Source organism: Salmo trutta, chromosome 18 (assembly GCF_901001165.1).
Source record: "Salmo trutta chromosome 18, fSalTru1.1, whole genome shotgun sequence".
Lineage (NCBI taxonomy): Eukaryota > Metazoa > Chordata > Actinopteri > Salmoniformes > Salmonidae > Salmo > Salmo trutta.
The window spans coordinates 21,609,841-21,681,929 of NC_042974.1; the positions used below are offsets into that span (position 1 = coordinate 21,609,841).

Here is a 72,089-nt window from a genome sequence, read left to right on the forward strand (position 1 = left end):
CTCCAATATCTGCCACCCGCTCTCAGTCTTTTTCAAGCAGCTTCAGAGAGAGCATCAAGCTCCTACACATCTTCCCTGCCCAACACAACTGGACTCACATATCTTGACATGTGGGATGGTGTTGGTGTATAAAGTAAGTAGAGGGAGGGAAATTGTATATGTGTATATTACTGCTGGTTGTTCAGTTGAATATTAGCTTTTAGTTTTATTCAGTTCTTTACCATTTGTTTCTGCTCTGTAAGGTTCTGTATCTGTGCATTCTTTCCCTGGTGTATTCATTTGGTATGTGAATATTCACTGCCTCTATTTTCTCCTGTTACAGAACCACTACCATTCTACTTTCCATGTATGTCAATAAAGTATCCCTGTGTGTAACTCTGAGGTTGAACCATTCCCCATCTCCTCTGATCAAAGGGTGGTGCTAGCAGGTCAACAGACTGGCAAAATACGGAGAGCCAGGTCGTTCTTTCAAATGGTTTGTAATTACTGAGTACAATGGTGTGCAATTATTGATGTATATAATTACATGATGTATAGGTCCCCTTGTCTGTCCAGTACCCTGACCACTGTTTTCTTCCATAGTACTTATGGAGACAACACTGAGTGAACTGTTCCTGCCAACATAACACCACAACCCTGAAGACCTCCACCTGGCTGCCACATTGAAGCTCACTCAGAACAAGCTGCAGAATGGGTAAAGTCCAGTGTGTGTGTATAGAGTCAAAAAGAGTAAGCGGGTCAATTCAGATAGTTTGGGTAGCTATTTGGTTAACTTTTTAGCAGTCTTATGGGTTGGGGGTAGAAGCTGTTCATAAGCCTTTTGCTCCCAGACTTAGTGCTCTGGTACCATTTGCCGTGCGGTAGCAGAGAGAACAGTCTATGACTTGGGTGGCTGTAGTCTGACCATTTTTAGGGCCTTCCTCTGACACCACCTGGTATAGAGGTCCTGGATGGCAGGGAGTTTGACCCCAGTGATGTACTGGGCCATACGCATTACTCTCTGTAGCGCCTTGCGGTCGGATGCCGAGCAGTTGCCATACCAAGCAGTGATGCAGCCAGTCCAGATGCTCTCAATGGTGCTGCTGTTGAAGTTTTTGAGGATCTGAGGGCCCATGCCAAATCTTTTCAGCCTCCTGAGGGGGAACAGGCATTGTCGTGGCCTCTTCACAACTGTGTTAGTGTGTTTGGACCATGATAGGTCCTTAGCGATGTGGACACTGAGGAACTTGAAGCTCTCAACCCGCTCCACTACACCCCTGTCGATGTGAATGGGGTGTGTTCGTCCCTCCTCCGTTTGGCCCTTCGTTTCCTCTAAATATGTCTAAATCCCGCCGGCGAACTCATGGGACTTTTATGTTTTTTTATGTCTCGGCCACTAGGGGGAGAATCATTGTTCTTATTCTGCATTAGGAAAAATGACAATCAATGAAAAATGTAGAAAAAAAATGCAAACAAGAGATTTAAATGCATTTCTATATGATATCTATATGAAGCTACGCAGGGTTTGTCCTGGTCAGTCCCTGGATGGGAGACCAGATGCTGCTGGAAGTGGTGTTGGAGGGCCAGTAGGAGGCACTCTTTCCTCTGGTCTAAAAAATATCCCAATGCCCCAGGGCAGTGATTGGGGACACTGCCCTGTGTAGGGTGCTGTCTTTCAGATGGGACGTGTCCTGACTCTCTGTGGTCATTAAAGTTCCCATGGCACTTATCGTAAGAGTAAGGGTGTTAACCCCGGTGTCCTGGCTAAATTCCCAATCTGGCCCTCAAACCATCATGGTCACCTAATCATCCCCAGTTTACAATTGGCTCATTCATCCCCCTCCTCTCCCCTGTAACTATTCCCCAGGTCGTTGCTGTAAATGAGAACGTGTTCTCAGTCAACTTACCTGGTAAAATAACGTATAAATAAAATAAATATCATTATTTTATCAAATCAACACTTGACTTGTTATGCAATTCAAAGATTGTAAAAATAGGCCAGACCTTTTAATAGTAATTAGCACTTGTTTTGATGTTTCTACGGCAATCAATGTAAAAGTCATTGTGAACAAGAGATTTAATGGAGAATGTCTGTTGAACGTCTAATAGAAAACATTCTTTACCTCGGTGATATACCGATCCCATACATCCAGTGGAAACGTCATAAAAGACGTGAAGATTTTTCCCCTGCACAAAAACAGCTGTCTGTCCCAAGCTCAATAGGCTACTTGATACAATGTTACAAGTTCGCTAGTGAGAGCTTCATGCTGGACACAGTTTATAAACGTTTATTAATTTGATACAATGTTGCACTTTACTAGCGATACCTCAAGTCAAGACAAATAGAAAGTGAGGCAGACAGGCGGAGTAGAGAAATGAATTCAACTGAAAGAACCTATTTTTTTTTCATCAGGATATTTTCTTCTGTTTTTATTTGTTGGCTTTAGGCCTAAATATTTTACTTAGTTGATGATGGAAGTTATAGGCCTACTGCTGCATTGGCCTATCTCTAAGTTTCATGAGCTCCTTTCTTTAGTGGCAAATGGATCAAGGTTTATCAGTGTGTATGGTGCTCCTGCATTACTTAAATGTACATGTTTTTATTTTTATCATGTTAATTCAGATTTGTATGATTAACCAGGTGACAATGATTTAGAAAAACGAAAACATTATTATTGAAATGAAACTTCCACTAAAAATGCGCATATGAAAATCAGAGCTGGCACCCAGATTGGTAGAACTGGTAGGATACATTGTAAGCTTCCCCAAACTTGAAACTCACTGGTCTTTACTATAACACCCATTAAACAAATTCGCATGAAAAAAACGTGCCTCTTTTAAAGAAATTCGCATGAAAAAAATGTGTCCCCCTATGGAAATCCAATGCCATCTATCTGTTCTGGCGCCGGCCATGATTATCGTTAACAGTTGACAAAGACTACCAAGACAATGACCAATATTTATACAGTCCTATCACCATATGACTGTTCTGCAGGGAAAGACACTCGACAGAGTTCAATGTACACCATATTCCAATTATATCCGCTTGTTGAAGGGTGAGGGCTGATATATCCATGCTACAAAATAACTGTAAAAAAAAAAAAAAAAAAATAGAACATTTGCAGTTGCAATCTGTAAAGTTGAGGCGGGGCAGAAGTCGTCAGCAATATGTGAGACTGGCGTTTTTCTCATTTATGCAACTCTTCCGTTCTCCCTAGCATGCCTCAAGCAAGCTTGAAAATAAACAGGTTCTGCCGGAGTAGGTGATAAAGCCAAGCAGCACGCTCTTTTTGACGAGTCCAGCACGGACTAGGAATACGATACAGTCTCATTGGAGAATAAGTTTCGAGAGAAGGACTAAATAGTAACAAACAGCCTAAACTGAAACCATGGACGTATTCAATTCATGAAGAATCTCAGTTGAGCCATAAAGTGAGTTCTCAAATTGTTTCAGTAAACATATGGGAAGATAATGTGTAACATTTCTCTCTTGGTTGATATTTAGGCTATACTCTTTTTTTAAATCAACATATTGATTTGTTCGTGGGATTTGTTTTGGGGATTTATACCTACTTTATTTAAACACCAAAATAGCAAGGTTATTTTGTTGAGCTGAGAAACATAATTGTCCCCGAAGTTATTGGTATTTCCTAGAAAAACTATTATGTTAAGTGTATGTTTGTTAATAGTCTCATTATCCTCAGCATTTTTGCATTATGTTGGGCTTCTGAGTACTGAGTTTCTAAACCCAGAGGCGCAACATCGCTAAACTTCCGGGAACGCTTGCGAAACAGACCAAACAGAACAGGATGGGGTTTGAGAAGTCAATCAGAGAAGTGAAAAATGATTCCTTAGTTGTTAATTTTCTCGTAATCTAAAAGGCACGACCTAGATTCTTAAGTAGTTGAACATGTTATTACTCAAACCTGAAAGTTACCTATATGGAAGGAGTGCCTGACGGCCTGCACATGCGCAGGTCGGCGCGAAACGACTTTTAGATCCGAAGACGTGTTTCGACGCATGAGCATTGCGAGCCAATGTCGCCATGACATCGCCTACAAGCGTGATCAGGGATTTCTATTGGAGAAGCAGTTTTAGCCTATCTTCTTCACACGTGTACGGTCTTTGGTATTACTGTCTTTTCATGTCAGCCTGCCTAAATATGAACTTGCAAATGGAGTAAGAATTGACTGTTGTGCCAGGGGGAGGAGCCACTCCATAAGCCTTTTTACCCTGTGGCATATATCCCCCTTTCCACTTTGTTTTAGTGTTGGGTTACACAGGGACATGCACAAGAGAATATGAATATGTAAATGGTGACATATTTTGTTTAAGGCTGATTTTGCAAATACGGGTGCTTTTGGATGTTAAATATTTTCGAAAATGAAATCTCTTGGAACTGCTTTTTATCTATCTGAATATTTTCTTTACTCTGTCTGGAAACAAGATCCAATAGTGGCTGAGACCATACTATTTCAGAATTTTATCAATTTCCCCATATACCCGAGGGGAAATATCATTACCACCACGTTATAAAATGTGCTATCTTAGTTGAAAAGGATATCACAGAAATTGTGCTTAAGGTATTTTATAAAACATTTCTCATGATTTTTTTAAATCATGTTTTTTTTTTACTATTTCGAAGTTTTCTTAATTATATGTATTAATCATGGTCATGTCTAATCGTCCATATATATTTTGATGATACTCAGAAACATGTATTTACCACATCAAAATCATATTATCTTAAGAACAAGCATAAGGTTCACCTATTGGAAAAATCATCAATATCAATTGTAATTTAATACACCGTTTCCTCAAAAATATGTACCGTGGTGGTAATGACTTAGCATTGTGGTAATGACAAATTACATTTCATATAAAACAACTGAAAAATACCTTTAAACATTTTAATGCCACAGTTGTACATGTTTAATTGTATTGTATGTTTCCCAAGTTTGTTCTTCAAATTGCATGTGAAGTCTTCCAGTAGAGTTTGAAGGCTACCGTACACCTTCTCCTTTACAGTCAAATGGACATTAAACTTCTCTTTTGTTCCATCTTTTGTTTTTTTCTCTCACTATTCTGCCTGGCATTCTACTCAAACCACCATGTTTGTCGTCCACCATCAAAAGCGGAAGTCTGCAGCTCTTTCTCTTTGCAAAGAGGGCACTCTCGATACATGCACTATTTGGTCACCTTCTCGCAACACAAAGACCCAACCAATTCTTAAATGTTGCTGCTTTTAACCACTCTGTGATATAACAACTTGTCTGCCATGAACTGAAGGTTGGCATGTGTCTTACACTGGCATGTCTCTGTCTTTCACTGATGGATTGACAATCCAAAAGGGACATCTTTTGGTGAACTCTGTATGACAGCTTGACCTCTGATAATTCTAACTTCTGATGGAGTTTTGCCAGTGTGTCGTTCAGTTATCGCTTCTGCATTTTATTCTTGTGTCTTGTCAATCTTTCCCTTTTTCCTGTTGATGCTCGACTGTTATCATCATATTCAAAGAGCATTTTTATTTAACCTTCTATTGCTGGGCTAATTAAATTCAAATGTTTCTTTCTTGAGTACTGCAGACAGGTTGGCCGTTTGTTGTTTCCACTCATTGTCTTCGCAGAGAATCCAAATTCTCTGTGGGCCATTTTCACCATGGAATACTTTTTAGTAATTTCCCAGCCAAAACCTTGGATATCACCTGTTGGTCTTTTGCACTCTGTTGCTTCTGATATTTATCTTGCGGCTCTGATATGATGGTGTTATGTTATTCTTCTCAGATTCTGTGGCTTTAACCGCATTTGGTGTTTTGTTTTTGTTCCGAGAGAATCCAAAATACGGATCTTCTCTGACAATCTATCATATATTTCTTGTAATACTTTCTCATTTTTCTTTCCCGTGGCCTCCAACAGCATATCTGCCATACATAGATCTCTGTAGACTTTGGATCAGGTTTTTTTTCACCTTCCTACGGCCTCTCTGTCTTGGGGTTTCCGAGTTTTAATAGGAGAGGGAATCCGGTGCCATTTGAGGGGCAGGTAGGCCATCATTCTCTAGCTGTAAGACTTCAGGTGAGTGATGTGGTGTGTTCCTTGACAAGTATGACTCCATAACCACTCATTTCTGGATAGTTGATCTTCTGTTTCTTTGGTTTACTTTCCATTGCCCCCCCCCCCCTTTTCTCACTGGGAAAGTTGTGAGATGGGTTTCAGTTCACCACTTTCTTTTCTCTTGAGGTATCTTTTTGTTTCTTAAGATACTCTTGGTATCTTATAGGATCTTGTTTGATTTTGTTAATACATGTCATTGTCCTCTCCTTGGTTGATTTAAGGGGGTATCTTATATAAAAAATTAAAATAATAACAATTAAAGTCAGTAATAACCATAGAAAAATCACATAAATAGACATCAAAATCACTCAATCATCCTAACATAATCCAAAATGTAATAGTCTTATTTAGCAAATAAGTGTTCAATTTCAACTTAACCATGATCATATATGTAATTTATGTTTCTTTTCAGGTCTTAAGGTAAGTAAAAATGTATGAACTAATACATTTTGTCATTACCACCACATTCTGTCCTTTGCATCACAGTTCATTATGTGGTGGTAATAAGATGTGGTGGGAATTACATTTTTACAGTATTTGGTCATAAATAGCAGGGATTCTAGCATGCTAAATCCAGTTGAACAGCTTGCATACAATTTATCCTAAATACACATAATTAAAACAATTTTTAAAAATCTAACATAATTTGATGACATTATAGCCTATTTGGTAATGACGTACAGTATTATCTTCTCCAGTCATATTTACCTTTATTTTTCTATAATTTCCTGGCATCAAAATTTGAATCTCTCTCCATGACATCATCCCTATTCATATCCATGGTAACCAAGTACACAAACTTTAAAAAAACGTTATCATGTAATTTGCTTGTCGTGGTGGTATTAACACACGTAGACGACTGTATTTTCTGTAAAAAAAAGTTACAAATGGCTTATGCGCATCTAATATGTATATTGTGTCCATTTATTTGCCTCTTTTTAAAAACAGGTGCATTAAATATTTTCTAATTATCAACACTTTTGTAAGTGTAATACATAGTAGAATGTCAAAAGTCTGGGTGTGAGACAGGACAAACCTGTGCAAAACAGTGAAATCCAGACATGAAAGGCTTTAGAAAATAAAACAAACAAAAAACATTGAAAGTTGGGAAAAAAAGTTTAAGATTATTTTAGTCTCTACTTAACATTTACATTACATTTACGTCATTTAGCAGACGCTCTTATCCAGAGCGACTTACAATGGATGTGATTTTTTGTTGTTGTTGAAATTAACATTTTATTTTACAAATCTAACCCTGAGACACAAAAAGGCCCGCATTTGCAAAATCACCCATAAATAAGCAGAATTGATCATAGCCTACACATCTGTCACCGTATAACTTTGTTTCCATCCCTCCTCACTACCAAGTTCTCATATTGTGTGTACCCTCTCAGGTTCTCTCTCAGGAATCAGTATGGCGCACCGCTCTCAGTGTTCCTCAGCCGATGATAACCCCCTGGACCCCAAATACCTGCCTTCCCACTTCCGCGAGGAGTACCGGCTGGCCATTGACGCACTTGTGGAGGATGACTTGGAGGGCTATTATGAATTCCTCCAGAGTGCGGATGTAGTGGACTTCCTCTCCAGACAGGAAATTGAGCACATTAGGTGCACAGTGCAAATTCCGTACCAGAGCACTCAGCCAGAGCTCCCGTATGTAGAGACTGAGGGAGATGGCTCTTCAGACACGTACTGGCCTGTGCACTCTGACTTGGATGCACCTGGTCTTGACCTTGGCTGGCCCCAACAGCATCACTTCATAGGCCCCACCGAGGTCACCACGCTGGTTAACCCCTCTGAGCCAGATATGCCCAGTATCAAGGTGCAGGCTCGTCGACTTATCAAGAATGCTCAACAAGTATGTCGATCAGCTCCTTATTATACTAACACTGATTCTGTTGGGCAATATGTTGTGTAGCAGAAAGGATATGCAATAGTACAATAGTAAATGTAGAATCAGGGGCATAGTCGGTTTTTGAACATGGGGGGGCCCAATTTAGGCGGGGTGTGGGGGTCCTCCCCTAGATTGTTTTAGCAAATGTAAAATTATTTTCCTGCATTGTAAAGGCCCAATGCAGCTGTTTTTGATCTCAATATCAAATAATTTTTGGTTAACAATTAAGTACCTTACTGTAATAGTTTTCCATTAAAGTGGTCAAAAAGAAAATAATTTTTTGTTGCAAAAAACTATTTCTAAAGCAAGAATGTCACTAGGACTGTCTGGGAGTGGTCTGAGTGGGGGTGGGGAGGGGGGAGGGGGGAATCAAAGTGGTGCATTAACCACAGTGTAAATCAATCCACCAGAGCAGAAGGGCCAAATGGGAGGGAAATATAACCAATAACCTCCACCCACGCAAAACCTGCTGATTAAAACATCCTGTGTTGATTTTATTTTCAACCAGCAACTATCAGGAAATAACAGTTGAAATGATAAGCTGTTATACAAAATTTGATATGATACAGAGTTTTGACTGCACTGGGCCTTTAACCAGCAACTATCAGGAAATAACAGTTGAAATGATAAGCTGTTATACAATATGATACAACATTTGATATGATACAGAGTTTTGACTGCACTGGGCCTTTAACAAGGTTTGCCATGACTCATGGCACCTCTGGAAGGTTTGTAGAAAACATAGTAAAAGAAAGGAAATAAAACATTTAGTGGAGTTTTAAGTACAATGTAGGAAATATAATTGTTGGCTTGCCGCTTTATATACAGAAAACATTCAAACATAAAAAACCTTTGTTTGTTTTTTGAGGTGCACATGAAGATGTCTATTCAAATATGCTCTGTTGGTGAATATTCTCAACATGTACAAATATTTTTGGGGCAGATACCTTGTACCAATCTGTCTGTACTGGTTTTATCCATAACAAGGCCCAGGCGTAAAACAAGCCTTGTCTGAGACAGAACGTCCAAGAGCCTATCTTCTGCTTCTGTAGCGTGAAGCAGCTTGATATACAAGTACCCCCCCCCTGGACAGGACACTAGTCTGTTGCAGGGCCTTACCCCTAATTCAACTCCGTAATGCTGAGTGTCAAGCAGAGATGCATCAGGTCCAATTCTCAACTGGGCATCGAACCCCCAACCTTTCAATCTCAGGGTGGACTTTTTAACCACAAGGCCAAGGCAGTTATTTCAAAATATTATATTTTTATCTGGTTTTAGACATTCAATAAGAGATGCACCAATGTGGATATTGCGGGCCGATACCGATATACTATTTTATTTAACATTTTATGGCCATTCTAGCACAGATAGATACTGTAACAAAGTTATGTTCATAAGGCTAATAAGAAAATATGTGAAATTATTTGATTACATTTTTTACTTGCATCACAAAGTGACTGAAATGCATTCAAAATGTTTTGCAAAGTTCACGAAAACATCAGGGAAGATCATCAGGTAGGAATTGTGTGTCTAGAAAATAAGATCTGCATTGCTTTCAATTGCGGTTATGTCACTGTCCCTTCTAATGAGACCTGCAAGGCTTATGAGCATCGTAGAAGGAAACAGAATACATGTGTTCCTGTGAGTTGTAACCTTCAGTGATGGGGTCATAATAGCTTATAGCTCTAAAAGTTAGAGCTAAAAAGTATTTTCCCCCTTTCTGATAATTTTATTTTTGCATATTTTTCTGCTGAACGTAATCAGATCTTCAACCAAAACCTAATATTAGATAAAGAGAACCTGATTTTACAAATACCAAAAAGATATACTTATTTCATTTATTTAATTAACAAAGTTATGCAACACCCAATTCCCCTGTGTGAAAAAATGTATTGCCCCCTTACACTCTGGGGGCAATAACTGACTGTGCCACCTTTAGCTGCAATGACTGCAACCAAATGCTTCCTGTAGTTGTTGATCAAATCAAATTGTATTGGTCACATACACATGTTTAGCAGATGTTATTGCGGGTGTAGAGAAATGCTTGTGCTTCTAGTTCCTTCTAGTGCAACAATATCTAACAAGTAATATCTAACAACTTCACAACAAATACCTAATACACACAAATCTAAGTAAAGGAATGGAACTAAGAATATATAAATATATGGATGAGTAATGTGAAAGCGGCATAGACTAAGTTACAGTAGATAGTATAGAATATAGTATATACATATGAGGTGAGTAGTGCAAGATATGTAAACATTATTAAAGTGACTAGTGTTCCATTTAGTAAAGTGGCCAATGATTTCAAGTCTGTGTATGTAGGCAGCAGCCTCTCTGTGCTAGTGATGGCTATTTAACAGTCTGATGACCTTGAGATAGAAGCTGTCTCTCGGTTCCAGATTTGATTCACCTGTACTGACCTCACATTCTGGAGGCAGTGGCTCGAGTGGTTGTTGTCCTTGATGATCTTTTTGGCCTTGCTTTGACATCTGGTGCTGTAGGTGTTCTGGAGGGCAGGTAATTTGCCCTCGGTGATGCGTTGTGCAGACCGCACCACCCTCTGGAGAGCCTTGTGGTTGTGGGCAGTGCAGTTGCCGTCCCAGGCGGTGATGCAGCCCGACAGGATGCTCTCAATTGAGCATCTGTAAAAGTTTGTGAGGGTTTTAGGTGACAAGCCAAATTTCTTCAGCCTCCTGAGGTTGAAGAGGCGCTGTTGCGCTTCCTTCACCAAACTTTCTGTGTGGGTGGATCATTTCAGTTTGTCAGTGATATGTATGCCAAGGAACTTAAAACTTTCGACCTTCTCCACTGCTGTCCCGTCGATGTGGATGGGGGGTGCACCCTCTACTGTTTCTGGAAGTCCAGGATCATATCCTTTGTTTTGTTGATGTTGAATGTGAGGTTATTTTTCTGACACCACACTCCCAGAGCCTTGTTTGTTGTTGTTTCCTACCTTCACCACCTGGGGGCGGCCCGTCAGGAAGTCTAGAACCTAACTGCACAGGGCGGAGTTCAGACCCAGAGTCTCGAGCTTAATGATGAGCATGGAGGGTACTATGGTGTTGAATGCTGAGCTATAGTCAATGAACAGCATTCTTACATGGGTATTCCTCTTGTCCAGATGGGATACGGCAGTGTGCAATGTGATGGCAATTGCATCGTCTGTGGACCTATTGGGGCGGTAAGCAAATTGAAGTGGGTCTAGGGTGACAGGTAAGGTGGAGGTGATATGATCTTTGACTAGTCTCTCAAAGCACTTCATGATGACAGAAGTGAGTGCTACGAGGTGATAGTTATTTAGTTCAGTTACCTTTGCATTCTTGGGTACAGGAACAATGGTGGCCATCTTGAAGCAAGTGGGGACAGCAGACTGCTTCAGTGTTACTTGCCTTGAAGCGAGCATAGAAGTCATTTAGCTCATCTGGTAGGCTCGTGTCATTGGGCAGCTCGCGGCTGTGCTTCCCTTTGTAGTCTGTAATAGTTTGCAAGCCCTGCCGACGAACGTCGGAGCCGGTGTAGTACGATTCAATCTTAGTCCTGCATTGACACATTGCCTGTTTGATGGTTCATCGGGGGGCATAGCGGGATGTCTTATAAGCTTCCGGGTTAGAGTCCTGCTCCTTGAAAGCAACAGCTCTACCCTTTAGCTCAGTGCGGATGTTGCCTGTAATCCATGGCTTCTGGTTGGAGTATGTATGTATGGTCACTGTGGGGATGACGTCATCGATGCACTTATTGATGAAGCCAGTGACTGATGTGGTGTACACCTCAATGCCATCGGAAGAATCCCAGAACATATTCCAGTCTGTGCTAGCAAAACAGTCCTGTAGCTTACCATCTGCTTCATCTGACCACTTTCTTATTGACCAAGTCACTGGTGCTTCCTGCTTTAGTTTTTGCGTGTAAGCAGGAATCAGGAGGATAGAATTATGGTCAGATTTGCCAAATGAGGGCGAGGGAGAGCTTTGTATGCATTTCTGTGTGTGGAGTAAAGGTGGTCTAGAGTTTTTTTCCCCTCTGGTTGCACATTTAACATGCTGGTAGAAATGAGATGAAACGTATTTGAGTGCGGTCTTAGTGCCAGCATCGGTTTGTGGTGGTATGTAGACCGCTACAAAAAATAGATAAAAACTCTCTTTGTAAATAGTGTGGTCTACAGCTTTTCATGAGATGTTTTTGTTTTTGTTTAATTTAACCTTTATTTAACTAGGCAAGACAGTTAAGAACACATTGTTATTTACAATGACGGCCTACCCCGGCCAAACCCGGATGAAGCTGGGCCAATTGTGCGCCACCCTATGGGACTCCCAATCACGGCCGGATGTGATACAGCCTGGATTCAAACCAGGGACTGTAGTGACGCCTCTTGCACTCAGGCGATGTCGTCGTTCAGCCATGACTCTGTGAAACATAAGATATTACAGTTGTTAATAAAAATGTAAAACATTTATTTAACCTTTATTTAACTAGGCAAGTCAGTTAAGAACAAACTTATTTGCAATGATGGCCTACCAAAAGGCAAAAGTCCTCCTGCGGTGACGGGGGCTGGGATTAAAAATAAAACAAATAAATAACATATAAATATAGGACAAAACACACATCACGACAAGAGAGACAACACAACACTACATAAAGAGAGACCTAGACAACAACATAGCAAGGCAGCAACACATGAAAACACAGCATGGTAACAACACAACATGACAACAACATGGTAGCAGCACAAAACATTATTAGGCACAGACAACAGCACAAAGGACAAGGTGGAGACAACAATACATCACGCAAAGCCGCCACAACTCTCAGTAAGAGTGTCCATGATTGAGTCTTTGAATGAAGAGATTGAGATAAAACTGTCCAGTTTGAGTGTTTGTTGCAGCTCGTTCCAGTCGCTAGCTGCAGCGATCTGAAAAGAGGAGCGACCCAGGGATGTGTGCTTTGGGGACATTTAACAGAATGTGACTGGCAGAATGGGTGTTGCATGTGGAGGATGAGGGCTGCAGTACATATCTCAGAAAGGGGGAGTGAGGCCTAAGAGGGTTTTATAAATAAGCAGAAACCTGTGGGTCTTGCGACGGGTATACAGAGATGACCAGTTTACAGAGGAGTATAGAGTGCAGTGATATGCCTTATAAGGAGCAGTGGTGGCAAATCTGATGGCCGAATGGTAAAGAACATCTAGCCATTCGAGAGCACCCTTACCTGCCGATCAATAAATTACGTCTCTGTAATCCATCATTGTTACGTGCCTCCTAGTAGGAGGGAGGTGCAGGAATCAGGAGCAGGAGAGCAAGAAAGTCCCAGTGGCACAATCATTTTATTTAAAGCTTTTTTACGAGAAAAATCGCATAAAAATGTATTTTAAACAGCGTTTGACATGCTTCGAAATACGGTAATGGAATATTTTGAAATTTTTTGTCACGAAACGCGTCGGGCGCGTCACCCTTCTTTACCCATCGGATAGTGTCTTGAACGCACGAACAAAACGCCGCTATTTGGATATAACTATGGATTATTTTGAACCAAACCAACATTTGTTATTGAAGTAGAAGTCCTGGGAGTGCATTCTGACGAAGACAGCAAAGGTAATCAAACTTTTCTAATAGTAAATCGGAGTTTGGTGAGTACCACACTTGGTGGGTGTCAAAATAGCTAGCCTGTGATGGCCGGGCTATCTACTCAGAATATTGCAAAATGTGCTTTCACCGAAAAGCTATTTTAAAATCGGACATAGCGAGTGCATAAAGGAGTTCTGTATCTATAATTCTTAAAATAATTGTTATGTTTTTTGTGAACGTTTATCGTGAGTAATTTAGTAAATTCACCGGAAGTGTTCGGTGGGAATGCTAGTCACATGCTAGTCACATGCTAATGTAAAAAGCTGGTTGTTGATATAAATATGAACTTGATTGAACAAAACATGCATGTATTGTATAACATAATGTCCTAGGATTGTCATCTGATGAAGATCATCAAAGGTTAGTGCTGCATTTAGCTGTGGTTTGGGTTTATGTGACATTATATGCTAGCTTGAAAAATGGGTGTCTGATTATTTCTGGCTGGGTACTCTGCTGACATAATCTAATGTTTTGCTTTCGTTGTAAAGCCTTTTTGAAATCGGACAGTGTGGTTAGATTAACGAGAGTCTTGTCTTTAAAATGGTGTAAAATAGTCATATGTTTGAGAAATTGAAGTAATAGCATTTCTAAGGTATTTGAATATCGCGCCACGGTATTAAACTGGCTGTTGAGAAGGTGGATAGAGGTTAACCCACCTGACCAAGTCCTAAAGCAATGGGACTCCCTAAATCTTCCTCAGATTATTGCCAATCCGACAAGGTATGACTCCAAACACCCAGAAAAGGCTACTCTCCTTGATGTTATCCTCACAAATAATCCTGATAGGTATCAGTCTGGCATTTTCTGTAATGACCTCAGTGATCACTGTTTTACAGCCTGTGTTCGTAATGGCTGCTCAGTGAAACGACCTGTCCTGATTTGTTAGACGCTTGCAAAAAACTTTAATGAGCAAGCCTTCCTTCATGAACTGGCCTCTGTAAAATGGTATAGAATCAGCTTGATCCCCTTTTTTTTATATTTTCAGTGGTATTGTTAACAAACACAAGATCTATGATAAAAACATCCTAAAGATTGATTATATACATTGTTTGACATGTTTCTACGAATTATAATGGAACTTTTTTGACTGTTCGTCTGGACTTTGTTAAGCATGTCCCAGTTTAGGTCACCTAGCAGAACAAATTCATACTTAGTGTAAGGGGCCAGGAGAGAGCTTAAGGCAGGCTGCTGCTGATGGAGGATGGTAGCACCCAGCAACAGTCAAAAAAGAGGTATTTGAAAGTTTAATGCTTAAAACCAGCAAATCAAATTGTTTGGGGACAGACTTGATGGAGACAACCGAGCACTGAAGATGATCCTTGGTAAAGATTGCCATTACCCCACCTTTGGAAGATCTGTCTTGCCGAAAAAGGTTATAACCAGAAAGGTTAACATCAGTATTCATAATACTCTTCCTTAACCATGTCTCACTAATGACCAACACATCTGGATTGGAGCTGTGAACCCACACTTTCAATTTATTATTTTTAGGTAATAAGCTTATGGTGTTAACGTGCAGAAAACCCAGGCTTTTACGAGAGCAGAAATCATTTAATGTCTCGGTGGTAGGATATACGTGATCGTAGTTTGTCTATTTTATTATCAATTGATTGTACGTTGGCTAATAGGATCGATGGCAAAGGTATATTACCCTCTTGGCGACGGATCCTAACAAGGCACCCAGGATCTTCGTCCACGATACCTCTGTCTCTTTCTCCTGTGAATGACGGGGATGAGGGCCTTGTCAGGCGTCTGAAGTAAATCCTTCCCGTCCGACTCATTGAAGAAAAAGTATTCTTCCAGTATGGGGTGAGTAATCGCTGTCCTGATATCTAGAAGCTCTTTCCGGTCATAAGACACAGTGGCAGAAACATTATGTACAAAATAACTTACAAATAATGCGAAAAAACATACACAATAGAAAAATTGGTTATGTGATCGTAAAACGGCGGCCAACTCCTTCGGCGCCATTGTCAAAAGATTTCCAGTTTGCATAAAGCCCAGTGAAGCTCTTGAGGGCTGTCGTGGTATCGGCTTGAGGGGGGGTATGCACGGCCGTGACAATAACCAAAGAGATGGGAGATATCTCATGGGAGATAACAGGGTCGGCATTTGATTACAAGGTATTCTAGATCGGGTGAACAAAAGGACTTGAGTTCCTGTATATTATTACAATTACACCATGAGTCATTAGCCATGACACATACACCCCCGCCCTTCTTCTACCCAGAGAGATGTTTATTCCTGTCAGTGCAATGAACTGAGAATCCAGATGGCTGGCCCGACTCCGACAGTATATCCAGAGAGAGACATGTTTCCGTGAAACAAAGTATGTTACAATCCCGGTTGTCTCTCTGGAAAGAAACCCTTGCCCTGATCTCGTCAACTTTGTTATCCAGGGACTGAACATTAGTGGTGGGTGCTGTGACTAGAAGACCTCTCCGAATTCTTCTTCTCCACCAGCGTTGTTTTGGGTCGGCCTCTGGAATCAGTTAATTTGCCCTGGGTGGTGCGAACAAAGGATCCGCTTCGGGAAAGTTGTATTCCTTGTTGTAATGCTGGTAGTGCTGGTGAGTTACCGTTGCTCTGATATCCAATAGTTCTTCCCGGCTGTATGTAATAACACACAACATTTTCTGGGCTAACAATGTAAGAAATAATACATAAAAAAAATACTGCTTAGTTTCCTAAGAACTAGAAGCGAGGCAGCCCTCTCAGTCTCTCACATCACTGTGGAGGAATTTTGGTCCACTCTTGCATGCAGAACTGCTTTAACTTAGCGATATTTGTGGATTTTCAAGCATGAACTGCTCATTTCAAGTCCTGCCACAACATCTCAACTGGGATAGGTCTTTGACTAGGCCAGTGGTTCCCAAACTTTTTGTAGTCCCGTACCCCTTCAAACATTCAACCTCCAGCTGCGTAACCCCTCTAGCACCAGGGTCAGCACACTCTCAAATGTTGTTTTTTGCCATCATTGTAAGCCTGCCACACACACACACTATACAATACAGTTATTAAACATAAGAATGAGTGTGAGTTTTTGTCACAACCCGGCTCGTGGGAAGTGACAAAGAGCTCTTAAAGAACCAGGGCACAAATAATAATAATCAATAATTTTGCTCTTTATTTGAACATCTTACATGTAAAATGTGTTCATTGAAAATGGTGAATAACTCAGGTTAATGAGAAGGGTGTGCTTGAAAGGATGCACATAACTCTGCAATGTTGGGTTGTATTGGAGAGAGTCTCAGTCTTAAATCATTTTCCACACACAGTCTGTGCATGTATTTCGTTTTCATGCTAGTGAGGGCCGAGAATCTACTCTCACCTAGGTACGTGGTTGCAGAGGGCAACAGTGTCTTAACAGCAATTTGCCAAGGCAGGATACTCTGAGTGCAGCCCAATCCAGAAATCTGGCAGTGGCTTCTGATTCCATTACATTTTCACAGAATCTCTTCTTCAGATATCGGTAAGTGGACTGGAGGCAGGGCATGAAAGGGATAACGAATCCAGTTGTTTGTGTCATGTGTTTCGGGAAAGTACCTGTGTAATTGCGCACCAAACTCACTCAGGTGCTTCGCTATATCACCTTTGACATTGTCCATAAGCTTGAGTTCATTTGCACACAAAAAATCATACAATGATGGGAAGACCTGTGTGTTGTTAATTCGTTAATCTCTCGTTAATCCAACCACATTGTCCAATTTCAAAAAGGCTTTACAGCGAAAGCAAAACATTAGATTATGTCAGGAGAGTACCCAGCCAAAAATAATCACACAGCCATTTTCAAAGCAAGCATATATGTCACAAAAACCCAAACCACAGCTAAATGCAGCACTAACCTTTGATGATCTTCATCAGATAACACTCCTAGGACATTATGTTATACAATACATGCATGTTTTGTTCAATCAAGTTCATATTTATATCAAAAACCAGCTTTTTACATTAGCATGTGATGTTCAGAACTAGCATACCCACCGAAAACTTCCGGTGAATTTACTAAATTACTCATCATAAACGTTGACAAAATACATAACAATTATTTTAAGAATTATAGATACAGACCTCCTTTATGCAACCGCTATGTCAGATTTTAAAATAGCTTTTCGGCGAAAGCACATTTTGCAATATTCTCAGTACATAGCTCAGCCATCACAGGCTAGCTATTCAGACATCCGCCAACATCAGGGCAACCTAAACTCAGAATTACTATTAGAAAAATTGGATTACCTTTGCTGTTCTTCGTCAGAATGCACTCCCAGGACTTCTACTTCAACAACAAATGTTGTTTTGGTTCCAAATAATCCATAGTTATATCCAAATACCTCCGTTTTGTTCGTGCGTTCAGGTCACTATCCAAAGGGTAACGCGCGAGCGCATTTCGTGACAAAAAAATTCAAAATATTCCATTACCGTACTTAGAAGCATGTCAAACGCTGTTTAAAATACATTTTTATGCTATTTTTCTTGTAAAATAGCAATAATATTCCAACCGGACAACGTTGTATTCATTCAAAGAGGGAAAGAAAAAAATGGCGAGGTCTCGTGAACGCGCATCTCCAGTCTCTCTGTCCCCAGGCAGACCACTGACAAACTCTGCTTCTGTTATCTGCCCAGAGACAGGAGACGCATCAATCCGCTTTCTGAAGGCTTTAGAGAGCCAATGGAAGCCTTAGAAAGTGTCACGTAACAGCTCAGATGCTGTAATTTCGATAGAGATGCAACAGAAGGACTACAAATTGTCAGACAGGCCACTTACTGCATGGAATCTTCTCAGGTTTTTGCCTGCCATATGAGTTCTGTTATACTCACAGACACCATTCAAACAGTTTTAGAAACGTTAGTGTTTTCTATCCAAATCTACTAATACTATGCATATTCTCGTTTCTGGGCAAGAGTAGTAACCAGTTTAAATCGGGTACGTTTTTTATCCGGACGTGAAAATACAAAGTTAGCCATTTTCACTGTAATGTCCAAAACGTCTTTCAAGCTGTCAGGCTTTCCCTTGGCAGCAAGAGCCTCTCATGGATGCTGCAGTGTACCCAAGTGGCGTCGGGAGCAACTGCTTGCACGTGCGTTACAACTCCACTATGTCTCCCTGGCATGGCTTTTGCGCCATCAGTACAGATACCAACACATCTTGACCACCAAAGTCCATTTGATGTCACAAAGCTGTCCAGTACTTTAAAAAATCCTCTCCTGTTGTCCTGGTTTCCAGTGATTTGCAGAAGAGGATGTCTTCCTTAATTGACCCCCTATAAATGTAACGGACATACACCAGGAGCTGTGCCAGGCCCGCCATGTCTTTTGACTCATACAGCTGTAACACATAGAATTCACTGGCTTGAATGCGAAGCAGTAATTGTTTTAAAACATCTCCTGCCATGTCACTGATGCTTCGTGAAACAGTGTTGTTTGATGGAGGCATTGTCTGTATAGTTTTTTGGGCCTTTTCCCCCAGCATTGTCCCAGCCATATCCGCGGCAGCAGGAAGAATTAAGTCCTCCACAATAGTATGGGGCTTCCCTGTCCTAGCCACTCGGTAGCGCACCATATAAGACGCTTCTAGCCCCTTGTTATTAATGGTATCTGTTGCTTTTACATATGTCTTACTACTCAAAAGTCGTCTTAATTGTCGCTCCAAAAACTCCTGTGGCTTATTTTTGTTTAATTTAATTTTTATGTCTGCGCAAAAGTGAAGGTTTCTGTCACGGTTGTCGTCGGTTAAGGAGGACCAAAACGCAGCAGGTATGTGCAGGCTCATCTTGACTTTTATTAACTATCAAAAATGAACACAAAAATAACAAACAGAAATACGATCGACAAAAAACAGTCTGGTAAGGCACAAGGCTAAACACAGAACAATCACCCACCAATAACAAACACAAACACACCCTAATTTATGAGACTCTCAATCAAAGGCAGATAGACAACACCTGCCTTCAACTGAGAGTCCCAACCCCAATTAACCAAACATAGAAACAGACATACTAGACTAAACATAGAATACCTGAAAACCAAACAGTGCCCAAAAACCCCGGAATACTTAAACCAAATGCCCCTTCAACAAAACACACCACCCCGAACCACATAAAACAAATACCCTCTGCCACGTCCTGACCAAACTACAATACTAATTAACCCTTATACTGGCCAGGACGTGACAGTACCCCCCCCTTAAAAACAAAAAAACAACAACCCCAAACAACAAAACAAATTTCCCCTCTACTAAAAGGGAGGGAATGGAGGGTGGCTGCCGTCAACGACGGCACTGTGCTACACCCCCCCTCCCCAACCCACCTATATCAGGAGGTGGCTCCGGTTCTGGCCGTTCCGGGCAGTCGGGCCACTCTGGCAGTTCGGGGCAGTCTGGCCAGTCTGGCAGCTCGGGGCAGTCTGGCAGCTCGGTGCAGTCTGGCAGCTCGGTGCAGTCTGGGCAGTCTGGCAGCTCGGGGCAGTCTGGGCAGTCTGGCAGCTCGGGGCAGTCTGGGCAGTCTGGCAGCTCGGGGCAGTCTGGGCAGTCTGGCAGCTCGGGGCAGTCTGGCAGTTCGGGGCAGTCTGGGCAGTCTGGGCAGTCTGGGCAGTCTGGCAGTTCGGGGCAGTCTGGCCACTCCGGCAGTTCGGGGCAGTCTGGCCACTCCGGCAGTTCGGGGCAGTCTGGCCACTCCGGCAGTTCGGGGCAGTCTGGCCACTCCGGCAGTTCGGCGCAGTCTGGCCACTCCGGCAGTTCGGCGCAGTCTGGCTACTCCGGCAGTTCGGCGCAGTCTGGCCACTCCGGCGACTGTTGACTGGCGGGCAGCTCCGACGACTGTTGACTGGCGGGCAGCTCCGACGACTGTTGACTGGCGGGCAGCTCCGACGACTGTTGACTGGCGGGCAGCTCCGACGACTGTTGACTGGCGGGCAGCTCCGACGACTGTTGACTGGCGGGCAGCTCCGACGACTGTTGACTGGCGGGCAGCTCTGACGACTGTTGACTGGCGAGGCTGGGTTTACGCACTTGAAGGCTAGTGCGGGGAGCGGGAACAGGACGAGTCGGACTGGGTTGACGCACTTCCGGGTCCGCACGAGAGACAGGAGCTGGAAACCTAGGGCTATGGAGGCGCACAGTCGGTCTAGATCTTACCTCCTGCACAACCCGCCTTGGCTGGATGGAACTAGTAGCCCTGTACGAGCGGGGTGCTCGTACAGGGCAGACTGGGCTGTGCAGGGGCCTGATGGTAGCTGTGCGTAGAGCGGGAGTTGGGTAGCCTGGTCCTCGGAGGCGTACCGGCGACCAGATGCGCTGCGCAGGCATCCTCCTACCAGGCTGGATGCCCGCTCTAGCACGGCACCTGCGAGGGGCTGGAATAACTCGCACCGGACTGTGCGTGCGTATGGGTGAGAGTGCGCTCCTCAGCGAAACATAGCGCTCTCCACCCCATACGCTCCTCCATATAACCACGGGTAGCTGGCTTCCGGCTCTTCCTACGCCTAGCCAAACTACCCGTGTGCCCCCCCAAAAAAAATTCTTGGGGGTGCCTCTCGTGCTTCTCCCTCAGCGCGTCCATGGCCTCGTACCTCCGCCTCTCTGCCTTGGCTGCCTCAATTTCCCACTGCGGGTGGCGATAATCCCCAGCCTGGTGCCAAGGTTCGGCCCCGTCCAGAACTTCCTCCCAGGTCCACTTCTCCCGCCAGTCCAACTCGAAGTCCCTCTGCTCCTTCCTCTGCTGCTTGGTCCATAGTTGGTGGGTGATTCTGTCACGGTTGTCGTCGGTTAAGGAGGACCAAAACGCAGCAGGTATGTGCAGGCTCATCTTGACTTTTATTAACTATCAAAAATGAACACAAAAATAACAAACAGAAATACGATCGACAAAAAACAGTCTGGTAAGGCACAAGGCTAAACACAGAACAATCACCCACCAATAACAAACACAAACACACCCTAATTTATGAGACTCTCAATCAAAGGCAGATAGACAACACCTGCCTTCAACTGAGAGTCCCAACCCCAATTAACCAAACATAGAAACAGACATACTAGACTAAACATAGAATACCTGAAAACCAAACAGTGCCCAAAAACCCCGGAATACTTAAACCAAATGCCCCTTCAACAAAACACACCACCCCGAACCACATAAAACGAATACCCTCTGCCACGTCCTGACCAAACTACAATACTAATTAACCCTTATACTGGCCAGGACGTGACAGTTTCATTGAGTTGTGAGATAGTACTTTTGCACATAGACTACCATTCAAAAGTTTGGCGTCACTTAGAAATGCCCTTGTTTTTGAAAGAAAAGCTATTTTTTTTGTCCATTAAAATAACATAAAATTGATCAGAAATACAGTGTAGACATTGTTAATGTTGTAAATGACTATTGTAGCTGGAAAAGAGAATAGACTGATGAGTTTCAGAAGAATGTTCTTTGTTTCTGGCAATTTTGAGCCTGTAATCGAACACAAAAATGCTGATGCTCCAGATACTCAACTAGTCTAAAGAAGGCCAGTTTTATTGCTTCTTTAATCAGGACAACAGTGTTCAGCTGTGCTAACATAATTACACAAGGGTTTTCTAAGTATCAATTAGCCTTTTAAAATGAAAAATTTGGATTCGCTAACACAACGTGCTATTGGAACACATAAGTGATGGTTGCTGATAATGTGCCTCTGTACGCCTACAGTATGTAGATATTCCATAAAAATCTGCCATTTCCAGCTACAATAGTCATTTACAACATTAATAATGTCTACACTGTATTTTTGATCAATTTTATGTTATTTTAATGGACCAAAAAATTTGCTTTTCTTTCAAAAACAAGGACCCCAATCTTTTGAACGGTAGTGTAAGGGAACACCAAATCAATGTAGTTCTCACCATATTTGCACCTCTTCGATGGTCCAACGTCCCTGTCTGTTGTTCGGTGCTTTCACGGGTAAGGGGGCAGTAGCTCTTCCACTGCATCAGATTCACAACTGTCAGTGTACATGCTAGCTGGGCTAACAACAAATGTAGAATTACTGATGCTAGCATTGGATGTGCTCGTGGAAGCAGAACAACTTGTGTTGTCGACAGGTGCAGGTGTAGTACTGCTGGTAGTTGCAGTACTACCAGTAGAGCTGGTATGTGTCTATATGGACGTGGTTCTTACTAAATGGACTGTCTGAAAACTAAAATAATTCTTCACCGTTTTTTTTAACAAATGTTATTTATTTTTAAATGGGAAAAAAATGGAATCACATTTTTATTTGGCATACCCCCGACGGCAGGTAGTCCAGGTATGCCCCCCAAGTTTGGGAATACCTGGACTAGGCCATTCCAAATCTTCAAATGTGTTGCTTTTTAGCCATTTTCATGTAGACTTGATTGTGAGTTTAATTATTCTCTTGCTGTATGACTCAGCTGCGCTTCAGCTTCAGCTCACAGATGGATGGCCTGGTCGTCCAGGTCCAGGTCCTGAGGCAGAAAAGCATCCCCAAGCTTGACCGTTGGTATAAGGTTGTTTTATTTTTTATTTTTTACCCCTTTTTCTCTCCAATTGGTTGTTACAATCGTGTCCCATCGCTGCAACTCACATACGGACTTGGGAGAGGCGAAGGTTGAGAGCCATGTGTCCTCTGAAACACGACACTGCTAAGCCGCACTGTTTCTTGACACACTGCTCGGTTAACCCGGAAGCCAGCCACACCAATGTGTCAGAGAAAACACAGTCCAACTGGCAACCATGTCAGCGTGCATGCACCCAGCCCTCCACAGGAGTCGCTAGAGCGAGATGGAACAAGGACATCCCGGCCGGCTGAACCCTCCCCAAACCCGGACAATGCTGGGCCAATTGTGCGCAACCTCATGAGTCTCTCAGTTGTGGCCAGCTGTGACACTGCCGGGAACGAACCCGGATCTGTAGTGATGCCTCTAGCGCTACAATGCAGTGCCTTAAACCGCTGCGCCACTCAGGAGTGTTTGGTTTTCACCAGGCATAAATGGGACCCATGTCATCCAAAAAGTGATACTTTTGACTCATCTGTCCATAGAACATTCTTCCAAGAGTCTTAATGATCATCCAGGTGCTTCCAGGTGATTTTTTTAGCAAACTTGAGTCAACGTTTTGGACGAGATGGGTTCCATTATGTCTGGCGAAAACCAAACAGCGATGTGAGAGACTGATCAGCAACTACAGGAAGCATATGGTTATAGTCATTGTAGCTAAAGGTGGCACAGACAGTTATTGTGTGTAAGAGGGCAATTACTTTTTCACCCAATGGAATTGGGTGTTGTATGACTTTGTTAATTAAATAAATATTTATTTGATAATAATATTTTTTTGTTGTTGTTTGTAAACTCAGGTTCCCTTTATCTAATATTAGGTTTTGGTTGAAGATCTGATAACATTCAGTATAATAAACTATGCAAAAATAGAGAAATAAATCAGAAAGGGGGCAAATACTTTTTCACCGTAGTGTATGTGCCGACTACGCCTATGTGTAGAATAATTGCACAGCATGTAATGTGTGTATAATGCCTCACTATTGCATGCTTTACCATTTGAAATGAATGTAGGCCTAATCTTAGTGTGCTCTGTTGTCCTCACCAGGTGATTGCTGTGGTAATGGACACCTTTACAGATGTGGACATCTTCGCTGATATTCTGGATGCTGCCATGCGAAATGTTGCAGTGTATATCATTCTGGATGAACAGAATGCACACCACTTTACTACCATGGCTTCCAACTGCCGGGTCAATCTGGAGAGCATACAAGTGAGTCTATGAAGTGGTGTAATATCTTGAATATATGTGCTGGAGTTTTTCAATTAAGACACGTTTATAATTTTGTCTTTGATACTTGATGGATTTTAGGGCATTTTCCCTTATAAGGCTTTCCTCTGGAAGTTCATATTCAGTAAGGAACTTAAACGGAAAGGAAACTAGAGGTCAAAAAGTTGGACCCGTACCAAAATGGACCTGGGCTGTCCCATCCAGACCCGATATGCATAAATACATTTTTTAAATATAGATACCCATTCTGAACGGACCCGAAGACAACTAGACCCGTTCCGTATAAACCTGGTCGAATCCAGACCCGGTCCGATCAGCAGTAAAGCAGCAGAAAAGTCATTTTTTAAAGCTCTTAGGGATCGGATCCCGCTAGAGGGTTCAAATTCGGCAACACCGTTGTAATTGCAGAGCGCCAAATTCCCCCCAAAAATCGTAATATTAAACATTCATGGAAATACAAGTGTCTTACATCATTCAAAAGCTTAGGTTCTTGGTAATCGAACTGCGTTGTCCGATTTACAATAGGCTTTACGGCGAAAGCATAGCATTCCATTATCTGAGGACAGCGCCCCACATCAACATATTTTTCAAACCAGCACAGGCGTCACAAAATTCACGAATAGCGATAAAATAAATCACTTACCTTTGAAGATCGTCCTCTGTTTGCAATCCGAAGGGTCCCAGCTACACAATGAATGGTCGTTGTGTTAGATAAAGTCCTTCTTTAACTCCAAAAAAGTCTGTTTAGTTGGCGCCATTGATTTCAGTAATCCACTTGTTCAACATGCAGACAAATGAATCCAAAAAGTTACCGGTAAAGTTCGTCCAAACAAGTCAAACAATGTTTCTCATTAACCTCTATGGGACCGGCGAGACGAATTCGTCCCACCTACGTAACAGCCAGTGCAATCCTGTGGCGCGATTTTTAAAACAATTGAAATGCTATTACTTCAATTTCTCAAACATATGACTATTTTACAGCTATTTAAAGACAAGACTCTCGTTAATCTAACCACACTGTCCGATTTCAAAAAGGCTTTACAACGAAAGCAAAACATTAGATTATGTCAGCAGAGTACCCAGCCAGAAATAATCAGACACCCATTTTTCAAGCTAGCATATAATGTCACAAAAACCTAAACCACAGCTAAATGCAGCACTAACCTTTTATGATCTTCATCAGATGACATACCTAGGACATTATGTTATACAATACATGCATGTCTGTTCAATCAAGTTCATATTTATATCAAAAACCAGCTTTTTACATTAGCATGTGACGTTCAGAAAAAGCATACCCTCCGCAAACTTCCGGGGAATTTACTAACAATTTTCTAAATTACTCACGATAAACATTCACAAAAAGCATAACAATTATTTTAAGAATTATAGATACATTACTCCTCTATGCACTCGATATGTCCGATTTTAAAATAGCTTTTCGGATGAAGCACATTTTGCAATATTCTAAGTACATAGCCCAGCCATCACGGGCTAGCTATTTAGACACCCGGCAAGATTAGCCTTCACCAAAATCACATTTCCTATAAGAAAAATGGTCTTACCTTTCCTGTTCTTCGTCAGAATGCACTCCCAGGACTTCTACTTCAATAACAAATGTAGGTTTGGTCCCAAATAATCCATCGTTATATCCAAACAGCGGCGTTTTGTTCGTGCGTTCTAGACACTATCAGAATGCTAAATCACGGTCGTGCGCATGGCGCAGAACGTGACAAAAAAATTCTAAATATTCCATTACCGTACTTCGAAGCATGTCAACCGCTGTTTAAAATCAATTTTTATGCAATTTATCTCGTAGAAAAGCGATAATTTTCCGACCGGGAATCTGCAATTAGCTAAACAGCCGAATGAAAATACTCCACGGGGGCGAATCGCGCACGCGCCTAATTCTATTGTCCCCTGATGGGACACTTGGAAAAGGAGATAATGTGTTTCAGCCTGAGGCTGCCTCGTCATCGTTCAGGTTTTTCCCGGGTTCTGAGAGCCTATTGGAGCCCTAGGAATTGTCACGTTACAGCTAAGATCCTGACTCTTCAATAAACAGAAGCAAGAACAACAACACCTTGTCAGACAGGGTACTTCCTGCATGAAACCTTCTCAGGTTTTTGCCTGCCATAGGAGTTCTGTTATACTCACAGACACCATTCAAACAGTTTTAGAAACTTTAGGGTGTTTTCTATCCAAACCTGAACAATAATATGCATATTCTATCTTCTGAGTTGGTGTAGGAGGCAGTTAAAAATGGGCACATATTTTTTCCAAAATTCTCAATGCTGCCCCCTAGCCCTTAGAGGTTTATCCTTAGGTACTCTAATATCTAAATAAATGATCATATTTAATACGGAGATTAGTATGTTCAATAGGGAAGATAAATAACGAAGAGCGCGCCCTCATTCCCGCGCGCCACAAGAATACTTTCCTAATGAGCGTCACCTTGGATAAACTACAACCACTTGTTAGTTTTTCAAGAAACAAGCCTGAAACCTTGTATAAAGACTGTTGACATCTAGTGGAAGCCATAGGTACTGCAATCTGGGAGCTATTTATTTGTATATCCCATAGGGTTCCATTGAAAAGGCCTGTGAAATTTTTTTTACGGATGGATTTTCCTCGGCTTTTCGCCTGCCATATCAGTTCTGTTATACTCACATACATTATTTTAACCGTTTTAGAAACTTCAAAGTGTTTTTTATCCAATTCCACCAATTATATGCATATCCTAGCTTCTGGGCCTGAGTAACAGGCAGTTTACCTTGGGCACGTCAGACAGGCGGAAATTCAGGAAACTGCCCCCTAGCCCTAAGAAGTTTTTTAAGCTCCTTTATTAACCAGAGCTGATAAAGCATGAGAAAAGGGAGAGAGGTGCAGGGGAGGGGCTGTACTGTGAGCGAGTGACACTGGAAGCAGGGAGAGACAAGAGACAGCAACCAACCAAGTCGACTTGTGCTATAGTAGATTAATAGCTTCAATAGCTTGGTTATTTATCATCAAATATGATTACATAGTACCTGTCTTGACTGCATCAAACCGGGAGAAGCTAGCTAACGTTAGCTAGCTAGGCTAATTGAGCCTGTAGTGCATGTGCTTTCTCATCCTACAGTTACAAATAACAACAACTCCACTCAGAATATTAAGAAGCAGTCTACCTGTTGGCTCTTGGTCATTGTAGCCTATTCTTCTTTAACTTTTAATTCTGTAATTTTAATTCCATCTTCCATTGATTAGATATCTCCTAACTTTTGCGAAACATGGAGGCTCTATGACTGTGGCATTTTGCCGTTTTGATGACTTATGATTGGCCAACAACAAGCGCCATGCACCATGCTCCACTCTCTTGAAAAGCAAGAGCAGCAGTATGAGTGATTAAAAAAAAATATCTCTCTCGACTGTTGCATTCGGATCTGTGCGGGCCCTTCCAGACAAGTCAGTTAAAATTGCACATACCTGAGACCCGTGGCAATCATATCAGATCCGACCCAGACCCGTGACATTATTTATAATTCTGGATCCGGACCCGCTCGGGTCCCAGATCGTGTCTTGGGCATTCGGGTACTTGTGGATCCGTGAAGACCAATAAAGGAAACCTGTAGGCTTGGGATATGAATAGCTCTTCCTCTCAACCGTGAATATGAAGACCCACTGGCTCCTCCCTCATTTGTTCCCATTCAATGAACAACAACTACTCAAAGTCAATCATTATTCATGTGGAACCAATTCAGTTCTTTTTGGAGAACATCTAATGAGAACATCATGTTTTTATCTTGCAGTTCATGCGTGTCAGAACTGTGTCAGGCATCACCTATCGCTGTCGCTCTGGAAAGTCCTTCAAGGGTCAGATGCTGGATCGCTTCTTGCTGACAGACTGCAGGGCTGTCCTGAGTGGAAACTATAGGTGAGGGTTCAAAAATGAAGAACGTGGTATAAAGTGTTTTAAAATTGTACAAATGTTGCATGATTTCTCAAGCAGACCTGACATTAGTAATGTGGATTTAAGAAACTGTACATTAAGTTTATCTTACACCTGTGTAGTAACATTATTGTTGCATTGTAATTTAGCAATTGCTTTGCATTTGCATAGTAAGGGAGTTAAGAGTTCCTTATTCCATTGTAATATGTATATTTTGCTACATTATGCTGTGTAATGAAATTCCATGAATCTCTCTGCCCACAGCTTCATGTGGTCTTTTGAGAAGATTCACCGTTGCATGGCTCACCTCTTTCTTGGACAGCTTGTGACTACTTTTGATGAGGAGTTCCGGATCCTGTTTGCACAGTCCCAACCTTTGGTACCTGAAAATGTCCTTGTTCCAGTGCCAGACTACAGCAGTTTATCTGACAGCCAATACAGCACTGATAGGCCACCATTGTTCAGAGATCCCAGAAAGTTCCTGCCCATAGAGAGCTCTCGTCCTAAAGAATGGGCTAGACATTCCTTTGATGATCAGAAAAGAATGCCCCCTGGAAGGCACGAGCACATCCACAGGTCACTAGATCAGGGTTCACTTGATATGTACAGAAACAAGTACTCCTCACAGCAATTTAGAATAGAGCAGCAGTATTTTATGGAACAAGGTCACCCTATGATGCAGTCGAACACAATGGATTTTGCTGGCTCTAAAAGGCCCAGTTATGCAGAGGGCACTTATGCCAGACACTCCTCCTCTCAATTCATGCAGCACCAAGCCAACTTTGAGGAGGGTATGGCAACCCAGAGCAGGAAGATACATAGGGAACAGCATCACTACCAGAGAACAGGGCCAGAGCCTGGTTATGGTAGCTACGATCAATTCAGGGACCAAAGGTACCCTCCAATGGATCAGTATTCTGAGTCTGGGTACCCACATGGAATAGAGATAGAGCCACCAGACAACTATGACCCTGTAGTGAATTATTTATCGTTATCGAAACTTGCTGTGGAGATGGGACATGGCTCAGACAAATTATCACATCCAGGAGAGGGTCCCTTTTGTCATTCAAACGCAAAAAGACTGAGCGTGGGCCATCCTTATGCCTGTCAGACCTCCCCAACACAACAAAACCCGTCTGAACAGAAGCAGTTTTTTGTTGGGTCTGGTTCGGACCGTAAAACACAGAATCCCAGTGCAAAGCAGGGGATGCGAGATTGGAGGATCAGCTCATACCTCAGTGCATATGATGATGCTGGAGAAGAAGACATTTCACAGCCTTTTGGAAATGACCCCTTTGAAGAGCCCCTTAATCCCTCACAAGGAATAATATTTGCTCCACTGGTATCAGATCCCGAGTTTAATGCCAAAGAGTTACCCAAGATTGCAGGGCTCAGGTTAAAGACCACACGCCCAGAACATTCAAGAACACCAGATATTATTGTTAGCATGGCTACAGATGAAGGCGACAAATCAGAGGACATGGAGGTAAAAGAGCCCAAAAGAGAAGAGTCATTCCGTAGGAGGATCAACCCTGCTATCCAAAGGACCTCAAGGCTAAGATCCTCACTAATCTTCAGCTCACAACTAGAACAGCATATCTCTCAAGAACTGAACCTTACCTCAGGCCAACATTGCGAGGAAACTGCCAACGAGGAAGATGACCAATCTAGATTATCCTTGACCGCTCAGATTTTGGGAAAACGAAGATCCATAACAAGAGAACATTTTGAATGGAGATGTAATAAGCCAGCAACAGTTGATAAGTCAACCATAGAGTCTTTGAAATCTGAGGACATCACTACTGATGCCAGTGATAAGGAATTGCAAAATAATCCTCCTGTGGGCACCGACATGGCCACTTCAAAGGAACAACCTAAACCTGACCATGAAGAAGAAAGCAAAACGGTACAATGTGCACATCCATCCAAATCTGCTCAAATTGAGCAACCCAAAACCATACAAACAGCACACCTGCCATCTTCATTGAGCAATACATTCTATACAGATATGAATGATCCAGACAGTAGGTTCAAGTTTTTTAAAGCGTTGGCTGCCAAACGAAAAGCTGCAAAGGCTTCAGAGTCTGAGAGCAGCGCTGAAAAAGCTCCTCTAAATCCAGTGACTCCATTTGACTTGAAAACAAAGGACCCAGTCACAAGTGTAGAACCTACTCTTCCAGTGGCTCCACTAAATCCAGCAGATACTTCCACCAAAAAGCCATCTACATCAACAGAGGGACCTCTTAAACCAGAAGATACATCAAACAAAAAGACAGAAACATCAACAGAGGCCCTACTTAATCCAGCAGATACTTCAACCAAAAAGCCAGCAACATCAACAGAGACCCCACCTAATCCAGCAGACACTTCCACCAAAAAGCCATCTACATCAACAGAGGGACCTCTTAAACCAGAAGATACATCAAACAAAAAGACAGAAACATCAACAGAGGCCCTACTTAATCCAGCAGATACTTCAACCAAAAAGCCAGCAACATCAACAGAGACCCCACCTAATCCAGCAGACATTTCCACCAAAAAGCCAGCTACATCAACACAGGCCTCTTCAGAAACACTGGAGACCTCACCAGTCTCACAGGAGAACAAAACATCCATGGCAACACATGGCTCATTACATCTTGATGTCAAAGACAAGGCTTCTAAAAATAAAGAACAGGAAGAACTTAATCTTTCCAAAAGTGACTCCAAATCATTCCTCGGGCGTAGATTATCTTGTGACGATGGGCTACTTAGAGTCTCTACGGATGCTGAGAAGATTGAGCTGAAGAACAGTCAGAACCAAAGTGTGTCTGAAGTTAACCCTAGAGATACAAGTGCATTTCTTGAGCACACCTCAAAAGAGCGTAGCTTTAACATCGCTCCAAAGGAGTTTAGTTTATATAAACTATCACCAAAGGAACCAAAGTGCTCAAATCCTGCTTCAAAGGAGCTGAGCCCATCTCTTCCACTCACCCTAACAGAAGTTAGCTCGTCGTTATCTCCGACATCAACGAGTTTCAGTTTAACTAATCTCACTTCATTTAAACATGCAGCAAAAGATTTCAGCTCAGCCCTTACCCCCACCCTTAATGAGTCCAGTTCATCTAACCCCCCGTCAAAGCAACAATTACTATCCTCTAAACCAGTCACAGTAGAGTCCAACAAACCTCTGAGCCCCACCCAATCCGAATCAAGTGTCTCTTCTCATCCCATTCCATCAAAATCCAGCACCTCCGCTCATACCATCCCATTGCAATCAAGTCCCCCCATTATTCCTGGTCTAGTTGAACCAGTTGTGTCTCCCAAGCCTGACAAAACTGATTCCAAGGAATCTCTTAGCCCTACCCCAATGCAATCTTGCTCATCCTCAATCCCTGCAACAGATCTTAGCCTTCTGCCAAGCTCTACCCAAACAAAATCCAGTTCCTTACCTACATCCACCTTAGTTGGGTCCACTTCATCAACACCAATAGACTCTAACATCTCTCCCAATCCCTCCACAAAGGAGTCATTGTTTACAATTGCCACAACTGAGTTGAAGTCACCCTCTCCAAAGACCAACCCAATAAAACCCTACTCCTCTCCTAGTCCTGGCCAAGATGAGTTTGTTTTATCCCCCAAACCCTCCAAAACAGCATCCAACTCCTCTCCAAAGCCCACCACAGCAGAGTTTAATGACTCTCCCAACTCCTCACTTCCATCGACAAAGCATGTCACGGAACAAACCAACAAATCTCCCATCCTAACACCAACACAATCTACTTCTTCTTCCAATCCAACAAGAGAACCCAACCCTCTTCCTAACAACACCCCAACGGAACCAGGTGCATCTCCTGACCCCACCCCAACAGATTCCAGTGCATTTTCTAACCCTACCCAAACAAAATCACATTCCTCCCCTATGTCTGCATCAGGTGGATCAGTTTTGTGCCCCATGTCTGGCCAAACAAAATCTATCACTTCTCCAAACATCACACCAACAGAATATTGTTCCTCTCCTAATCATACCCCAACTGAGTCTACCTCACCATTCAACCCTGTCCTTGTAGAATCCAGCCCATCAAGTAACTCAAACCCAACTCATTCTACTGCCTCTCATGACACTGTCCCAGCTTCATCTGTCATTGTGGATAACAGTAAGAAGGGCAAACTAAGTAACCTTATCAAAGAGCAAAAATCTGGAAGTTCTCCTGCCGCTAAAGGTGACAAGAAAGCAGGTGATGCTGAGACAATGAGCAAAAGTGCTCCTGGAGAATCCGCCTCCCATGGACCTCAGAGTCCTGATGAAACCAAAGAGAATGATAGCACTATGAAACCAGACAGCCCTACAGATCAAACTAATCCCATATCACCCCCAGTGAAGCAAGCTAAAGTAAGCCAGTCCCACTACCATTTATCTACTGTCAATGTACTCTCAAGCAGCAACCTAAGAGATGACACAAAGCTCCTTTTAGGGCAGATTTCCGCTAACAGCCAGAGCCGGACAGAACTCACTACAGAATCTGCTGTCACTGATGATGCCAAACAGGATGAGGCTGACCGGGGTGTTAGTGGTAAGGACGAAGCATCAGCCCAAGGACAGAGCAGAGGCCCGACTAGAACTTCTCAGGAGCGGGAGAAGCTACTTCAGAGAATCGAGAGCATGCGGAAGGAGAGGAAGGTATACAGCCGCTTTGAGGTAAAGTACCATACTGTATCAAAAGGCCAGTAGCAATTTACAAAATACAATTTTAAGGTACCGATTGTACCCAAGGTACCCACTGTATTGTGTTTTCACTCACACTTGCTTTCCTTCATGTGAGCTCATGTTTTCTGTTTATTATTCTGTATTTTGATAGATGGCGCCTTAACCAGGGATCGGAAGGATGAGTGAGTATGGAGAAAGACCATCGCTAATTCTCCTCTAAAACTTGTCCTTTAACTATGTCCATTCCCCAAAAGTCTAAAACCACAGGTCGGAGAGGCACAGCTAGCTAACCAACAGAGAGGTATTATTCTCAGGTTTCTATATTAGAGTGTTCCTCTGAATGGACTGTCTGCATGTAAATGATTAAGGTTTATGGGAACATGAACAGAAGTTTGTCTAAGTTGACTAAGTTTACCAACATGGACTACTGTATAAGTAAACAGACTCTACAGTGTGGACAATGGACTACTGCTATCTACAAGGTGGGACTGAAACATGCAATCTCATCAGATAAATACACAACTAAATGTGCAATTTATTTGAAAAGTATTGTGTTCATAGACACATAGGCATTGTTGACTGTATGGGTCAAGTGCAATGTAATATCTGTTAGTCTCATGGCTGTTTAATTATTATCTGTTTGAGGATCTGTTTTATATACTAACAGACATTTCAAAATACTAAAATTAGAATCACCATTAATCATCATAGAAAATGTAATCATCATAAACAGTGCAAGTATAGCTTTCAAGTAGTTAATGGACCACTTTCTTCATTTCAGTAGGTTAGTAGGTGTAACAAATCAGGATGACAATGTGCTAGATAAACCAAATGCAAATAACTGCCAAAATAATGTAAACACATATGTAAATGAGGGATACAAAGTATATTGAAGGCATGTGCTTCCACACAGGTGTGGTTCCTGAATTAATTAAGCAATTAACATCATGCTTTGGGGTCATGTATAAAACTGCTGGGGCGGCCATTATTTTGGATACTATTGTTATACACCCATAGGATGACAATGCCCCCGTCCGCAGGGCACAAGTGGTTACTGAATGGTTTGATGAGCATGAAAACGATGTAAACCATATGCCATGTTTGCCTCAGTCACCAGATCTCAACCCAATTGAACACTTCTGGGAGATTCTGGAGTGGCGCCTGAGACAGCGTTTTCCACCACCATCAACAAAACACAAATGATGGAATTTCTCGTGGAAGAATGGTGTTGCATCCCTCCAATAGAGTTCCAGACACTTGCAGAATCTGTGCCAAGGTGCATTGAAGCTGTTCATGGTGGCCCAACACCCTATTAAGAAACATTATGTTGGTGATTATTTTTGGCAGTTACCTGTGTATGCATGAATAATCATGTGTATTTGCACTAAAATGTTAATGCCATGGGACATTGCTATCTCCAGTTTGGACTTTCGAAAGTATGTGGACACCTGGTCGTCGAAAATCTCATTCCAAAATCATGGGAAATAGTATGGAGTCGGTCCCTCCTTTGCTGCTCTCAGTCGGCGTTCCAATTCATCCCAAAGGTGTTCGATGGGGTTGAGGTCAGGGCTCTGTGCAGGCCAGTCAAGTTCTTCCACACCAATCTCGACAAACCATTTCTGTATGGATTTCGCTTTGTGCAAGGAGGCATTGTCATGCTGAAACAGGAAAGGGTCTTCCCGAAACTGTTGCCACAAAGTTGGAAGCACAGAATTGTCTAGAATGTTATGTATTCTGTAGCGTTAAGATTTCCCCTCATTGGAACTAAGGGGCCTAGACCGAACCATGAAAAACAGCCCCAGACCATTATTCCTCATCCACCAAACTTTACAGTTGGCATTATGCATTCGGCAGGTATCGTTCTCCTGGCATCTGACAAACCCAGATTTGTCCGTCTGACTGCCACATGGTGAAGCATGACTCATCACTCCAGAGAACGCTTTTCCACTGCTCCGGCGTCCAATTGGCGGCGAGTTTTACACCACTCCAGCTGATGCTTGGCTTTGCACATGGTGATCTTAGGCTTGTGTGCGGCTGCTTTCATGAATCTCCCGACGAACAGTTCTTATGCTGACATTGCTTCCAGAGGCAGTTTGGAACTCTGTAGTGAGTGAAGATTTTTACACGCTTCACCACTTGGCGGTCCGTTTCTGTGAGCTTGTGTGGCCTACCACTTCGTGGCTGAGCCATTGTTGCTTCTAGACGTTTCCACTTCACAATAACAGCACTGACGGTTGACCAGGGCAGCTCTAGCAGGGAAGAAATTTGAAGAACTGATTTGTTGGAAAGGTGGCATCCTATGACGGTGCCACATTGAAAGTCATTGAGCTCTTCAGTACAGGCCATTCCACTTCCAATGTTTGTCTATGGAGATTGCATGGTGGTGTGCTTGATTTTATACACCTGTTAGCAACAGCTGTGGCTGAAATGGCTGAATCCACTCATTTGAAGGGGTGTCCACATACTTTTGGCCATGTAGTGTAAATATACAGTGCATTTGGAAGGTTTTCAGACCCCTTGACTTTTTCCACATTTTGTTACGTTGGAGCCATATTCTAAAATGGATAAAATGTTTCTTTCCTCATCAATCTACACACAGTACCCCTTAATGACAAAGCAAAAACAGGTTTTTAGACATTTTTGTAAATGTATTCAAAATAAAAAACTGAAAAACTTTATTTACATAAGTATTCAGACCCTTTGCTATGAGACACGAAATTGAGCTCTGGTGCATCCTGTTTCCATTGATCATCCTTGAGATGTTTCTACAACAAGATTGAAGTCCATCTGTGGTAAATTCAATTGATTGGACATGATTTGGAAAGGCACACACCTGTCTATATAAGGTCCCACAGTTGACAGTGCAAGTCACAGCAAAAACCAAGCCATGAGATCGAAGGAATTGTCCGTAGAGCTCCAATACAGGATTGTTTGAGGCACAGATCTGAGGAAGGGTACCAAAAATGTCTGCAGCATTGAAGGCCAAGAACACAGTGGCCTCCATTGTTCTTGAATGGAAGAAGTTTGGAACCACCAAGACTCTTCCTAGAGCTGGCCGCCCCGCCAAACTGAAACGTGGCACCATCCCTATGGTGAAGCATGGTCGTGGCAGCATATGGGGATGTTTTTCAGAGGCAGGGACTGTGAGACTAGTCTGGATCAAGGGAATGATGAACGGAGCAATGTACAGAGAGATCCTTGATAAAAACCTGCTCCAGAGCGCTCAGGACCTCAGACAGGACCTCAGACTGTTCACCTTCCTACAGGACAACGACCCTAAGCACACAGGCAAGTCAACACAGGAGTGGCTTTGGGACAAGTCTCTGAATGTCCTTGAGTGGCCCAGCCAGAGCCCGGACTTGAACCCGATCGAACATCTCTGGAGAGACTTTAAAATAGCTGTGCAGCGACGCTCCCTATCCAACCTGACAGAGCTTGAGAGGATCTGCAGAAAAGAATGAGTTAAACTCCCCAAATACCAATTGTATTTGTGTGCCAAGCTTGTAGCGACATACCCAAGAAGACTCAAGGCTGTAATCGCTGCCAACAGTGCTTCAACAAAGTGCTGCGTAAAGGGTCTGAATACTTATGTAAATGTGACATTTCTGGGGTTTTTGTACTCTGTATAAATGTAATAAGCTAAATAAAGTGTGTAAATTAACGGCATTTGCTTGACAGTGTTGTCCGTTTCATTTTTTGGGGAAATAAACTCTTTGATTTGTTTTCATGTTTCACAAAAAGACTGGAATAACCATGTGCTTTTTACCTTTTGAGGGAGAGGAGGACATGTTTACATGCAGAATTGGGCTCTTGCACACCCAGAGGTCAAAGTAGAAGTAGTAGCCTGCTTTGCTCGTCACTTGGATTGAGGAATGTTTCATTCATAAAGGAGAAAGGATTAGTGGTTCAGGTTTGCTCTGTCTCTGCTCCAAACATCAATTCATTTGGTGGCTTAAATGCACAATCATTGTCAGGATTTTCAGGGGAATGAGCACAACTCTATCTAGCCAATCAGAGTGCAAGATGGAGTTTTATACTACTTCTTATACCTGTTCCCTCAGATCTCAACAACTGCTCATGGGTAGGGGTGATGCCACGTGGTTAGTGTTTCCGTCCTTCAATGTTCAACGTCTTTTGCTCGTTCATGGTTTGGGGCTCTCATGGTTTTGCTTTTAAACCTCATTCTGAAGACCAGATCTCTAGGTGTTTACTTCAGAAATGGATCCGCAAAAAAGTTTGTACCTGGAGTAGTGTCATACAAAGGACTTAAGCTCATAAACAAATGTGCATGAGGAATGTTATCTAGACACTCTGAAGGACTTTGAGATCTGGGACAGTGACATTTTTGCTGTTACATACCCAAAATCAGGTAAATCCACCCACTCTCCTAATCCATATATAATACCAAAACATGTTCTTATTGTTTGGATAGGGTATTTTACAAATGTTAAGATGAGAATTCTGTCAATTATTTGGTATGAAAAAAAAATATTGCATAATATTCAACAGGGACAAATGGATGCAGTACATTATAGCATTGTTGTTTCGTCCTACTGTATTCGAGGGTAAAAACAAACACCATGGAAATTGTACCATGGATTGAGGTGGAGATGAAAACAGTGGACTATGGCTCAATGCCCTCACCCCGATTATTTGCCTCTCACCTTCTCCCCAATCTACTGCCACCAGGTTTAAGAAAGAGAGTGAAGGTAAGATAAAGATGATTGTGGGGGTCTGAGGTGTGGTCATTGCTTACAAAACTTTTTTAAAGGCAAAAAAAGGTAGCAATGAAGCTGTCACATTGTTTGCAGTCAACTGCTTTTAACATGATTGTGTCCCTATTGGTTATGTACATCGGAAGGAACCCCAAAGATGTTGCATGTTCATTTTACCACTTCCACAATGTAAATAGACTACTAGAGGACAAAGAGGACTTCAACACATTTCTGGAGGAATTTCTTGAGGGAAAAGGTGGGTATGTTTTCCCAATAGCTTACATATAATTTTATGGAAGTGTAGTACTGTGGGATTTTTTGTAAGCCAATGTTTTCGATGCGATACTTCGATGCGATACTTCATTTGTGCTTGTAACATTCTTTGATTCAATTTTGTTTAACAGTTTTTGATGGTTCTTGGTTTAATCATGTTAAAGATTGGTACAGCGAAAAGGAAGACTTTGACATACTGTTTCTGAGATATGAAGAAATTAAAAAGGTATAGATCAGTTCGATTCATTTTCAATACGTTTGTTATTATTAGTGTTTAAGAAATTAAGAGTTTGTATTTTGATAAATACTTTTTTGTGTACTCTTTCTTGTGTAACAGGACATGAAAGGCGTAATTGTCAAGATTTCAAACTTTCTGAACAAGAGACTTGATATTAGCTGTCTTTTCGGCTGCGATCTGAATAGGTCTGTCGGACACTTTTCTTGGGCCACTATAACTAACTATTTTGCCAACTTGGACAGGTCCCCCCTTCCACACGGAACCCCACTAACCCACAGACGGAAACGCACGAGGCGGCTAAAAACAGACCTCCCTCCCATCTTCCACCAGCTTGCTACCTATGGCCCGGCTAGCTGTCTGAATCTCACTGGACCCTCTGATCACTCGGCTAAGCATGCCTCTCCTTAATGTCAATATGCCTTGTCCATTGCTGTTCTGGTTAGTGTTTATTGGCTTATTTCACTGTAGAGCCTCTAGCCCTGCTCATTATACCTTATCCAACCTTTCAGTTCCTCCACCCACACATGCTATGACATCTTCTGGTTTCAATGATGTTTCTAGAGACAATATCTCTCTCATAATCACTAAATGCCTAGGTTTACCTCCTCTGTACTCACATCCCACCATACCTTTGTCTGTACATTATACCTTGAAGCTATTTTATCGCCCCCAGATACCTGCTCCTTTTTCTCTCTATTCTGGACGTCACAGACGACCAATTCTTATAGCTTTTAGCCGTACCCTCATACTTATTCTTCTCTGCTCCGCTGGGGATGTAGAGGTGAATCCAGGCCCTGCAGTGCCTGGCTCCACACCTACTCCCCAGGCGCTCTCTTTTGATGACTTCTGTAACCGTAATAGCCTTGGTTTCATGCATGTTAACATTAGAAGCCTCCTCCCTAAGTTTGTTTTATTCACTGCTTTAGCACACTCTGCCAACCCGGATGTCCTAGCTGTGTCTGAATCTTGGCTTAGGAAGTCCACCAAAAACTGTGAAATCTTCATCCCTAACTACAACGTTTTCAGACAAGATAGAACGACCAAAGGGGGCGGTGTTGCAATCTACTGCAGAGATAGCTTGCAGAGTTCTGTCCTGCTATCCAGGTCTGTACCCAAACAATTTGAACTTCTACTTTTAAAAATCCACCTCTCCAAAAACAAGTCTCTCACCGTTGCCGCCTGCTATAGACCCCCCTCGGCCCCTAGCTGTGCTCTGGACACCATATGTGAACTGATTGCCCCCCATCTATCTTCAGAGCTCGTGCTACTAGGCGACCTAAACTGGGACATGCTTAACACCCCAGCCATTCTACAATCCAAGCTTGATGCCCTCAATCTCACACAAATTATTAATGAACCCACCAGGTACAACCCCAAAGCCGCAAACACTGGCACCCTCATAGATATCATCCTAACCAATGTGCCCTCTAATTACACCTCTGCTGTTTTCAACCAAGATCTCAGCGATCACTGCCTCATTGCCTGCACCCGTAATGGGTCAGCGGTCAAACGACCTCCACCCATCACTGTCAAACGCTCCCTGAAACATTTCAACGAGCAAGCCTTTCTAATCGACCTGGCCCTGGTATCCTGGAAGGATATTGACCTCATCCCGTCAGTAGAGGATGCCTGGTTATTTTTTTAAAATGCCTTCCTCTCCATCTTAAATAAGCATGCCCCTTTCAAGAAATTTAGAACCAGGAACAGATATAGCCCTTGGTTCTCCCCAGACCTGACTGCCCTTAACCAACACAAAAATATCCTGTGGCGTTCTGCATTAGCATCGAACTGCCCCCGCGATATGCAACTTTTTAGGGAAGTTAGAAACCAATACACACAGGCAGTTAGAAACGCCAAGGCTAGCTTTTTCAAACAGAAATTTGCTTCGTGCAACTCCAACTCTAAAAAGTTCTGGGACATTGTAAAGTCCATGGAGAATAAGAACACCTCCTCCCAACTGCCCACTGCACTGAGGATAGGAAACTCTGTCACCACCGATAAGCCCACTATAATTGAGAATTTCAACAAGCATTTTTCTACGGCTGGCCATGCTTTCCACCTAACTACCCCTACTGCATTCAACAGCACTGCACCCCCCACAGCTACTCGCCCAAGCCTCCCCCATTTCTCCTTCTCCCAAATCCATTCAGCTGATGTTCTGAAAGAGCTGCAAAATCTGGACCCCTACAAATCAGCTGGGCTTGACAATCTGGACCCTTTCTTTCTAAAATTATCTGCCAAAATTATTGCAACCCCTATTACTAGCCTGTTCAACCTCTCTTTCGTGTCGTCTGAGATTCCCATAGATTGGAAAGCAGCTGCTGTCATCCCCCTCTTCAAAGGAGGTGACACTCTTGACCCAAATTGCTACAGACCTATATCCATCCTACCCTGCCTTTCTAAGGTCTTCGAAAGCCAAGTCAACAAACAGATTACCGACTATTTTGAATCCCACCGCACCCTCTCCGCTATGCAATCTGGTTTCAGAGCTGGTCATGGGTGCACCTCAGCCACGCTCAAGGTCCTAAACGACATCGTAACCGCCATCGATAAGAAACATTACTGTGCTGCCGTATTCATTGACCTGGCCAAAGCTTTTGACTCTGTTAATCACCACATCCTCATCGGCAGACTTAGTAGCCTTGGTTTCTCAAACGATTGCGTCGCCTGGTTCACCAACTACTTCTCTGACAGAGTTCAGTGTGTCAAATCGGAGGGCCTACTGTCTGGACCTCTGGCAGTCTCTATGGGGGTACCACAGGGTTCAATTCTTGGGCCAACTCTTTTCTCTGTATACATAAATGATGTCGCTCTTGCTGCTGGTGAATCTCTGATCCACCTCTACGCAGACGACACCATTCTGTATACTTCTGGCCCTTCTTTGGACACTGTGTTAACAACCCTCGAGACGAGCTTCAATGCCATTCAACTCTCCTTCCGTGGTCTCCAACTGCTCCTAAACACAAGTAAAACTAAATGCATGCTCTTCAACCGATCGCTGCCTGCACCTGCCCGCCCATCCAGCATAACTTCTCTGGACGGTTCTAACTTAGAATTTGTGGACAACTACAAATACCTAGGTGTCTGGTTAGACTGTAAACTCTCCTTCCAGACTCACATCAATCATCTCCAATCCAAAGTGAAATCTAGAATTGGCTTCCTATTTCGCAACAAAGCATCCTTCACTCATGCTGCCAAACATACCCTCGTAAAACTGACCATCCTACCAATCCTCGACTTCGGCGATGTCATTTACAAAATAGCCTCCAATACCCTACTCAACAAGCTGGATGCAGTCTATCACAGTGCCATCCGTTTTGTCACCAAAGCCCCATATACAACCCACCACTGCGACCTGTATGCTCTCGTTGGCTGGCCTTCACTTCATAATCGTCGCCAAACACATTGGCTCCAGGTCATCTACAAGACCCTGCTAGGTAAAGTCCCCCCTTATCTCCGCTCACTGGTCACCATAGCAGCACCCACCTGTAGCACGCGCTCCAGCAGGTATATCTCTCTGGTCACCCCTAAAGCCAACTCCTCCTTTGGTCGTCTCTCCTTCCAGTTCTCAGCTGCCAATGACTGGAACGAACTACAAAAATCTCTAAAACTGGAAACACTTATCTCCCTCACTAGCTTTAAGCACCAGCTGTCAGAGCAGCTCACAGATCTCTGCACCTGTACATAGCCCATCTTTAATTGAGCCCAAACTACTACCTTTTCCCCTACTGTATTTATTTATTTTTTTTATTTTGCTCCTTTGCACCATATTATTTATATTTTAACTTTTAACTTTCTTCAAACTACAAATCTACCATTCCAGTGTTTTTCTTGCCATACTTTATTTACTTTGCCACCATGGCATTTTTTTGCCTTTACCTCCATTATCTCACATCATTTGCTCACATTGTATATAGTCTTATTTTTTTTCTACTGCATCATTGATTGTATGTTGTTTTACTCCATGTGTAACTCTGTGTTTTTGTATGTTGTCGAACTGCTTTGCTTTATCTTGGCCAGGTCGCAATTGTAAATGAGAACTTGTTCTCAACTTGCCTACCTGGTTAAATAAAGGTGAAATAAAATAAATAAATAAAAATAAAACACTCAACATGATTGTTGAAAAGAGTATTTTCAGTAACATGCGACATACCCCAAATGCCAATTTGGATACTGTGGCTCCTGACCTTTTTGACAGCAGCAAGGGATTAATGCTGCGAAAAGGTAACACTTTGTACATCGTTTTGTGTTATTCCTATCTCCCTTATTCATCATAACAATCAGACTATGAGCTCCCCTAGGTGTAGACATTTCAACATTTTCCAGTTCAAAAACAATTTCTACGAGCTGATTATAGTGTTTTACATTTCAATGAGCTTACTCACATTCCTTTTGTCGCTTCACAGGAACAGTTTTCCATCACCCAGAGTGAAAGGTTTGACACCATCTACAAGGAGGGGGTGAAAGGTTTCCCTTTGGAGTTCCATTGGGATCTATGAACTGTGAATTATAGCAGGCCTATTGTTGATAAATAACTAAGATCTTGCAATGCACATGGTCAGCTATATCCACGAGCGCTCTAACCGAAAAGTTTCTTTGGGTCAACAAAAAAAGCTACAGAAAATCTCTTTGAATTCTTAGAAACAGATTATTTATTTCCTATAATAAACTCCTAGAGTGACACAAATTGATTAGCTACAGCACTGAGCGAATCTTCCATTTCTGTACTAATTAGAGAAATGTGCTGTGTATTTTTTCTTAACTGACTTCCCTAGTTAAATAAAGGCGAATGTCAATACTCTCTAGGAGTGGGGCGGGAGGGGGGGGGGGGGGGGGGGGGTGAAGTCAGGCGCAGGAGACCAAATTTGTAGTAGCAGAGTGTTTATTCCTGAGTCCAAAACTCCATGAACAGGCTTAAAAAACAGACAAAATAATCCACCCAAAAGGGCCGGAACGCAGTCCAGAAAGAAACGCCAGTCCACATAAGACAAAGAAAATATAACGCAACCCCAAAACCACGACAGGTAAAACAAAACAATCCCGCACGAACCTCACCTGGTAGGGCGAGACTAAATAACCCACTAATGAACCTAACTCAAAACAGGTGAAACACAGGACAGACAAAACCAAACGAAAAGGGAAAATGGGATCGGTGGCAGCTAGTAGACCGGCGACGACGACCGCCGAGCGCCGCCCGAACAGGGAGAGCTGCGGTATAAGTCGTGACAGTACCCCCCCGACGCGCGGCTCCCACAGCGCGCCGACGCCGGCCTCGAGGACGACCCGGAGGGCGAGGCGCAGGGCAATCCGGATGGAGGCTGTGGAACTCACGCAGCAGTGATGGGTCCAAGATATCCCCCACCAGTACCCAGCACCTCTCCTCCGGGCCGTACCCCTCCCAATCCATGAGGTACTGCAGGCCCCCCACCCGACGCCTAGAGTCCAAGATGGAACGGACTGTGTACGCCGGGGCACCCTCGATGTCCAGGGGGGGCGGAGGGACTTCCCGCACCTCAACGTCCTGCAGTGGACCAGCTACCACCGGCCTGAGGAGAGACACATGAAACGAGGGGTTAATATGGTAGTAAGGGGGGAGCTGTAACCTATAACATACCTAATTTATTCTCCTCAGGACTTTAACCTGTTGGGGGTAGGGGGCAGTATTTACACGGCCGGATAAAAAACGTACCCGATTTAATTTGGTTATTACTACTGCCCAGAAACTAGAATATGCATATAATTATTGGCTTTGGATAGAAAACACCCTAAAGTTTCTAAAACTGTTTGAATGGTGTCTGTGAGTATAAGAGAACTCATATGGCAGGCAAAAACCTGAGAAGATTTCTTACAGGAAGTGGCCTGTCTGACCATTCCTTGAGCTTCTTGCCTCTGTTTATTGAAGACTGAGGATCTTTGCTGTAACGTGACACTTCCTATGGCTCCCATAGGCTCTCAGAAGGCGGGAAAAAGCTGAATGATGTCATTCCAGCCCCAGGCTGAAACATATTTGCGCTTTTGGCAAGTGGCCGATCAGAGGACAATGGGCTTAGGCGCGTGCACGAGTCCACCCCATGCTTTATTTTCTTTCGTCTTTTTACCTAAACGCAGATTCCCGGTCGGAATATTATCGCATTTTTACGAGAAAAATGGCATAAAAATTGATTTTAAACAGCGGTTGACATGCTTCGAAGTACGGTGAAGATCATCAAAGGTTAGTGCTGCATTTAGCTGTCTTCTGGGTTTTTGTGACATTATATGCTAGCTTGAAAAATGGGTGTCTGATTATTTCTGGCTGGGTACTCTGCTGACATAATCTAATGTTTTGCTTTCGTTGTAAAGCCTTTTTGAAATCGGACAGTGTGGTTAGATTAACGAGAGTCTTGTCTTTAAAATGCTGTAAAATAGTCATATGTTTGAGAAATTGAAGTAATAGCATTTCTAAGGTATTTGAATAACGCGCCACAGGATTCCACTGGCTGTTACGTAGGTGGGACGATTTCGTCCCACATACCCTAGAGAGGTTAAATGGCCCCACAAACCGCGGACCCAGCTTCCGGCAGGGCAGGCGGAGGGGCAGGTTTCGGGTCGAGAGCCAGACCCGGTCCCCCGGCGCGAACACGGGGGCCTCACTGCGGTGGCGGTCAGCACTCTCCTTCTGCCGTTCACCGGCCCGTTTCAGGGATTCCTGGACGGCTCTCCAGGTCTCCTTTGAGCGTTGCACCCATTCCTCCACCGCAGGAGCCTCGGTCTGGCTCTGAAGCCATGGTACCAGGACCGGCTGCTAACCCAACATGCACTGAAACGGCGACAGGCTCGTAGAGGAGTGACGGAGAGAATTCTGAGCCATCTCGGCCCATGGCACGAACCTCGCCCACTCTCTGGGCCGGTCGTGGCAATAGGACCGCAGAAACCTGCCCACATCCTGATTAACTCTCTCCACCTGCCCATTACTCTCAGGGTGAAAACCCGAGGTCAAGCTGATCGAGACCCCCAGACGCTCCATAAACACCCTCCACACCCGGACGTAAACTGGGGACCCCGATCAGAAACTATGTCCTCAGGCACCCCATAGTGCCGGAAGACGTGAGTAAACAGGGCCTCCACGGTCTGTAGGGCCGTAGGAAGACCGGGCAAAGGGAGGAGACGGCAGGACTTAGAAAACCGATCTACAACGACCAGGATCGTGGTGTTCCCCTGTGACGGAGGGAGATCGGTGAGGAAGTCCACCGACAGGTGGGACCAAGGCCGCTGTGGGTACGGGGAGGGGCTGTAACTTCCCTCTAGGCAGGTGTCTAGAAGCCTTACACTGGGCACACACCGAACAGGTGGAGACATAAAACCTCACGTCCTTCGCCAACGTGGGCCACCAATACCTCCGTCTAAGACCCCGCACCGTTCGCTCAATACCCGGATGGCCAGAGGAGGGTAGCGTGTGCACCCACCTGATCAATCGATCGCGAACACCAAGCGGGACGTACCTCCGACCCGCAGGACACTTAAGTGGAGTAGGTTCTGACCGTGACGCCCGCTCGATGTCCACGTCCACCTCCCATACCACCGGTGCCACCAGACAAGAGGCCGGAAGTATGGGAGTGGGATCGATGGACCGCTCCTCGGTATCGTAGAGACGAGACAGTGCGTCGGCCTTGGCGTTACGGGAACCTGGTATATAAGAAATAGTGAAACAGAATCTGATGAAAAACATCGCCCACCTAGCCTGACGAGGATTCAGTCTCCTCGCCGCCCGGATGTACTCCACATTACGGTGGTTAGTCCAGATGAGAAAAAGAGGGTTGCGCCCCCTCAAGCCAATGTCTCCACACCTTCAGAGCCTTTACCACAGCCAGCAGCTCCCTGTCCCCCACATCATAGTTTCACTCCGCCGGACTGAGCTTCCTTGAAAAGAAAGCGCAGGGGCGAAGCTTCGGGGGCATGCCCGAGCGCTGTGATAGCACGGCTCCAACACCAGCCTCGGACGCGTCCACCTCCACTATGAATGGCAAAGAGATGTCCAGATGCGCCAGCACGGGAGCATCGGTAAACAGAGTCTTCAGATGACCAAAAGCTCTGTCCGCCTCCGCTGACCACCGCAAACGCACCGGCCCCCCCTTCAACAGTGAGGTAATGGGAGCCGCCACCTGCCCAAAACCCCGGATAAACCTCCGGTAGTAATTGGCAAACCCTAAAAACCGCTGCACCTCCTTTACCGTGGTCGGAGTCGGCCAATTTCGCACGGCCGAAATGCGGTCACACTCCATCACCACCCCAGATGTGGAAATGCGATACCCCAGAAAAGAGACGGCTTGTTTGGAGAACACACATTTCTCGGCCTTGACGTACAGGTCATGCTCCAACAGTCGCCCAAGCACCTTGCGCACCAGAGACACATGCGTGGCGCGTGTGGCGGAGTAGATCAGAATGTCATCGATGTACACCACCACACCCTGCCTGTGCAGGTCCCCTGAGAATCTCGTCTACAAAGGATTGGAACACGGCTGGAGCATTCTTCAACCCATACGGCATGACGAGGTACTCATAATGGCCAGATGTGGTACTAAACGCGGCCTTCCACTCATCTCCATCTCGGATACGCACCAAGTTATATGCGCTCCTGAGATCCAGTTTTGTGAAGAAGCGTGTTCCGTGAAATGACTCCACTGCCGTGGCGATGAGAGGTAGCGGGTAACTGAATCCCACTGTTATGGAATTTAGACCTCTATAGTCAATGCACGGACGCAAACCTCCCTCCTTCTTCACAAAAAAGAAACTCGAGGAGACGGGTGACGTGGATGGCCGAATGCATCCCTGCCTCAGAGATTCAGTGACATATGTCTCCATAGCCACCGTCTCCTCCTGTGACAGGGGATACATGTGACTCCTGGGAAGTGCAGCATTAACCTGGAGGTTTATCGCACAATCTCCTCGTCGATGAGGTGGTAATTGAGTCGCCTTCTTTTTACAGAAGGCGATAGCCAAATCGGCATATTCAGAGGGAATGCGCACAGTGGAGACTTGGTCCAGACTCTCCACCGTAGTCGCACCGATGGAAACTCCCACACATCTACCCGAGCACTCCTCTGATCACCCCTTAAGAGCCCCCTGTTTCCACAAAATGTTGGGATTGTGATAAGCTAACCAGGGAATCCCCAGCACCACCGGAAATGCAGGAGAATCAATAAGGAAGAGGCTAATCCGCTCGTCATGACTCCCCCGCGTTACCATGACCAATGAAACTGTGGCCTCCCTGACCAGCCCTGACCCAAGTGGTCGACTATCTAAGGCGTGCATGGGGAAGGGTTGGTCCAACTGAACCAAGGGAATCCCTACCTTAATCGCGAACCCACGGTCCATAAAACTCCCAGCTGCGACTGAATCGACTACCGCCTTATGCTGGGAATGAGGGGAAAACTCAGGAAAAGAAACCAACACATACATATGGCCGACAGGGAGCTCTGGGTGAGCCTGGTGCTGACTCACCTGAGGTGTCCGAGTAGTGCTCTGCCTGCCCTCTCGACTCCCAGACGAGCTCCTCCAGCACCGGTCAGCAGTGTGTCCTCTCTGACTACAACTGGTGCAGGAGGAGACTCCTCCTCCAGTCGTCCTAGCTGCAGCACCCCCTAACTCCATGGGCGTCGGAGCAGGAGTGCTGGGAGGTGGAACGAACAGGGCCCGATCAGGACGCCCACGAGCAGCCAGCAAGTTGTCCAATCTGATGGACATGTCGATAAGTTGGTCCAGAGTTAGGGTGGTGTCCCGACACGCTAGCTCCCTGCGGACGTCCTCTCTAAGGCTGCACCTATAATGGTCCATCAGGGCCCTGTCATTCCACCCCGCGCCAGCGGCCAGGGTCCGGAACTCCAGCGCTTCTCGTCTCAGGTGCGCTTCTTGTCTCCTGCCTCAGATGAAATAGCCGTTCACCTGCCGCTCTGCCTTCCGGTGGATGGTCGAACACAGCCCGGAAGCGGCGGGTGAACTCTGGGTAATGGTCCCTCGCTGAATCTGGATCCTCCCAGACTGTGTTGGCCCACTCCAGGGCTTTACCCGAAAGGCAGGAGACGAGGACGTTGACGCTCTCCTCTCCCGAGGGAGTTGGGTGAACGGTCGCCTGGAAAAGCTCCAACTGGAGCAGGAACCCCTTACACCCGGCGGCCGTCCCATTGTATTCCCTCGGAAGCGCAAGCCGAATCCCGCTGGGGCAGGGCGCCGGCGGAGATGGTGGTGGTGCAGGTTGGAGAGTGGCGGAAGACGGGGTAGGGAGACCGCTCCTCTCCCATCTCTCCATTCTCGCCAACACTTGATCCATGGCCGTCCCCAGACGGTGTAGCACGGCTGTATGCTGTGAGACACGCTCCTCCATGGATGGGAGGGGCGCGTCCGCCTCTGCTGACTCCATAATATTGGGTGCGGGATTCTGTCAATACTCTCTAGGAGTGGTGGTGGGGGGGGGGGGGAGTCAGGCACAGGAGACCAAATATGCACTAGCAGAGCGTTTATTCCTGAGTCCAAAACTCCATGAAGAGGCATAAAAACCAGACAAAATAATCCACCCAAAAAGGCCGGAACGCAGTCCAGAAAGAAATGCCAGTCCACATAAGACAAAGAAAATATAACGCAACCCCAAAACCACGACAGGTAAAACAAAACAATCCCGCACGAACCCAACGTGGTAGGGCGAGACTAAATAACCCACTAATGAACCTAACTCAAAACAGGTAAAACACAGGACAGACAAAACCAAACGAAAAGGGAAAATGGGATCGGTGGCAGCTAGTAGACCGGCGACGACGACCGCCGAGCGCCGCCCGAACAGGGAGAGGAGCCACCTTCGGTAGAAGTTGTGACAGCAAAATATATATTTTTTAACAATTGTAATGTAGGCTATTACATGAGACATACTAACAAGGTGTTCTAAACCCATTATGTATCTTAGCAAATACCAGAGACATAATAATAACACATTCTTTTTCCATTACTCATGCTACTTTTTACGCTAATTAATCATCCTTTGACATCACTAAACCAAATCAGTGTGTGTGAACTCACCGTCCAATCACATGCCAGGTTGGACTGATTATGAAAGAAGAAAACCCCCAAATGTTACCAGCAACAGTGGGCTGCTTGTCTAGGAATGTGCTTTTGAAACCTTTTACTGCCAATTGTCTAAACAAGCCCATGCTGAATCATAATCTTGTAATAAAGAGCTTTTCTCTGCCAAAACCCCTTCTTTCTTTCTAGCAACATTGTGTACTACATCAGATGGGAAAGCAGCACCTTCAGTTTTCTGGTACAGTTTGTGCCAATGCCACATTCAGTGTTTGTTTTGTTTATTTCTCTTAGTGTTTGCTAGTATTTCTGTTATAGAATAGTATCAATCTATCAATCTAGTGTCAATCTATCATAGTTCATCATGATTGCAAAAGTGACAATAGTTTACCATATCACAGCTTTCAGCTGGTATGCCTTTGTCATTATTAAGTTCATGGTTGCTTAGGATCGGGAGAAGTTACCACCTGGGATGTTTCAGTATGGTGGAACCTGGAACTACCTTACTTTCCTCAACCTGGTGAGCTTAATTGGCATTTTGATTACAATTGGGAGTTGGATTCTAATGGATTGAAAGGTGATTAAAAATCAACAACATTAATGACCAAATTTTATTGTGAATTTAATTGATTTGAGATAGTCAGATAAAATTGATTATACTGTACGTGTTGTATTTGATCTGAACAGTAAACTAACTGTCCAGTGGAAATATCACTTTTAAAAGTTCATATTCTGTTAACTCATTCCTAAATAATGTTGTTGACTTATGCTATACTCGTATTTGTGGCCAAAGCATACATTTGAGAAAAAGATGTTTCAAAACCCCCTTCAAACTTATAACTCAAATAGTAAATTGTTTTCCTCATCAATCTACACACAATACCCCATAATGACAAAGCAAATTATACTTAAAAAAAAAACATAAGTATTCAGACTCTTTTCTATGAGACTCAAAATTGAGCTCAGGTGCATCCTGTTTCCATTGATCATGTCACATAAGTTGTCATGGAGAGAAGACCAAGGCGCAGCAGGTATGTGAATACTCATATTTAATTTTTAAAAAAGTAGTAAAATATCCACTGACAAAACAAATAACACGACAGCAACAGTTTGCAGGCTAATCAAACGCAGTGCAAAACAACTACCCACAAAACCAAGTGACAAACATACTCCTACATATATGACTCCCAATCAGGAACAACGATCCCCAGCTGTTCCTGATCAGGAGTCACAAGACCAACACAGAACATTCACACACACACAAGACTGCCACGTCTTGACCCCAAAACTACTACAACAGCTCCATCTGCTGGTCAGGACGTGACAGTACCCCCCCCCCCCCCTCAAGGTGCAGACCCCGGAATGCACCTAACAACAAAAAACAGCAACAAACAAAATCCCCAACAAAACCCATAAACAATAACCCCTAAACAATAAGGGAGGGAAGGGAGGGTGGCTGCCATCAACGACGGCACTGTGCTACACCCTCCCTCCCCAACCCACCTATACTGGAGGTGGCTCAGGTGCAGGACGTGGACCTTGCTCCACCCTCGGCGTCGCCCACTTCGGTGGAGCCGATAGCTGCGCCAGGCAGACAGGCCACTCGGGCTGGGCCGGAGGACAGGAGGGCCCCTCGGGCTGGGCCGGAGGACGGGCTGGGCCGGGGGGCAGTTGGGCCACTCTGGCAGCTCGGGGCAGTCGGGCCACTCTGGCAGCTCCGGGCAGTCGGGCCACTCTGGCAGCTCCGGGCAGTCGGGTCACTCTGGCAGCTCCGGGCAGTCGGGCCACTCTGGCAGCTCCGGGCAGTCGGGCCACTCTGGCAGCTCCGGGCAGTCGGGCCACTCTGGCAGCTCCGGGCAGTCGGGCCACTCTGGCAGCTCCGGGCAGTCGGGCCACTCTGGCAATTCCGGGCAGTCGGGCCACTCTGGCAGCTCCGCGCAGTCGGGCCACTCTGGCAATTTCGGGCAGTCGGGCCACTCTGGCAATTCCGGGCAGTCGGGCCACTCTGGCAGTTCCGGGCAGTCGGGCCACTCTGGCAGTTCCGGGCAGTCGGGCCACTCTGGCAGTTCCGGGCAGTCGGGCCACTCTGGCAGTTCCGGGCAGTCGGGCCACTCTGGCAGCTTCTGACTAGCGGGCGGCTGTGGCGGCTCCTGACTAGCGGGCGGCTGTGGTGACGTACGACTGGCTGACAGCTCTGGCGACTGTTGACTGGCGGGCAGCTCTGGCGACTGTTGACTGGCGGGCAGCTCTGGCGACTGTTGACTGGCGGGCAGCTCTGGCGACTATTGACTGGCGGGCAGCTCTGACGACTGTTGACTGGCGGGCAGCTCTGGCGACTGTTGACTGGCGGGCAGCTCTGGCGACTTACGACTGACGGGCAGCTCTGGCGACTTACGACTGGCGGGCAGCTCTGGCGACTTACGACTGGCGGGCAGCTCTGGCGACTTACGACTGGCGGGCAGCTCTGGCGACTTACGACTGGCGGGCAGCTCTGGCGACTTACGACTGGCGGGCAGCTCTGGTGACTGTTGACTGGCGAGGCTGGGCTGACGCACTAGACTCCTGATGCGTGGGGCTGGTACTGGACGTGCCATTCTGGAGACACGCACCTCCATGCTAGTGCGTCTAGCGGGAAACACCGGACCGAAAGGGCGCACTGGCGGTCTTGAGCGCAGGGTTGGCATCACCCCTTCCAGCTCGATGCCTACTTCGCCCTGGCACATGCGGGGCACTGGTACTGTGCCTACCGGCCTGAAAATCCCAGGCCTCACCACAGCCCCAACCCCAAAGCACGGGACCTGTCCAGTCTGCCCTACAAGGGTACGGGGAGCTGGCCTGGGGCTCCAATCTCGCCCCGCCAAATAGCCCTTGTGCCCCCCCCTAAAAAATTATTGGGGCTGCCTCTCGGGTTCTACCTGCCTCCCAGGCAGGTTGTCACAGTGGACCCGCAACTGCTCCCATGTCCAGTCAATCCTTTCCGTCAATACTTCCAGCGACCAGGAATCCATCACTCCCGAGCGCGCTGCTTCCAACATTCCTCCCTCACTTGCCTCTGTCCTCTTCTCCGCTGCATGGTCCTTTGGTGGTGGGTAGTTCTGTCACATAAGTTGTCATGGAGAGAAGACCAAGGCGCAGCAGGTATGTGAATACTCATATTTAATTTTTTTAAAAGTAGTAAAGTATCCACTGACAAAACAAATAACACGACAGCAACAGTTTGCAGGCTAATCAAACGCAGTGCAAAACAACTACCCACAAAACCAAGTGACAAACATACTCCTACATATATGACTCCCAATCAGGAACAACGATCCCCAGCTGTTCCTGATCAGGAGTCACAAGACCAACACAGAACATTCACACACACACAAGACTGCCACGTCCTGACCCCAAAACTACTACAACAGCTCCATCTGCTGGTCAGGACGTGACAGATCATCCTTGAGATGTTTCTACAACTTGATTGGAGTCCACATGTGGTAAATTCAATTGATTGGACATGATTTGGAAAGGCACACACCTGTCTATATAAGGTCCCACAGTTGACAGTGCAAGTCAGAGCAAAAACCAAGCCATAAGGTCGAAGCAATTGTCTGTAGAACACAGGATTGTGTCGAGGCACAGATCTGGTGAAGGGTACCAAAAATGTCTGCAGCATTGAAGGTCCCCAAGAACAGTGGCCTCCATTATTATTAAATGGAAGAAGTTTGGAACAACCAAGACTCTTCCTAGAGCTAGCCGCCCCACCAAACTGAGTAATCGGGGGAGAAGGTCAGGGAGGTGACTAAGAACCCGATGGTCACTCTGATAGAACTCCAGAGTTCCTCTGTGGAGATGGGAGAACCTTCCAGAAGGACAACTATCTCTGCAGCACTGCACAAATCAGGCCTTTATGGTAGTGGCCAGACGGAAGTCACTCCTCAGTAAAAGGCACATGACAGCCCACTTGGAGTCTGCCAAAAGGCACCTAAAGGACTCTCAGACCATGAGAAACAAGATTCTCTGGTCTGATGAAACCAAGATTGAACTCTTTGGCCTAAATGCCAAGCGTCATGTCTGGAGGAAACCATTTTTTCCTATGACAGATACCTTGTCTACCCAGAATAGCTAAATGTCTTCTTTCCTCTCTGAATGAACAATGCTATGGTCAGTACATTTAAATTACAGACACATGATTGTGAATGTAAAAGTTATGAATGTGGAAGTTGGCTGTTAAAACAGTACATATTGTACTATGTATTTACAATGTTTTTTTGTAGCACATTGTTGTTATGCCTATCTTACTTGGGGAGATATTGCTTCAATGTCATGTACCAAAAATGGCTTAGCTGCCTTAATGACCCTACACACTGCAGTAAACTACGTAAACGCAGCGACAGAGCGTAGTTTTCACACTTAGTTCTGCATACATATGTGTGGCTCAAATTTTGGAACGGACGGTATACGAGGTCGCTCTGTTTGAGCGAAATATGTAGCGGCCTTTAGGGGTCTTGGGCTTGGCTTACTTGGTCTGGTAAGTAAGGTAATTTATTAATCAGATACAAATGTATGTATGTATTGTTGATTTTAGCCTGGCTTGAAAAAAGAGGAGGCTGGATTTGGAACGGCGGCGTGTTTCAAACTTGTGGATTAGCCAAATGTGATCTGCAGGTGTCTTTATTCACACATTCAAGGCTGAAGGTGGCTGTGCAATGACCGGGCTGTGAATGGTGGAGACATGACGGAGGAGGGGGGTGAAAGCGAGGAGTTTGAGGACAGTGAGGAGAACCTCGTTAAATATGTCAGGACATAGCAATACGGATGGTGCGGGAGTGGTCCAGGAGTGGTCCAGGAGTGGTCCAGGAGTGGTCCAGGAGTGGTCGTGGGAACCACAGTACTGTTAACAGTGGCAACATGTCATTCAGGTTGAGCCCCACCTGTTTAGCTAAAAAAAAGTGCCTGTTTTGCATTTTATTTTGGCATTAATATGTGTCACATATCAGTTTGCAAGCAATGTAAAAAAAAAAAGATTGAGTTAATAAAGCCACATACGAACATGGTCTCTTTTTTGCTTTTGCCAAAATGCAGGTGTTTCAGCCTAGCTCAGTGCTTTCTGAGGTGGAGGGGCAGCCAGCGGAAAATACAGAGCGTAGGGGTTGGTCATCTTCTCTAGTTGTGCTGTGATTGGCTCAGTGTTCTGTCACTCATGGGGACACTACGTCATCTCAAAATCTACAGGAAGAGCTAGACAGTTCAAGCCCCCTTGTGTGGTGCCATAGAATTACATTAGAAGTGCTCATCCAAGAAGGCTCAAGGTCATTGGCAACAGGTAAAATGACGTCAAATCACATTATATCTACCATAGCTTTGATTGGACATCATACTTTCAAAATCTTAGCAAGCAAGCTAGACAAGCAGTCATCATGAATCGCGTCAACAATCTACTGGCAAATCCTTTTCAATCCTCGTCATATGAAGAGAAATTATACATACTGTATAATGTATCGGTGCTCATCGGCCATTGAACATAAACATTACACAACAAGTTGGAAATCACATCTTCAACAAGGAGTGGTTTGGAAGGAATATGTGGCTAACTGCAAAGCAATCACTACTTCCCTTGCCTGCTATTCGGTGGAGAGGGTGTGTGCTCCAAGTCTGGGTTTAAGGGTCTCTTTTCCAGGCTTAAAAGGACTGACGTCATGATACGACCTTGTTTTTTTTAGTAGTTCCCAGTTGTCTTAAAAGCACCATAAATCCAGAGAATGACAGACTTTGTTGACAACGTTTCATGACAAAATTTTCCCCCAAGAAGGACTGCTGCGCCACCTTGCTGTTCAAGTGAGCACAGCACAGTGGTGAGTCCAAAAATGTATTGTATGCTGCTGCATAAATTATGTGGTATGTAATGGAGATATGTATACTGTAGCTAAGAAAGTAATACTAAGTATATGTTGTGTAGTAAACTGTTAGTAGACAATGTGCCTCACCCTAATAATTTGGTACCTTTCCCCCTCATAACTTAGCCTACTGTTCTGACTTGGTGGTGCACATGTAGCCTATAGCCTGTTTTAGAGAAATGTCATAATTTAATATTGTAAGAGCATTGTCTACTTATTGTAAGATTCATTGTCTACTTATATGCCCCCTTAACTTATGCTACAGTTCTGACTTGGTGTACAGGGAGAACACTGTAAGAACGGCCCATGTTCTGAATTCTGTCGTTGTACATTTCAAAAGTGCTGAACAAATAGACATTAATGTCTTAATTGAAATTACGGATTGCCTCTTATCCGCACATCGTTCCTTTATGCCATCGTTTGTACATCTCAATTGTCAGTAGAAACCACATTTGATTAAGCAAGTCAGCCATCTTAGCTATGTTTTTTAAAAAGGCAGTAAATGAGGCTGAACTAATTGTTTTGCCGCCAGACAAGACTCTGCTGATAGCCAGGTGTAGCGGTGGTAAGGATTTTAAAAATATATATTTTTTACCTTTATTTAACTAGGCAAGTGTGAGGGAAAATTATGTATTCACCTTATTTGTTGGCTATGTAACAATTATTTACTTAACGAACAGTAAGATATTTCTGTCCTGCTAATGCTGTGTTTTATGGTCTCCACTCTAGCACCCTGCAGCTAGTCTGGGTGTTGACATGGGTTCTTGTTGGCATGTGGACTAATATGTTGTTGAGTTGTGTTCTTACACTGGTACAGTCATGCCCTATGAGAGATGTATGACTGCGCATGTGCGAAAATAAATAAAAGTGCATTTTCCCCCGTTCTGGTTAAGACACCAATGATGAACATGTGTGTTTATTCCTCCGTTAAGTAAACCGGTATTCCTGTCCTGAAGATGTCAGCACCAACAGGTTATGGGCCCAGGAGGGAACATGGAAGCCGATGGAATAGATTATATTTCGACGGAGATGAAAAAAACTACGAGTTATGGGAGACAAAGTTTTTGGGGCACTTGCGTTTGCTTGGGCTAAAGGCCGCCATATTGAGCGTGGATGAAGATGAAGAAGACAGAGAGAAAAATGAAGAAGCCTACGCCGAATTGATACAGGTTTTGGATGATAAAAGCCTTTCCCTGATAATGAGAGAAGCAGCAGATGATGGGAGAAAAGCGTTGAAGATATTGAGGGAACATTATGCAGGTAAAGGGAAGCCACGTGTGATTAGCCTCTACACTGAACTAACTTCTCTTCAGAAAGCCGCTGACGAAAGTGTTACGGACTATATCATTCGTGCTGAGACGGCTATTACAGCACTGAGAAATGCTGAAGAGACTTTGAGTGACGGGCTGTTGATTGCAATGGTTCTGAAAGGTTTGCCCGAATCATTTAAGCCGTTTGCCATCCACATAACGCAGAGTGACGAGCCGACAACTTTTGGCGAGTTCAAAACCAAGTTGAGGAGCTATGAAAGCACCGAGAAGTTTAGCGCCATTTCCACTGACGACAACGTGATGAAGGCAAGTAACATTAAAGTTAGCTGGCCAAGAGGGAGAGATAAAGGGACCGAGATAACCTGCTTCAACTGTGGCCAGAAAGGGCACAAGGCCCGGGAATGTACCGTTACTGGAGAGCGCAAAGAACGGAGAAAGTGGTGTAGTTTTTGCAAGAGCTCCACTCATACTGACGCAAATTGCAGACGAAAAAGAAGAGACAATGTGAAACAAGCAACAGATGCTGAAAGCCACTCATTTGCATTCAGAATAAGTGACTGTCAGGTTAGTGGACTGAAACAGAAAGGGCTGATGGTTGATACGGGAGCAACGTCACATATAGTCACGGACATCGGGAAGTTTAAGGAGTTTGACGAGACTTTCAAACCGGAAAAACATTCCGTGGAGCTGGCTGACGGAACAAGAACGAATGGTGTCGCGGAGAGGAGAGGTGCAGCGGAGGTTTACCTGAGAGACAACACGGGTCGTCGGGTAAAAACAACGCTGATGAAGGCGCTGTACGTGCCGTCGTTTCCACAGGACATTTTCTCTGTTAAAGCAGCGACAGCCAACGGAGCTTCAGTCAACTTTCGACAGGGGTGTAACAAGCTCATCCACAAGAACGGTACCACTTTTGACATCGAGGAGTACGATAGACTTTACTATCTTAACACTGTAAGTGATGAATATGATGATGGATGTCATGGGTGCTATGATATTCACACATGGCACAAAATTCTTGGACAATGTAATTTTGAGGATGTGTCAAAGTTAGAAAATGTGACAGAGGGAATGAAAATCACAGGTAAAATTGACAAATCTACCCTCAACTGTGAAATCTGCACTCAGGGAAAATTTGTTCAGAGCAGAAACAGAGAGCCTGATGAAAAAGCAAAAGCGGCTCTTGAGCTTGTGCACACTGATTTGGCTGGCCCTATTGAGCCAGAGGCGAAAGATGGGTTCAGATATACTCTAGCATTTACGGATGATTATTCAGGGGCAGTTTTTGTGTATTTCCTAAAAGCAAAGAGTGATACTGTAAAAGCTACTGAGAAGTTTATTGCTGATGTGGCCCCTTATGGGAAAATAAAGTGTGTCAGGTCAGATAATGGCACAGAATTCACAGCCAAAGAGTTCCAGTCACTGCTCAGTAAGAACGCCATAAGACATGAAACTTCAGCCCCTTACTCACCCCATCAAAATGGGACGGCTGAGAGAAATTGGAGAACATTGTTCGAAATGGCAAGATGCATGCTACTTGAAAGCAACCTACCAAAGAACTTGTGGACATATGCTGTAATGACTGCTGCAGTAATTCGCAATAGGTGTTACAATAAGCGTGTAGGACAGACTCCACACTACATGTTTACTGGGAGAAAGCCTGATCTTTCAAAGATGAAAGAATTTGGATCTGTTTGCTATGCATATAGACAGAACAAGAAAAAGTTAGACTCAAGATGTGAAAAGGGTATTTTTGTCGGGTATGATAAAAATAGTCCAGCATACCTAGTCTACTACCCAGACACTGGGAAAGTTCTTAAAAACAGATTAGTCAAGTGTGTTACAAAAGGTGTAGTCGAACACCAAACTCAGACAGATTTGGAAATCAGTGATGATCTTCATGGGGAGAGATTTGAAAACCCCATGCTGAAAGCCAAGATGGCAGATCAAAACTCAGAAGAGACACAAGATGTGCAAATTGAGACTTCAGATGGTCAGAGTCCACGCTATCCAGACAGAGCGAGGATGAAACCCCAGTACTTAAAAGACTATGAGTGTAAAGTGAAATGTGATGACCAGATACCACCTAGTGTTGACTACTGCTACAGAGTAATGTGCAATGCACCACAAACCTTCAAAGAAGCAACGATTTCACCAAAATCAGAGATTTGGGCTACTGCTATGAAGGAGGAGATGGATTCCCTTAGGGAAAATGATACATTCACATTAACCACACTGCCAGAGGGTAAAAATGCAGTGGGGGGCAGGTGGGTCTATGCGGTCAAAAACAATTCAGATGAGACTGAGACATACAAGGCAAGATATGTTGCAAAGGGGTATAGTCAAGTGGCAGGAATAGACTATAAGGAGACTTTTTCTCCAACTGCAAATATGACATCAGTACGCTGTTTGATGCAGCTAGCAGCTCAGTATGACTTAGAGTTACATCAGATGGATGTCAAAACAGCATATCTACATGCTCCTATTGACTGTGAAGTGTACATGGAGCAACCAGAGGGTTTTGAAGTCAGGTCAGATACAGGTGAGCAACTAGTCTGCAAACTGAACAAGTCACTGTACGGCCTGAAACAGTCAGGAAGGAACTGGAACAAAATGTTGCATGATCACCTTAGTGAAAATGGTTTTACACAGAACCCAGCTGATCACTGTGTTTATAACAAACAAACTGCAACAGAAAGGATCATTTTGATAATTTGGGTCGATGATCTAATTATCGCTGCTAGTGATAGTGACTCACTCACAAGTGTAAAAGAAATGTTACGTGAAAAATTTAAGATGAAAGATCTTGGGAGGCTTGGACATTTCCTAGGCATTGATTTTACACAAAGTGAAGGGAAAATAACGATGAACCAAACAAGGTATATAACCAAGATACTGGAAAGGTTTGGTATGTCAGACTGTAAAACAAGGTCAACACCATGTGAACAAAAACCAAACTTTGATGGTGATGGTGAACTTATTGATTCAAAAAGGTATCGTGAAGTGATAGGCAGCTTGATATATGTGATGACATGTACAAGACCGGATATCAGTTGGATTGTCAGCAAGCTGTCACAATACCTATCAGAACCAAAAGAGCAACACTGGATAGCAGCTAAACATGTGTTGAGGTACTTAAAGGGAACAATGAATCAGGAGTTGTGTTACAAAAAGGGGGTGGAAAAACTCAACCTCATAGCATATAGTGATGCTGATTGGGCAGCAGATCAAAGTGACAGACGAAGCATAACAGGGTATTGTTTTAGTTTAACTAAATGTGGACCTGTCATTTCATGGAGGTCTAAGAAGCAGCCAACAGTAGCTTTATCTACATGTGAAGCAGAGTACATGGCACTGGCTGCTACTACACAAGAAAGTTTGTACCTTGTACAGTTATTGGGCGAGATGGATAGTGAGTGCCAATATACACCAGTAACAATCTTTGAAGATAACCAAGGTGCAATTGCTCTGTCAAAGAACCCAGTGTGTCGTCAGAGATGTAAACATGTCGACATCAGATATCATTTCATTCGATCTGCACTCAGTGATGGTAAAATAAGTATTGAATATTGTCCAACGGCAGACATGGCTGCAGATGTTTTGACTAAACCTGTAACGAAGTTCAAAAATGAAAAATTCTTGGGTTACATGTTTGGAATATAAACTGACATTTGTGAGATGTATAACTGTAAGCTAAATGTGTTGATAAAGTTAGGTTGAATACGACTTGTACAGTATAAGAGCAAGTGGGGGTGTTGGCATGTGGACTAATATGTTGTTGAGTTGTGTTCTTACACTGGTACAGTCATGCCCTATGAGAGATGTATGACTGCGCATGTGCGAAAATAAATAAAAGTGCATTTTCCCCCGTTCTGGTTAAGACACCAATGATGAACATGTGTGTTTATTCCTCCGTTAAGTAAACCGGTATTCCTGTCCTGAAGATGTCAGCACCAACAGTTCTACTAGAGATGGCTTGAAGCTGACAATTGACTTGTGTTCGTCACGTCTGCTCCCGCTCTTCCCTTCCTCTGGCGCTTGAGGGCGCCAGATTATCCTGCATCACGCACTCCTGCCATCCATCACGCACACCTGCCTTCCCTTGTCACGCGCATCAGCGTTATTGGACTCACCTGGACTCACTTATCTCCTGTTTATTTCCTCCCCTATATTTGACAGTTCCCCAGCTCTGTTCCCGGCTGCTGCATTGATTGTCTTTTGTCTTAGTTTCTGTTTGCTGACGCTGTGCTTGTCTTGTTATATGTCCGTCATTTATTAAATGTTACTCCCCGTACCTGCTTCGTCTCTCCAGCGTCAATACATGTGACAGAATGCAGCAGCCACATACGAAGCATCGAGGAGTACTGGCGTTCCGGTTGGAATGGTGGCAGCGGCTCTGGGTCACCACCGATGGAACCGGGGAAGCCTAGCCATCTCATCGGTCTTTCACGCCCTAGCTGGCTCGAGAGGTTTCCTTGCCCCGGTTGGCTCGGAGGGCGTCCATCCCACGTCCGGCCTCAGCCGGATCGTCAGTTCTTGTTCGCCCAGCTAGTCCAGGAGTTTTTGTCTTTTGTGTTGTTGGTGACGTCGGGGTGGATCCCGCCGCCGATGGAACTGGGGGTGCCTAAGCCAGCCCGTCGGGCTTTCACGCCCAGGCTGGCTCGAGAGGTTTTCCGGCTCGGCGGCTTCCCATCCCACGTCACATTTTGTGGGCACCGTTTATCAGTTATAGTGCAATTCATGTATTGTTTAGTGTTGTGTAGTGGCTTTGCTGGCATGCATAAAAACATGTTTTATTTTAGTTTGCCCCACCAAGATTTACATGCTAAAATTGCCACTGAGCGTTACGTTAAGCATGTGTAAAAAACTATCTCGCAGCCAGCGCAGTAGCTATGAAAATGAGCAAGGACAAGAAGCAAAGCAAAGGAAACTTGCTTTGAGCTCCAAGACTACAGTGGTGAGTAGGGCTACAGAGCCCGACTTTAAAGTCCATATGCGGTTTTCAGGCGGATACGATGGGAAGATCAACCCTCAGACTGTCAGCAGCATTAAAATCTCAACTCGGGGAAATAAAAAATGCACGAATATTTCCGGATGGCAATGTCCTTCTCACATGTGCTTCCGAAGAACAACGCAGTAAGGCCTTAACCCTCACATTTGTGGCCAAACAAACCGTATTGTACCAAATATGGTGACCAGAAGTGGAGTAAAGGAGTTATATAGGCTACGGAGTTGCTACCGAGGTCAATGATGATGAGTTGAAACGTAACCTTGTTGGTGGGACTGTAGTTAAAGTAAAGAGATTCCAAAACAGCTGTGGTGAAGACCAGGTGCCAAGCACCACTGTAATGATTGTATTTGAAGATGATCTGCTGCCCGATTGTGTACATTTAGGATTCATGAGCTTCAGTGTGAGACCCTACATCCCACCCACTATGCGTTGCTACACGTGTCAAAGGTTTGGGGACGTTGCCACCTACTGCAAAGGAAAAGTCTGGTGCCCTAGGTGTGATGGGAGCCATGAGTACAATCAATGTGTAGAAGGGACTGAACCGAAATGCTGCAGTTGTGGTGGAAATCATAGCGTGGCATATGGCGGCTGCCTCGCCATGAAGAAAGCAAAAGTAATACAGCATTACAGAGTTACTGAAAGTGTCTCAAGCAATTTGCCAGTCATGCAGAACGACTCTCTCCTGACCATAGATAAACTGATCTTTGTAAGCCTTCTAACAGAAATAATAACATGCACTAGCTTTGTTGAGACCAAGACCGAGAAGACCCAACTTAGTCTCAATTGCCAGGAGGTATCTAGACATGCCAGAACTCACCCATGAGTTAATCAAACAGATCGTAGAAGAATATAGGCCTTCATGCACAGGAGCACACTTAACACATCCAGGATAAATGGGCCTACGGGTCCTGCAGTGCAATGCCAGGAGTCTCATTTCCAATAGACAAGAATAAAAAAATACATTGAGAACCAGAACATTAAACCAGATGTAATGCGTATCCAAGAAGCATGGCTTCCCCCCACCTTGACTACAACATTTCTGCTTATGTCAGAATGGAAAAAGACAGACAGAATGGTCATAGCGGAGGATGTGCTACCTTTTTAAGAGATGGCCTTGCATACAAAGAGATCCCCACTGTCACTCCCCTGGAATGTATAGTGGTGGAGGTGTGGTTAAATGTAGGCGCTTTGGTAGTGGTAAACTTTTACAACTCATGTATGAATCTTTCACAGGAAGAACTATAGAGGGTGGTAGTGGTGGTGGGCACCAATCACAATATAATATTGTGGTGTGGTGATTTTAACGCACATGACATTCTGTGGGCAAGTTTGGCAACAGATGGTAATGGTCGGGTGGTAGAGGATGTCATGGAGTCCTGTGACTTAGTCTGCCTAAATGACGGCTCAGGCACCCAAATTAATGTAGCCACCTCAACAATGTCTTGTATAGATCTTACACTGGTATCAAGTAGGTTAGTGGGAATATGTAGATGGGGAGTCCTAGCTAAATCCTTGGTAGGAAGTGACCATTTTCCTATATCATGCACTATCAGGTAGTGTGAAACAAGGGGTTGGTAACAACATGGTGGTGCTTCCATAGAGCCAAATGGGAAGAGCTCCAAAACAAGGCCAATGAAGAACTTAGCTCTTTCCCTAAACGCGGCAACTCTGATCAATATAATGAAACTCTAGTACCCAGTTTAATGAGAGCGGCTGAAGAATCCATCCCAAAGTGAGTGCCGTACGGCTGTCGAGGACAGAAACTGAGCCTTTAAAGCATTAAAAAACTCACATACTGTAGGTTCACAAAACTAATAGAGTATCAAAAAAAAAGAGCAATTGCAAGAAGAATCATACAGGTGGCAATGCTGACTTATTGGAGAAAGTAATGTGACAGCATTGGCCGGGAGACAAACATAAGGGACGTGGGGAATGATCAGGAAAATGAACGGCATCAATAGAAGACGGACCATCCCGACACTAACATCTGACGAGAAGACTGCATGCACAGATGAGGAGAAAGCAGAAATGTTAGTGCAGGCCTTTGCAGGTATCCACAACACTGCTGCATCTCTATGCCCAGAACACCTAAGAAGCAGGGAGATCATGCTGGAGACAAACTCAACAACACATTAGAGGAGGGCCATTAACACCAACCCGTTGGATGCAGAATTCTCTTTGGCTGAGATGAAGAAGGTGATTAAAGCAGCTGGCTGCTCAAGCCTGGGACCAGACCGAATATGCTATGAAATGTTCCGACACCTATCAGACAATTCCATACAAATGGTTCTCAGATTATGGGAAGGCCTGGAAACACACTGTAGTAGTACCCTAAACTGGGAAAAGACTCATCATCTGCAACTGCTTAAAAACTAATGGAACGTATGGTCACAGACAGACTGTCCAATGTCCTGGAGAGCAGAAATCTGTTACGAGGCAGTCAAAGTGGATTCTGAAAAGGTCGGCCCACTCTAGATGGAATAATGTGCTTAGAAACGTATACAGTATCCGTAAAGCACAGACCAACTGTCTTCTTTGACAACAACAAAAAAGCCTATGACTTATTGTGGCAAGAAGAACTTCTAATGAAGTTACATTTACTAGGTATAGGGGGGAAATTGAATAATTGATCGGTTCAACTCCATCAACCAGTCATGAGGTGGAGAATGGGACCGCCCAGGAAAGTGTGATCAGTCCAGCCTTTTTAACATTATGTTTAAGTATATTTTTGACTCTATCGAACCTAGAATTAAGACATCACTGTATGCTGACGTAGCAATATGGATGAGAAGCCACAATGTCTCCTTTGTGGCACAAAAAAATACAGGAAGATCACAGGAGTGGAAGAATGGTCTAAAAAATAGCTTTTTAATTTTTCTGCATTTGAAACCAAGTCTCTCTTTTTCACCGGGAGGAGCATTCCAGCAAACGTGACCAGCAAACGGGTTCCAGTAATGACATTTTTAGGGATGTGGTTTGACAGCACACTAACATGGAAACACCACATAGAACAAAAACTATTATAGTAAAAAGAAAGCTCTAAATGCAATGAGATGTCTTACCGGGTAGTCATGGGGGTACCCACTTATGAATGTATATTTCACTCTCATCAGATCTAAATTTGATTATAGCGCAGTGACCCAAGGGATATTAGAAAAGTTGGACGTTATCCAAGCCGCCGCCCTAAGAATAAGCTGTGGCGCATTTAAATCATCCCCTATATCCTCCCTACAAGTGAAAATGGGTGAGATGCCCTTATAAGACTACAACGACAAAAACTCTATTGCTTACTGGGCAACACTAAAAGGACACACCTGCACTCACATGGAGAAGTCTATCTTGGAGGACTGCTGGGAATACTCAACCCCGATAAAGAATATTTGGATGGAAGATCAAAAAATGTACTCAGGACCTAGGGGTGGAGGAGACCTGTGTGGGACCAACGGTATCCCTACCTTTGGTGCCACCCTGGCTCTTGACACCCCAAAAGTAGATTTTAACTTACAGGAGATGATTCGGGAAGGAGAGGATAAAGGGGTGGTAGGACTGCTGACAGCAGGGTATGTAAGGTCACAATACAACTTTGCAACACACATTTACACTGATGGCTCCAAGGATCCGGTGACAGGACACGTCTCAGCAGCCTTCTCTATCCCAGACATACAGTTCACTCAGAAAAAAAGACAAACAAATAACCTTTCAGTATTCACCTCCGAACTTATAGCCTCTCATCTGTACAGACTCTACCTCAGTCCTACAAACACTGGACTGAGGAAACAACCACAGCAGGCCAGACCTAGTATTCAAAATCTTACAGGCACCTCTTAGGATGCAACACCAAGCCATTACAGTCAACTTTCTTTAGGTCCCGGCTCACATGGGGGTGCCTGGGAATGACAGCGGCATAAGGAGCACTACATGACGACATCAACGTCATAGTTCCAATGTCAAAATCTGAAATAAAGTCAGTCATTAGAATCAAAATCACAGACAAATGGCAAAAAGGAATGGACAGAAGGGGAAAAGGAGGGCATCTATACTCCATCCACCCAATCTACAATAACCACAAAATACTCTCAAGACAATCAGAAACCATAATCACCCGTCTGCATATAGAACACAATGGCCTCAATCACTCTGTTCAAAAGATAGGAAAACACAACACAGGTTCAAGTCCTAACTGTCCAGCAGCAGAAACTACAGATCACATCCTCCTTCACCGCCATAAAACCCAAACGAAGAAGAAGAAATGTTATTGATCATGTGATTGAAGTTTTAACCCCCATTCCAAAGTCATTTGATCATTGAGTTATAATTCTGATTTGAAAATGCATGCTGACCCACTACACATACGATATATTGACAATAAGAATCAGACATTGTTCTGTATGTTGTTACACTGATGCACCTCCATTCTCCATCTCTCTTGTTCTGTAGGGGGATATTTATCTACTTGGCGGAAGGTCTTTGGGTGTATCCTCTCCTCAGGCTCCTTAGCACCTCTGGTGTGTTGGGGTTATTCCTCTTCAACATAACGGTGGTGAAAATGTTGACCTTCTGAGACACACCCTGAACAACTGCATCTGGGGAGTGACCTCAGCAGGCTAGAGCCATGAAGTCAGAAGTAGAAATGCCGTGCTAATGTTATAATAACCTCTCTTATTACTTTAGGAAATGGCAAGACAGTTACTAAAAGGAAATGAAACTCCAGTGGATGCTGCTGAGGGGAGAACGACTCATAATCATGTATGAAATGGTGTAAATGGAATGGCATCAAACCATGTGATTGATACCATTCAAATTATTCCGCTCCAGCCATTACCACGGGCCCGTCTTCCCCAATTAAGGTGCCATCAACCTTTTGTGAATTCAGCCCATGTTCCTCTTTCAAACCACCGGGGCCTGATACATTGTTGTCACTTTGATTTCCCCAACATACCTCAAGAAATACTGTATGTGTATGAATAGATATAGCACACAGGGTCTTGGGATATGTACTGTCCTCTGACAACATAGTTTCTAACTAACAAATCTGTCTGTAAGATATTGTGGGAAAACAGTGATATGATACTCTACCAAAAGTATTTAAAGAGATTGAAATTACTTAAACTTATGATGTTTGTGTTTCATGAAGATAGAGTTGTTCTTTTTAAAATAAATGTAATCAGCATATCACAATTAAAAAATAGAACTCAGTTGATCGGTTTAGTCCTTTCCTACCAGGAAGTTATCACATTTTCAAAACAATAATTTTCCACTTTCTAATTCTCTGGCTACAACTTGACCAAATGAGAATATGAGAGTATACACGAGGTGATAAAATATCTTAACAAGTGTTTTAACTTTTTGTCTTGAGATTGGAATATCATTATGTTTCCAGAAGCTGTATGAACACTTTTATATCGTACATATCTGTTAAGTGGAAATCATGAACAGTATGTGAGCTAAACCACAGTTTTTTCTGGGGGGGGGGGAAAGCAGCTAAATTCCTACAATTCTACCCATTTTGCCATGGGGCAAAGACTAATATGTGCAGTTTTATAACTAATCATTTCATTATTCAATAATTAACTAATAAATAAAAGGGCAGCACATCACTCCAATGACAACTGTGGGCCCATGAGTGGATCCTTCTTCATTCTCACATTGTCCGTTCATGTTTTTTGATATAGCTTGAACTTGCGTAGAAATAAATATTTTCCAGGGTACCAAATGTGATTGGCTCCAGAAATAACTGTGCCGTACATTTCCTGGTGCATTTCCTTGTGTGGATCCTTCAGGAAGTGCTACCACGCAGGTCCCTGTAGTCCTTGAGGTGTTGAAGATAATTGGGGTCTGCGTCTACCAATCCAACTGACAGGACTTTGGCCAACAAGTGATAGTCTTGTTCAGTTAACTGCAGAAGAAACTAATGTCAATTGATGATATTAAAGGATATATGAACCAGTTTTATTATCTAGTGTGTTATCAGAATATATACGTGGCCTGCATCAACTCCGCACCTTTTTCTTGTTGGCTTCCTTGTGTTCAGGATTTTGAGGATTTCCACCTTTATTTCTGCGCATCAAAGCATTTCTCTGTGAAAAAAGGTTACATGGACTTTTAGGATGAAGACTAGTGAACTGTGATTAGGACGACAATAATAATTTTACAAAGCTTTACTAATTTCAAAATGAGGTCACTCTCATGCTATGGGCCATAAATGGCTCTGTCTGTCATTTATCAAAATATGAATCTCTTTGTTGTCAAGACAGGGAACCATTTCCAAACATTTGAGCAAGCTGACACAATATATCCAAGTGTTGCATAATCTAACGATTAAAAAAAAACCCATGGCACTTTCAGTCAGTGTTAAGTCAAGGAATTATATAGGTAAATGGTAATGCACAATACATGATTTACAGATGTGTCAATTAAGCTCCCAATGATTACAGGAGAAAAAATGTAAAGATAAAAATGTTAAGGCTTAACAGTAAAATTGGAAGACACTGAAAATGTGTAATCTGAAAATCTAGAGTTAAGATGAGGTTGATAAGGAATCCTTTTCTGGTTTACACTTCCTTCTTAGGAAACATTTGATTTGCATACCCTGGAGGTTTCAAGAAACAAGTAGGGAAAATTATACTTCGAGAATTAATTATTTTGGGAATGCATTAACAGCAGTTTTAAATACAATATCACTAGTTTTGGTATTGGCAGTGAAACTTGTGATGTAGGAAATAAAGAGTACTCGCCTCTTTTAGGCCATTTGAAAAGCATATAATGATGCAAATGAGGCCAATGGTAATCTGTAAAGGTTTAATGGAAAAGAAACATTAGGTCAACATTTTATTTTCCCACATAAGGGCCTACGCCTTGTTATGATGAAGGATCTTAAAGAAAAAATACAGGTTGCACAATAGTCTAGCACTGCTTACCAAATCCAGAAGAAAGTATAGGTAATACCTAGCATGAACTACAATAGGAAGCTCAAATAAATGGTCCTTGTTTTTTGAGTAAAGAGTTTGAACTTACCCCTAATATGTACAACATGTGTCTCTCTCTGTAAATCCTTCATGTGAGGTATTCTTATCTTAAGTGAAGTGAAGTTTCCTGCTCCTACGCTTTAACAGACTACTCTCGCAATATGAAACTCCTACAAATAACCAGTAATACAGGTTTAACCGCATTTGTTAGGTATTGTTAAACCACAAAAGGCTCTAGTTATGCGTAGTGAGCTGGGCTATTACGTAAATAAATGTCAACTGATTGAATCAGGGTTATTTAATGATACACTCAACATAGCTATTGATTTTTTTGAATAGGCTACACCTAGAAACAATGCCTGCATAAGGTTAGGCTACTGTTATTTTGTGGAAAATCTTCACACCCATGTATATATAGACCCATTGGAAACGTTATAAAACCAAGTATGCAGTTACTCAAGGAATTCTTATAAAACCATAAAGTCTCAGGTGCAACTGAACCAAACCCCTAATTAATTGCTTTGTAATGATAAATGTACAATTTTAAATGCCCACATTTAATGCTGTCTCAAATCAGGGAGAGGAATGTAGCTTACATTAAAACGACATTAAAAACATTACATTTAGACTACATTAAATCCTATTTAAATGATTGTGTGCAGGTTTAATTGTCTATTTAGTTTTTATTATTTTGACTGTAAGTCGCTCTAGATAAGAGCATCTGCTAAATGACTTAAATGTAATGTAAATGACTGTGTAGTCTGTGCCTACACCCTTCATCACCATACCACTCATAGTGCTTGGGGTAGAAGTTGATACAGTATTCGGCACAGATGTAATATCCTCAGTTTGTCCTCAATGTCCTAAATATGTTATTGTTAGGAGGGAAACACAAAACGGACCTTAGATCAGTCTAATGGATCAGTGTCAAGGCGCAACGAGACATATTACAGAAAGGAGGATATATCAGAGAGGAGACAATCCCATTGGGCAATGAATGGAGGAACGTATAACGCCTCACCAAGCAGACTGTCGACCAATCGCGTTCACGTTGTCAAATATGCGTCACGCATTTGCTAAACTATCGTCATGAAATCACTTCTTAATTAAAAGTCAGGGTAGGAGGCGAGAAAACCTGCCTATTTTCTTCGATAGCATGTAATGTGACGATTCTAAAGCTTATACGATATTACAGAGAACAAGTTAATTATCTCACATCTCGGAAAATAATTGCAATGTACTTCTTGTTGACCAAGTCCATTCTAATTTTGGGTTTTGGAGCAGCGCCAATTGAACCATTCACGCCCTGATTCACCCAGAATGCACCGTGCGGCCCATTGACGATGAATGGGCAACATTCAATGTGCGTTAATACGATTCCAATGGAGTTTCCCGTCTCCTCAAAAATATCTCTGGTGCAACTTCTGCCGCATTCATGCGCTAGTAGAAACTAGGAAACTCTGAAATGTCCGACTTGCTAGGTGGCAGTAGTTATACACGTGCTGCTTCCAGTAAACCAACAACACAGAAATGTCTGAGTTTTCTAGTTCCGACTAGTAACATGTGAACGTTTGTTTTCCTTCTGTGTGTGTGACAGCCCATAGCAAACTAGTTTGGAATGTGGTGCTAGCAGTTGTCTGGTCTCAATAACTACCTACAATTTACACCTTCCGAGCAAATCTGGTCATCGACATTTAACTAATACAAGAAAAACATTTCAGACTTCTCGTGGCAACGTTCAAGTACCCCTGACTGCAGTTAGGGGCTGGGATCAATGTTTGACCCTGCCCACCAGTGTTTTTTGTCCATCTGTGGTTTGACAGTCACACTGAATACAAACACACACGTTTGCGCAAGGCACACATTGAATACAAACGTATTTCATTTTTGAAGATCATAAGAAATATTATATAAAGTGGTACCGGCACATGTGCTGTAACACTTTTTGTTTCATGCTATATTTGAGACAAGCTAATGATATTGTTGCAGTGAACAACAAACTTGTTATGTACGGTATGTCATGTACTTTGTTGATAAATGTTCTAAGTTTGTAATTATATTATTTCATTGAGCATATATACAGTTACTACCTATCCTGATTTATAATGCTATTTACTTTCCTTATGAGAATGGAGACAGACTATACAATATAGACATACTGACAAGCTGAATGTGTTAAGCTATACCAGCTCCAGTAGAGGTCAGAGACTCGGGTGACTTCTACGTCATCTTTACTAAACAAAATAACACAATTAACAATTGAACAATTAACACAGCAGACAAAAACAAGGTTTGACCCCTCCTCAAAAATGGCTTCACTCCTGCTCCTCAAAAGAGGCAAAGACAGTAATTTTCTTGTTGTCAACTGCCTCCACATAGAACATCTCTCCTGGTAACTGGAACAGGAATGGTTCCTTGAGGATAATATTTTGCTCTTCATCCAGTCCATCATACAACCATAGTTCCTTAAGGGTTGTAATGTGGTCTTCCCCGTCCATCCCAATTACTCTAGGGAGGGAAACAGTGCCTTTAAATGTTTGGAGTTCGCACCACCTTGCTGCCTCTAGGGTGTCCCTTAGAAGAACATCTGCTTCCATGAAGAAAAAGGAAGAATAAATATTAAGAGTAGTGCCTCATTGTGTGATTAAGACAAATTACACCCCACTTTCACAATACCACCATGCAAACAAAAGCCAGTATTACTAAAGGGGTTTTCAGTGATATCTATAACTACTCAACAAGTCATCACAACTATTATATCTTGCTATGCATCAAGCCTTCAGTATTACACACAGTAGACTGACTACATACCCAGTTCACAGATCCCAGTTCGCAGTGCATTTTGTTTTCAGTATCGTCTAGAAAGAAAACAGATTGTGGTCATTAAGAATGTAAAGAAACCTCGAGGGATGTGTGTACAAGAATGTACCTTACTTTAGCTAATAGCCTGTACAGTACCTGATCCTGCAGAGCTGGATGCTGATGTGACATGCTGTGACTTCTTGGGGGGACGTCTTCTACATCATCCTGAAATATATTGGCGAGGAAGGGGGGGGGTTAAGTCTTTAAACATTGGTTTAAGACTATACCACTCATCATATGAAACCTACCTGTAGTGTGTTTTGTTTTCGCCGCCTTTTTCGATCTTTCGCCGCCTTTTTCGATCTTTCTTTTTCGATCTTCTTCAGACCTTAGTGAGTGAATGACATACATTAAATATATTCAGGTCAGTCTGGCTACGGTGAAACAAGTGATTTTAAGGATGCCAATGAAAAGGTTTTATATTGTTCAAGACTTACGGCATTGGAAAGTTCTGCAGGGGAACTAGGCACCACCATCGCCTAATTTGCTGCATGTTTTCCTTTGAAAAAGAAAATCACACAATCGGATGAGTATCCCAAAAAACTCTTATGGTGATGAGAATTTAATAATTTATACATACCTCAGTGAAATCACACTCTGCTTCCATTGCAATGTGCAGAGCGTACTGTAAGATAAGAAAGAGTAGGTTGTTAAGTTTGATAGTTAGGATAACAACAATAATAATGATAATAGTAAATAATAATAATAATCCCCCCCCCCCCCCCAGGAATATATTTCAGGATGCAGAAGGCATCCCCCCCAAGAAGTAACAACGTCACATCAGCGTCCAGCTCTGTAGGAGTTTGATGTATGAATTGTGTATGTAGTGTAAAAACTG

The 72,089-nt window shown here is 43.7% G+C and overlaps 1 protein-coding gene, 3 long non-coding RNA genes and 1 pseudogene across 8 annotated transcripts in view; 2 read left to right on the forward strand and 3 right to left on the reverse strand.

Annotated features, from left to right (window-relative positions):
- Nucleotides 1–2,750: 2,750 nt before the first annotated feature.
- LOC115152996 (protein FAM83H) lies at nt 2,751–33,530 on the forward strand. 5 transcript variants are annotated; one of them, XM_029697975.1, is made up of 7 exons: nt 2,758–3,411; nt 7,490–7,953; nt 24,197–24,361; nt 28,168–28,292; nt 28,572–32,679; nt 32,762–32,985; nt 33,146–33,530. In XM_029697975.1, the coding sequence occupies exons 2-7, from the start codon at nt 7,510–7,512 to the stop codon at nt 33,174–33,176; spliced, it is 5,097 nt and encodes a 1,698-aa protein (XP_029553835.1). In that variant the 5' UTR covers nt 2,758–3,411; nt 7,490–7,509; the 3' UTR covers nt 33,177–33,530. The 5 variants fall into 5 exon arrangements, with proteins under 5 accessions (XP_029553837.1, XP_029553835.1, XP_029553833.1 ...); XM_029697973.1 differs by having other exon boundaries at nt 2,759–3,411; nt 28,572–32,985; XM_029697974.1 differs by lacking the exon at nt 2,758–3,411 and adding an exon at nt 3,847–6,056 and having other exon boundaries at nt 28,572–32,985.
- Nucleotides 33,531–36,482: 2,952 nt separating this feature from the next.
- On the forward strand, nt 36,483–42,883 carry LOC115152997 (amine sulfotransferase-like; annotated as a pseudogene).
- Nucleotides 42,884–64,271: 21,388 nt separating this feature from the next.
- LOC115152998 (uncharacterized) lies at nt 64,272–68,586 on the reverse strand. Its single transcript, XR_003867625.1, has 3 exons — nt 68,439–68,586; nt 67,427–67,501; nt 64,272–67,320 (listed from the first exon to the last, which is right to left on the reverse strand). It is a non-coding gene; the product is annotated as an uncharacterized LOC115152998 (long non-coding RNA).
- A 2,038-nt stretch (nt 68,587–70,624) lies between these two features.
- Nucleotides 70,625–71,559, reverse strand: LOC115152635 (uncharacterized). The gene is made up of 4 exons (XR_003867543.1): nt 71,500–71,559; nt 71,348–71,416; nt 71,201–71,247; nt 70,625–70,976 (listed from the first exon to the last, which is right to left on the reverse strand). It is a non-coding gene; the product is annotated as an uncharacterized LOC115152635 (long non-coding RNA).
- Nucleotides 71,560–71,693: 134 nt separating this feature from the next.
- The window catches only part of LOC115152636 (uncharacterized), an 825-nt gene continuing 429 nt past the window's right edge, over nt 71,694–72,089 (reverse strand). The window contains exon 3 of the long non-coding RNA XR_003867544.1: nt 71,694–71,876. This is a non-coding gene — a long non-coding RNA (uncharacterized LOC115152636). The remainder of the gene's footprint in view (nt 71,877–72,089) is intronic.

Excerpts from the sequence above, each read along its gene's own strand:
- LOC115152996 (XM_029697973.1), top strand. The coding sequence starts at position 7,510 with ATGGCGCACCGCTCTCAGTGTTCCTCAGCCGATGATAACCCCCTGGAC. Across the intron at positions 7,954-24,196 it reads TTATCAAGAATGCTCAACAA|GTGATTGCTGTGGTAATGGA; the intron begins GTATGTCGATCA and ends TGTCCTCACCAG. Across the intron at positions 28,293-28,571 it reads GTCCTGAGTGGAAACTATAG|CTTCATGTGGTCTTTTGAGA; the intron begins GTGAGGGTTCAA and ends CTCTGCCCACAG.